The sequence below is a fragment of the Rutidosis leptorrhynchoides genome, chromosome 7, assembly GCF_046630445.1.
Source record: "Rutidosis leptorrhynchoides isolate AG116_Rl617_1_P2 chromosome 7, CSIRO_AGI_Rlap_v1, whole genome shotgun sequence".
NCBI lineage: Eukaryota > Viridiplantae > Streptophyta > Magnoliopsida > Asterales > Asteraceae > Rutidosis > Rutidosis leptorrhynchoides.
This window is the reverse complement of record NC_092339.1, coordinates 148,782,224-148,854,312: the sequence shown is the minus strand read 5'-3', so window position 1 is coordinate 148,854,312 and position 72,089 is coordinate 148,782,224.

Here is a 72,089-nt window from a genome sequence, read left to right as displayed (position 1 = left end):
TGGATCACTCCCATGTTCATATTCCACGAATGATTCTCACTTTCCTTCTCGAATAAAGGAAAAAGATTACACCAATCATGGGAGGCCATTTTGTAACCAGGATTGCCCAACATTTTCGTATCAATACAAGTGGGTTAGAGGAGAAACATATGAGTGCCTTTGATAGAGTAAGCTATACAAGGGAAAACATTTTGACGAGGGGATCGAACGGCCTTCTAACTAGGTATGTGGATCCCGAGAACAGGCAACCGCAATAACCACAACCACAACCGCAGCCAGATCCACAGCCGAATGTTGGAAGTAGTTCGGGTCGGGGAAATGATTGGGAGGCTTACATGGCGAGACAATTTTCAGATTTGCGACTCCATAATGATCGAAACACCCAAAAGGAAATTGATCACTACGATACAGGTAATTGGGAGATGCAACATTACATTAATGTAGGGAATGATTGAACGTGGTACACTCAAGCGGGGCAGCAAAATCAGCTTAACTGGATACATGAACAGACTGTGTCATACGCTGCAGATCCCGCTAACTATACCCCCTCTCCTTGGCCTGCATACGAACCATGGGTTCGAATGGGTGATCCATATCCTGCACCTTATCCTCCTCCCCCAGCCCGCCTAATGAAGACACTGCTGTCGTCCCTGCTCAAGCAACCTATCAGGGGTACAACCCCTCAATATTTCAGGACGACGACGCGGGAAACCAAAATGAAGGTGGAGTTGGCCCAAGTAACTCTTTTTGGGGATTCTTCTGAAGTTGACGTGATTATTCTAGAAGTTTGTGAAAGGTTTAATTGATGTTGGTTTGTTTCAAAAACAATTTATCTTTATGTTTGGTGTGTAATAACTTGATAGTATTTTGGATGATTGTAATTTGAATAATTTAGATAATTAAAAGTGGGGTTTTTAGTACATGGAGTACACCCCCATTTATTTGTGTGAATCGTATGTTTGCTTTGTTTGAATTGATACAGGTGAGCATTGTGCTATATGCTGCATTTTTTACAAAGACTGGCAGTAAGTTCAGCACATACCTGATTGGTGATTGTTTTGTGGTTGCAAGAAGTGGATGATGTTCTTATGCTGGCATTCAGTTCAGCGCCATCATCCCGTGAACTTCGGTTTTAGACCTTGAAAGTAATAAACTCTCTTACACTCTTTAACCCTCTTGAATTTAAAATTTTTCTGATTTCCTGTAACGAGGGCGATACATGAACTCAAGTGTGGGGAGGAAGTTATAAATTCTTTCAGGTTTTTGAATTTGGTTAAAAAGGCTTAAAATGGTGATAATTTTTAAACTTTTATCTTCATAAATTCAAATTTTGTTTAAAATTTGTAGATTTTAAAACTAGGTGTATACACCGAAATTATTATCACAAAACAAATTAAGAAACAACCAAATGATTGAGTTTATTTTGTTAAAAATCATAAAACTAGTAGTCATATAAAAGATATAATCATCATGCTATACCACACTCTGAATGAAAAAGAATCATCAAGTAATTTGTTGTTCTAACAATCTAATCCAATGCTCATCTATGTAATGATTGTGAAGGAAGTCAAGTCTTCCAATATGACACACTTGCTAACTTATGTTAGAAGATGTAGTCCAGAACAGCTGTAGGTTGACGAAAAATCTTGAAAAGTCATTTCTATCATCGGCTGGAAATCCACCTCACCTCAGCATCAAACAGGGTTTTTGGTGGTCAGACTTATCCTAACCATGAGATGGATCTGTCTCGTACAATGGGGGACACATTGCAAATTAGCTTTTAATACTAATTAATATAATCCCCAGATGGATGATCTCCGTAAAGATCAACCACATCTATGTTGACTGCGGCCAACATACATATGCCATAACAAATTGAGGTGTGCAAACTCATGGTTCACCGATGATATTTGGACATGATATAGTTTCTTCTAAAAAACTTATGCTATTTTATGAACTATATTGTGTAAAACCATTTTTAGGACATCCGATTTCAAGTTCCATGATACTTCAATCATGGGGGCGAGTAGCTTACTAAGCGCCGACTGAGGCTTCGGTTTTCAGTTACCCTCAACCGGACTTTGAGGTTAAAACCGGAAAACTTGTTAGTGTAAAAACTAACATGTCTAATTTTCAAAATATAAAAGGTTTTTCGCAAAGGTCCCAATTTCCCTAAGGATCCAAATTTTTAAGAAATGTGGACTTTAAAACCCACCTTTCGACTTTGGTGTGATTTCATTTCGTGTGTGTACTAAAAGTGTGTGTATTACATTGTGAAATAAATAAAAGCGTGTGTACTCCAAAGGTGTGTGTATATTGAGTTTGATTCGTGTGTGAAATAAAAAGTGTGAGTGTGTGTATATTGTGACCCGAGTGTGTGTTCCATATAGCGAGAGTTATTGTGTTTCAAAATAACTTGTGTATCTTGTGTACTATATCGAGTGAGTGTGATTCCCATTTTTGCGTTCTCAATTAAATAAGTGTGTTTACTGTAGTAAATTTCGATTTCTTGTAAGTCTTGCTTGAGGACAAGCAAGGTTTAAGTGTGGGGATTTTGATAAAGCCAAAATCATACATGTCTATTGTTGTTATTTCGATCCAAAGTTGTTCCATTTGTATGCAATTGTTGTATGTATGTATTGTAATTCGTGTATATTTGTAAAATTCCATTGTGAATGAATAAATGAAGACCAACAACAAAAACAGAGTTAAAACGAAGATTGAACGCGTAAAACAGCCCGAAACCACTGAAACAGGTCCAAATACGGCGCATCTCTCTTAGATGTGGCGCATCTCTGCACCAAATAACTCCCGACAGTTTCAGATGCGGAGCACAAAAACTTCTGGACCAAACCAGCCTCAGATGCGGCACATCTGAGAGGGATGCGGCGCATCCAAGCCAGATGCGGCGCATCTGTCCTAGATGCGGCGCATCTGCTCCCCTGCCGATAGTTCTGAGTGCAGAATCGAGCTGGAATCTACTGAACGTAAAGAGATACGGCGCATCCCAAAGAGATGCGGCGCATCTGGTCACTTTCTGGCCAAAATACCTAACTTTTAAGCCTATTTAATGGAGCCTTTGGTTACATACTTCATACACCTTCACTACTACATTTTTCCTCAGTTCTAATACGATTTTCAAGGTTCAAGGAAGGCTACAAGTCAATCTCCACTCTTTCAACATCAAGATTAAGCTAGGATCATTCATCACTATTGGTATTATTGTTATATATCTTTTAAACATGAATTCAACTTGTATTTACTGTTTCATTAGTTCTACTATGATTATGTTTGGCTAACAGCCTTGTGTGTTTGCTTCAATGTAAGATTTATGGCTTGGGATTGTTCTATACTTTGATGTTATGTTAGTTATATATATGTTTGATTGATTAAATCATCTAGTCCAACTACAAGAACCATTGCTATGCTTGCTTAGTTCATTACTTCAATTATATAGATTGGAAACCTATTAATGTGAGTTAACTAGAAAAACAATCTATACTTCAATACACCTAGTAATCTAGACAATTAGATGCATAAACTTAAGTGATTTTGTTATGTTTTTAATTCGGTAATTGAATAAGTTCCAAAGCAACATAGTTATGAAATTACCTCAAGTGATTGTTGTAATTTAGGTTTCACATGAGTTTAACCGGGTTGGATCTAGTTAGTTAATCAATCTAAATCACCATGTCCTTTCAAAAGATCCATTGTTGTAATCATCCTTGTATAATAGTTCAATTATGTAAGTTATTACTTGGTTTATGTGAGTTTAACAAAGACCATAGCTTATACTTCAACACCTAGTGATCTAGCCACCTATATGTGAGTATAGGATGTTAATTGAATGATATTTAGGATAATACAATCATGTAGTTTACTTAGAGTGATCTTAGTAGACTAGGTTTTATGTGAATTCAACCACGAAAGAATCTTGTTGATTAAACATAGCTCTTAAGTTTATAGAAATTGTGAAATTGATATAAACTGCTCTATTATAACTATAACATAACAGTTTTAATTATAAAAGAAAAATCCCTATCATTTATCAAGCATAGAAGTAAACACCGCATTCTCATTCTTGTTATTCATTATATTTATTTACTGTTTCGTTAAACGAAAATACAATTTCAAACACAAACCCCCCCTTTTAGAATAATTAATCGTTGTTAAAGTCCTTAAAACAAACTTCTCCCTGTGGATCGAACTGGTCAATTTACTTGCTAGTTACTACATGATCGGGTTTTAGTTGCCTGTATTATGTGTTAATTATTAAGCATATTGTCTACATTTTAAAGGTTACGTCTTGACACATCAATGATGAATCACGAATTTAATACATATGCTATTGATATAAAGTATATGATATGTATGTCGTTGAAAAGCTGTCAAAAAATTAATAACTTTTCATTTAGAAATCGCATGTTTTCGATGAACGAATCAAAAGATATGGCCAACTGAATTACGTTTGGTATTATTTGAAATTGTTTTTGAATCTACAATTAATATTTAAACAACTTGTCTATGGGATTGATAAACTGGATTTTTAGATATTACCAGTCGAGTAAATGAATTCTTATATAAGGCACGACTCGTTTTGTTGAACAATTATTAAAGTTGACTGTTTTATCATATTTTAAAGCTTTATAAAAACTATAGTCTAATTTTACAAGTATTGGAAAACTATGTAAAATGTTAAAATATTTTTGATTGCCATGATCATTCAAATATAATATAGATTCTGAAATAAATAATGATATAACTTAGTAGCAAGGAGAAGCTCTCAGTTCTGTCCGTTTTCTAAACCAAGTCCAGAATACTTTTCTAAAAATTGTCAAAGTAGGTCACTTGGTCATAATTACATTTTCCTAAAAATTAATTCCAAATCCTTAACATATCAAAACCATAACAGTCGCTACGTGTTAATCAGGTCGAATTAGCTTTTGAGAATTTTTGTGTAGTATTCTGGGTCTAATGAAAAACTTTTAGCTTTGACCGATTGTCAAACGAAGTTACACTTATTTCTCTAAAAATTACCGAATTTGATAGTTTAGTCATTTATATAATGTTTTGAGTTTTGTAAAGTATCGATTCATTCAACTATCAAGACGTATACTATGGTAATATAATAATAAACATGTATAGATTTAAAAATCATTATTGAGGTAGGTTGACTTTTTGAGATTACTTTTGTTCACTTTTGCATGTCAGTCTCGAGCATTAGGATTGTGATACACTATGACCTGACCTAGTTTGTTAGACATTTATTGACCAACATATGTTCTCTACGTTGAGGTCTACAGTTATTTTGCATTCCGAGTTTCGATCACATTTTGATGAATGACTTTATGTGCTGCTAATGTGAGTTTCATTTGCTCCCTTTTTAAATGCTTTTGCAATATATATTTTTGGGACTGAGAATACATGCGCTGCTTTTATAAATGTTTGACGAAATAGACACAAGTACTTAAAAACATTCTACGATTGAATTATTATACCGAATATCCCTATTTTAGTCTGGTAACCTAAGAATTAGTGGATGCCATTAATTGTCGCGAATCCTGAAGATAGATCTATTGGGCCTAACAAACCCCTTCCAGGTTATGGATGCTTTAGTACTTTGACTTTTATATTATACAGATGAGTGCTCCTGTATATTTGGGGATATTCTAGATGCATTTTTGTTAATGTCGGTTACCAGGTGTTCAATAGTATGAATGATTTTTATACAGATGAGTGTTCCTGTATGATAATTTTTGCAGATGAGTGTTCCTGCAGTTTATATATAAAAATGAAATTTTATGGTCTATTAAAATATTGAAATTATTGTTTATGATAAACCTATGAACTCACCAACCTTTTGGTTGACACTTGTAAGCATGTTTATTATCAGGTATTAAAGAAATCTTCCGCTGTGCATTTGCTCAATTTAAAGATATTACTTGGAGTCATTCATGGCATATTTCTATAGACGGTGCATTCAAGTCGTTGAGTTCAAAAAGATTATTATAAAGTAACTGGCAGATTAAGTCATTTATAGTTTGGATATATTGTGAAATGGTAGGAATATTTGTCAACTATCGTTGTAATGAGAGATTGTCATTTAAAAATGAATGCAGTGTTTGTAAAACGTATCATATAGAGGTCAATACCTCGCAATGGGACCAAATGTTATTGTATTCATCCATATGGATTTGGACGGGTCGTCTCATGTGGTATCAGAGCGGTGGTCTTAGTGAACCAGGTCTTGCATTAGTGTGTCTAACTGATAGCTGTTAAGATGCATTAGTGAGTCTGGACTTCGACCGTGTCTGCATGTCAAAAGTTTTGCTTATCATGCCATGTCAGAAATTACCTGTTTATCATTTCTAGTCTAGACACGTCTTACTGCATTCATTGCATAGATGTTGTATAGATAAATTCGTATCTTAGCGTATCCGTTACTATAAACTTTGCCTGACAGCTTCCGAAAGTTCCTCCGTAATCTACGGGATCTTCTGTATTATATATAGGTATTCTATGTAATTAGAATATCATTCGATATCTGAAAATCATTTCATATCGAAAATCCTTTATCTAACTGTGTAAGATGAATTCTGCAACCAGTTCAAGTTCCTCGGATTCCGATATGGATTTCCACTCAAGCTCCGAAAGCAGTGTAACCGGAATGGATCAACCAATCAGCCATCATCAATTATGGATGAATTGGGGATGGGTTCGTAGTCGACTTAATCAATGAAGACAAGAAGAAGGCGATCCTTTCCACCCACTAAATTTCCCTCTTGGCGATGAACCTGAAGCACCTACCGGCGAACCAGTCCGAAACACCATTTTCACCCTCATTTCTAGAATAGCTCGCAACGATTACATAATATCTACTATTCTAAACCTTATTCATCCCCTTGTTCAAACCGCCAATCATTTCGGTGTAATAAAAGAAGTTAACGAACTTCGTGCTAGAGTGGTGGCTTTGAAAAATATGATGCAGAACTTGCAAACATCACAAGCCCCACAAACACCAACAGCACCACCAGCATCAACGGCAACAGTACCACCGAAAACAACACCAACAGAACCATTACCACTACCAACAATAACCGCATCGCAAACCTCAACTTTACAATCATTCCCACGAGCACCAACGTCATACGCCCTAAAGATACCAAGAAATACCACCAACAACAAATGATGAAGTATTGATTCATAACTTCATCAAAGAAATATTCTGCAGAGAATATGTAGTTTCTAAAAGTTTTAGAGATTATTTTTTCTAGTTCTAATTGTAAATTAGATAAGTGGGCGGATAACAACGATGAAATGAAACCCTGACAGGAATGGTGCGCGATTTACAAGCTAGACTTGTTATACAAGCACCACCAGCAGTATCACCAGCACTAGCAACACATGTAGCTCCACCAGCTCCATAACCCCCGACGATATTGACACCACAATCACCAATTGGTATATTGGAATAACGGTTTATGGAGTATTAACTAATTATTTCCAAGGAATTTATATATATATATAAATTTAGAGACCATAATATATCTTTTCGTACTAATCTATTACGTATGAATTTTTAAAGGGTAGATACAACTCGGTTAATTTATATTACTAATATACTGTGATGTACATCCTTCGTTAAAGACTTGACGATCGTTAATTATAATCTCTGTTTCAATTCAATCGATTCCGGTTCATAATAAACTAAGTGTACTATTCAAATACATGTTGATATTACACTTTCATTTTCGATATACTCGAAACTTTCTAGAAATCATCATTCGTGTCTTGCGAAGTTCACAAGAATTCCACGAAACACCAACATCATTCACCGAAGAAATACCAATAGATGAATAATGAAGTAGTAATTCATAATTTCATTCAAATGGAAGAAATACTCAGCGAAGGTTACGTAATTTCTAAAGTTTTAGGGATTACTCAATTATAATTCAAACCGTAAATCAAATGAGTTTAATTTAATATTAACTCATTAAATCTATGTTACATCTGCAGAAAATATTCATATATATATTTTCATAAAGACTGTAATAAAAACTCTCTTGTACAAAATATTACTTGTGAAAATTTTAACGGGTAGGTGATACCCGACAAATATATAAGTTCACAATTAATATGCTACATTGTACAATCTTCAATTTTGATTCAAAAATTGTTAACTATACTCACTACTTTCACAACGATATACATTCTTTCATAAAAATCAGAACAACCATTTCCATACAATTCGATTAAACATTCTGATTTTTGACAGATCATAATCCGAGTCAAGATTTAACAGAAGATATCACTCTTAGATTTTCACATCTTACAAAACCATACTTTGAATTCAAAATTGTGCTAGAACATCACTTTTACTCATAAACCCTAGAAAGATATTCGTATCATTCCAGATTCACGACGATTTCATCCTAGGTATCTTGACGATAACAATCTACGTTAAAACCCTTCAAAAATCCCTGAAGACACCTCAATTAATGAACAATCGGGAGGATGAACCAACCACGCGTTATCTACGAGAAGAAAATTTAGGCAATAATCATACACCTAGAGAACACTCGAAACCTAAGTAAAAGCTTAACATAGATCTATGCTAGATCCTTTGACATTATTATTACCGAAAATAACTTTGCAATCCCTTTTCAAAGTAGCCAGTTTTGTCACACGTCCAGCAAATCAACTTCAATTTTTCATTCGAATAAGCCTTATTATAACTTTGATATATACGTTTGCCCATTCGTCATCGTTACCGGGGAACCTTTTATATCCCACCACATTAACAGTAAACTTACCAACAACTTCATTACTCATTGGCTTAAGTCTCTCCGAAAAACCATTATATTTTTTCATTGAAACCCTATCATATACTCATCCACATCTTGTAACGATAATTGCCATAACAAAAACCAAGAACCATCAATTATTATTTCGAATCTCGCAGCGTTTCTACGCCAACAGCTATACATATACATATAATATTTATCTCCTAGAATTGTGATCTTCAATTCTGAAATTCTGAAAAGCACCTCAGTCTGCGAATCAATTTTCTGAATTTTGAAAAAGCTGATGAAACAGCAAAAACTGTAGACAGCCTTAACAGCCAAAAGTTTAATGATAAAGAATAGTGTGTTGGAAGAGATCAAAAGAAAATTTGGAACTGAAAAATGAATTGAGCAAACCATGAAAGAGGTTGTGGATAAATCACAAGGACTAAACCTTTAATCAAAGAATCCAGATGATTCGATTTCTGATGGAAATTACAGAAGACATGTAATCTCTTTACGCATTCTAAAACAATACAGAAGAATTTTCTTCATCATCCTCTGATCTTAGATATTTTTAAAATTCTAAGATATCATCGTATCTTTCATTATAAATATCTTCGATATTCCAGAAGATATTTTCATAGCTATTCTTACGCGAAATTACTTATCTCTTCGTGCTATCTGTATTACAACATAAAAGAAACTGTTTTAGTTTCTAAATTTCTGAAAAATTCGAATTTAAAATATGAATGTTGAAGTAGTGTTGGGAATTGAAGCATGAGTTAGTATAATATAATGACGCATGATCAACGTGATTATATTACAGTAAGTCATGCTGAGTTTCTAATGGAATATGATGATTCACAGACCATACCTTCATCATGTGCCATATTACACGACTCTTACATTCTATCTAATCTCTAGACATATCAAGAACATATTTTCTTGATAGTTATATCTTTTCCCGTGACTTCTGGTAATTTGACAAATCAGATCGTGCTATTATGATTTCTTTCTTAGAACATTAGCTATGTTCATTCTGAAATTCATACCTACGAATTCTGGACCATTGCTTGATGTACTTAAAGTCAAGAAAAGAAAACAAAAGCATGAAGCTTCGAAATATATATAGGAGTATAAATCGCAGCAAATAGGAGAGAGCATTAACCGTGAATGATAATAATTATGAAAAGACAGAAGCATAGGCTCTGAAATATAAGGGAAAATATGAAGCCCAACCACAACATAGAAGTTACAAACCGTGTATGTCGATGTGTATAGTAATATAAAGACACGGGAGGACTAAAAACACTATGAATCCAAGAGCATAGTAGAAGTAAACGGATTCCTCTGGTGGCAGATGAAAAAGAAGAATGACAGATACGAAAGTCAGGAATATATCCAGAATTAGAACTGGATGGAGCATATTGACGGGTGTTTTAGAAGTATGAATTGAAGAAGGAAGTATAAAAGATGAAGGTTGTGGAAATAAGGAAATGAAGGAGTGGATCTATAGTGAAATATCAGACAGAGCAATCAAGACAGATTATCGCATTTAACTAAAGAGGATCCTAATTTCCTTAATTACCGAAGAACCAAATCTTATTACGAAGATTTCCTCTAAATCCCTTGAATTTCGGAAATCAACCATGACTACGTCACCGGTTAAGAACATTAGCTATGTTCATTCTGAAATTCATACCTACGAATTCTGGACCATTGCTTGCTGTACTTAAAGTCAAGAAAAGAAAACAAAAGCATGAAGCTTCGAAATATATATAGGAGTATAAATCGCAGCAAATAGGAGAGAGCATTAACCGTGAATGATAATAATTATGAAAAGACAGAAGCATAGGCTCTGAAATATTAGGGAAAATATGAAGCCCAACCACAACATAGAAGTTACAAACCGTGTATGTCGATGTGTATAGCAATATAAAGACACGGGAGGACTAAAAATACTATGAATCCAAGAGCATAGTAGATGTAAATGGATTCCTCTGGTGGCAGATGAAAAAGAAGAATGACAGATACGAAAGTCAGGAATATATCCAGAATTAGAACTGGATGGAGCATATTGACGGGTGTTTTAGAAGTATGAATTGAAGAAGGAAGTATAAAAGATGAAGGTTGTGGAAATAAGGAAACAAAGGAGTGGATCTATAGTGAAATATCAGACAGAGCAATCAAGACAGATTATCGCATTTAACTAAAGAGGATCCTAATTTCCTTAATTACCGAAGAACCAAATCTTATTACGAAGATTTCCTCTAAATCCCTTGAATTTCGGAAATCAACCATGACTACGTCACCGGTTAAGACGAACCTGCATTTAATCATTTCACTCTTTTGTGATAGCTTCACTCGTACTCTTCACATAAACGAATTGTTTTATCCATACTACTCACTGATGATAAAACTCTAATCTTCAACTCGTATCCGTTATAAAAACATACCTATTGTCAGCCATGACGATCCCACTCAAATTTCGGGACGAAATTTCTTTAACGGGTAGGTACTGTGACGACCCGGAAATTTCCGACCAAATTTAAACTTAATCTTTATATGCTTCCGACAAGATAAGCAAAGTCTGTAATGTTGAGTCTCAAAAATTTTGGAACTATATTCATGTAATCAATTACCCTTTGACTGTGCTCGACGATTCATGAACATTTATGTGTATATAGATATGTATATATAATATATATTTATATTAATTGAAAACGTTAACAAAGTATTAGATGTATAATACTTTACATGAACATATTGGTTTCCATATATGTTTAATATATTTATCGACGGAATTAAAAGATAATATCAAATGATTGAATTATCAGATACATTATGATATGATATCGGGTCTCTGTTGTGAGGTCCACTGTAATTTAAGAAATCTGTTCTTTTTAACAATATTCGGAATAAATGGTAAAGTGATCTACATGTGAGAACAAAGTGTCAATTAATGAAAGTTAGACAAAAGTTGGTGGAGATTCCTGTTTGACTTCCAATTCATGCTTTACAATATTTTCCTCGTGACTTTGATAAGATAACCATTTTAGCTTTCATTTTATTTAATGTGAAAGTAAGAACATGGAGTGTAAATAACTTAGATGCTGGATATCGACAAGTTAAGTACATCAACGTTTTACATTAAGATGATTTCATACGTTTATTTAACCATAGGACTTTATCCCACGCTTCACCAACAAACGGTAATTTAAAAACTTGAAACCTATTATGAGTATATATAATTTTACTTTTCTAAAACGTTTTGTGATATACGATTTCCATTATTTTAACCTTTTAACAAAATGATTCTTAAATATATTTAGTTTTGAAAAACAAAATTATCATATTTATTTGATTTAGTTTCAAACGTACTAAAACTTTTTCAGGAACTTTTAAAACGTTTTATAAGATAATTTATTTATGAATATAAAATTTGAAGAACTTAAGAAAAGGTTTGTATTATAAGTTTGCAAATATATTTTTTTATTGTTTCAAAAAGTTAAAAGTATTACTAAATAATAATTTCGAAACGATTTTAAATTATATAATGAACTTTGAAATATAATTAGTTTTGAAAACTAAATATTATATTGTTAAATAAATATTTCAAAATATACAAATTATATTTCTAAATGAATATATATATATATATATATATATATATATATATATATATATATATATATATATATATATATATATATATATATATATATTTCACAATGTAATAAAATATAATATCAACGTAGTTATAAAATGTTTTGAATTAAAATAATACTATTATATATATATATATATATATATATATATATATATATATATATATATATATATATATATATATATATATATATATATATATATATATATATATATATATATATATATATATATTAATAAATAACGAGACGATGAATTAAAGAAGCAAATGACCAAAACACTTAAATGTATAAGTTACATTTTAAATAATATAATATATTGGTAAATAAAGCCTAATTATTGATAAAAGTACATGTCGCGAAACGTAAAGTACAAGTTTTCTAAGCGTACGAAACAACTTTCGAGAAACCGGAACTGGGACATAAGTCGAGTGACAACGTACAAGATATTGGAACAAAAATTACAAGTCAACGATGCACGTAAATATAATATAATATATAAATAATTATAAAGATTAGATATTAATATATATATATATATATATATATATATATATATTAAATAATAGTGTCGGCAAGGTGAATGATCAATTGTGATCTGGAAAGGGTCCTCATGCGATCGCATGAGTCCACCCTCAAAACCTCATGCGACCGCATGAAGGGTAGGTGGAGTTTACATGCTATAAATTGGACGATTTTCGGTTCAAATGATTCATTTTTTTCAGTACTCGCATAAATATACATATATATAAATTATTAATATTATTATTGTTATTAATATTAGTATTATATAGTAGAGTTATTATTAGTATTATACATAAAATATTACGACGAAGCTATGAGCGAGCAATTTCAAAACGAGTTTTTCAAGCGGGATAGAGCTAAGTAAATTATGAGTTATAGCTATGGAAGTTATGGGTAATGTTCGTGGGTATGGTTGATGAATCATGGGTCAACCGAGTGTCTATCCGTCCTGTTGCGTCGGCGTACCTTTCCTGTAATATTGAATCACAATATTGATACATGAGCTTTCATATCTTTTCTTTTATATATTAATAGTGTATCCATGTCTAGTGCTCGAGTATATAGTGTGACGACCAGGAAATTTTCAATCAAATTTAAACCTAATCTTATTATAATTTCGACACGATGAGCAAAGTCTATTAAATTGAATCTCAAAATTTTTGAACTGTTTTCATGAATGCATATACCCTTTGGCTATTCCTGACGATTCACGAACATTGGTTTGTAAATAAAAATGTATATATGTATTTTGTAAATATAAATATAATTATATATATAATATAGTGAATTAATAAAATATAATTTAATTAATTGGAATTTAAGATGTAAAATAATACTTGGAGTAATTAAATTATTGTTGAAATGAATATATATATATATATATATATATATATATATATATATATATATATATATATATATATATATATATATATATATATATATATATATATATATATAATGATATATGTTATTATGAATCCATATATGATTACTAATATAGTGTAATATATAAAATGTATAAATAATAGATATTAAATAAAAGTTGTTATTAAAATATATATATATATATATATATATATATATATATATATATATATATATATATATATATATATATATATATAAATTCTATATATTGTAATGTTTAAATATTAAATATTCAATATATGTTAGTGTACATATTACATAAATAATAAAATGTAATATTAATACAATAAGTTTAATTATGAGCTAAATTATAGCTGATATTGTAATATTAATATTATTTTCAATATAAACATCTATATTAGTAATTATTAATATGAAAATGAAAAAATATATAAATCGTTATTATTATGATTAGTATTATTATTAATAATAATATCATTATTAGTATTTTATTTTTATTAGTAACATTTTGATAAAATTATTAATATTATCAATATTATGTTTCTATTATTATTAATATTTTTATTAAAAGTATTAATAGATTTATATTATTAATTAATATTACAAAAACTTAATAAAACTGATATATATATATATAATCAGATATACAAAAAAAATCCAGTAATTAAAACATAAACAGATATATGCACGAACTAATATATATACAGATACATATACGAGTAAAAAATACAGTTATAAGTATATGTACAGATATATATGACGCGTTTGATCAGTTGGAAACTAATAATAAATATCATAATTCAGTAAATACAAGAATTGTTGATTATTAAACTGATAAAGTGTAAAAATCTGTTGTGTATCAACATCAAAGATTATCTACCCGTCCTTCCTGTCTGTTTAGTCTGTACCAGATTGGAATTGAATTCTCAATACAAACAAAAGCTGATCAAATCATCTCTACTGACTACAATTATTCGAGTACCATTTATATTTGATATTATTCTGTAATGCAAATGAATAAAAAGAAAAACCCAAAACATTCCTTCATATTTCTTCTTCAATAAACACACCACCATTGACACTTGAATCATTCTTCTCACCACCAACATACTAGCTTTCTGTTCCTTTTCGTTGTAATCAACCCACAACCAAACCATCACCACCATAATACATCTGCTGCATAATTTCTTTTTCTGTTTTCCGTGCTATTTCAACTCACCAATACAACCATTGAAGCTAAATTACTGCAACTGCTATCATGTTTCTTCCGATTAAAAACATCTGGAAAACACCCTTTAAAGAACCCTACTTGATGGTACTTGATTCTATTGCAAAATCGTAAATATCACCTTCAATCTTTATCAAACAATCTATTAAACACCAACTACTTCTGCAAATCTGCAAACTCTTCGTTATATACTGCTGTATTGTAATTATTATGCTACAAAGACAGAAACGAAAACCAACCTCACTTGCTACACATAGTTACTACTTCTGCTACTGTACAGACATGTTTTTCTGTGCCCTTCATGGCTGCTGCTATGCTATTTCTTTTCTTTGTTTTTCTTCCTTTTCTTGAGCTATAAATAAAATCTTTTAATAGTGGATGAGGCTAATGATTTAAATTGCTTTTGACGTGCGGTTTTTCTTTATTTATTGATTCAACTGGCCGACAATTAGAACCAAGCAACCCCACTTGTTAATTCATGATTAACCTAATCTTGAAACAGGAAAACAGCTGTCCCTTGTTTCCTTCTTTCCTTCGTTTTTGGATTCAGTCGACAATCACAATAATATGTATAGAGTTGGGCTTAGATGAATCAACTACTGGGTTTAAATAAAGGTTGGGCCGAGGATTAATATGCATGTTGGGCCTTGGGCTTGCAAGAAGCCTCAAACGAATTGCAAGCACATACAACGTATTTTTTTCTTCTCTTTGTTAATCTCATGCTGCTGTTATGGGTACTTTTGATTTATCATGTAAATAATGAAGGGAATGAGGTGATATAATGATTAGACAATGATGATGACGAGATTATGATAGTAATATAAGTTGAATGATGAAACAATCCATTTAAGTTCATTGTTATGAAAACGATAAGATGATACAGGTATGATTATGAGGAAATTATTAGGATAAGATGATAAGATGATAATGTTTAGTATTAGGGTATGATATCGATAATGATACATAAAGATGGAATGATGATAGTATGATGATAGTATGAAAAAGGTGCGAAGACATCATGTGATGATGATTGTGGTTTGAACGAGATGTTAAGGGTCATGTATGTTTTGGGGTGGTAATAATTTCAGAAGTACACGAACAATGGAATGGTTAAGACTGTTATCAGGTTAGCGGGAGGTCGCGGGTTCAAGCCCGGGCAAGGGCACTTATTTTTGAAACTTATGCTTTGAGGTAGTATTACTATTACCATTATCATTATTATTTTTATTAATTATTATTATTATTATTATTATTATTATTATTATTATTATTATTATTAATATTATTATTATTATTATTAAACTAACACTAAATATTAAAATTATGAACATTATTATTATTATCATTAGTGTTAATGGAATTATCAAGATTATTATTATTATTATATTCACTATTATTATTATTATCACTATCTTAGTATTATAAATATTAATTTAATAAACAAATGACATTTATATAAAAATGTATTTTACATCTATATTAATATTAGATATTATTTTGTTTACTAAAATGTTATTATAATTAAGTTACAAATAATATATAAATATATTTTAAAGCATATATAAATACTAATTCAAATACATTATATAATATTTTCAAACACTAATATATAATACCTATGATAAATAACATATATTTTAACCTAATTAAAATACTTTAATAAGAGTCTGTTATATATATATTAAGCATCTAAAATATATAAAATAGATATAATTAAATTATTTATTAATATAACATACAAACTAGTAATATAAGAAGTATACTAATAATATTAATATATAAATTTGTTAATTTTTATTATGTGTTTTAATATATATAAAACTGATATAGGTTCGTGAATCTGAGGCCAACCCTGCTTTGTTCAATATCGTCATATGTATTTTTACTATAAAATACAGTATGGTGAGTTTCATTTGCCTTTTTACCCTTTATATTTTTGGGCTGAGAATACATGCGCAATTTTTATAAATGTTTTACGAAATAGACACAAGTAATTGAAACTACATTATATGGGTGAATGATCGAAGCCGAATATGCCCCTTTTGCTTGGTAACCTAAGAATTAGTAAACCGATCTACTAATTGACGCGAATCCTAAAGATAGATCTATTGGGCCTAACAAACCCATCCATGGTTGCGGATGCTTTAGTACTTCGATGTTGTTTTTATCATGTTCGAAGGATTTTCCGGAATGATAGGGGATATTCTTATATGCATCTTGTTAATGTCGATTACCAGGTGTTCACCATATGAATGATTATTTTTGTCTCTATGCATGGAACGTATATTTATGAGAAATGAAAATGAAAATCTTGTGGTCTATTAAAATGATGAAAATGAATGATTATGATAAACTAATGAACTCACCAACATTTTGGTTGACACTTTAAAGCATGTTTATTCTCAGGTACGAAAGAAATCTTCCGCTGTGCATTTACTCATCTTAGAGATATTATTTGGAGTCATTCATGACATATTTCAAAAGATGTTGCATTCGAGTCATTGAGTTCATCAAGAATATTATCAAGTCATTTATAGTTTAGATATATTATGAAATGGTATGCATGCCTGTCAACTTACGATGAAATGAAAGTTTGTCTTTTAAAAACGAATGCAATGTTTGTAAAATGTTTTATATAGAGGTCAAGTACCTCGCGATGTAATCAACTATTATGAATCGTTTATAATCGATATGAACGGGTCCTTTCATATAGGTTTATGCATGCTTGTATACTTTAATTTCGTCGTTAGATAGTTTTATGATGAATCACGAATATAATACATATGCTACTGATATAAAGTATATGATATGCATGTTGTTGAAAAGCTGTCGAAAAATTAATAACTTTTCATTTAGAAATCGCATGTTTTCGATGAATGAATCAAAAGATATGGCGAACTGAATTACGTTTGGTATTATTTGAAATAGTTTTTGAATCTCCTATTAATATTTAAACAACTTGTCTATGGGATTGATAAACTGGATTTTTAGATATTATCAGTCGAGTAAATGAATTCTTATATAAGGCATGACTTGTTTTGTTGAACAATTATCAAAGTTGACTGTTTTATCATATTTTAAAGCTTTATAAAAACTATAGTCTAATTTTACAAGTATTGGGAAACTATGTGAAATGTTAAAATATATTCGATTGCCATGATCATTCAATTATAATATAGATTTTGAAATAAATGATGATATAACTTAGTAGCAAGGAGAAGCTCTCAGTTCTGTCCGTTTTCCAAACCAAGTCCAGAATACTTTTCTAAAAATCGTCAAAGTAGGTCACTTGGTCATAATTACATTTTCCTTAAAACTAATTCCAAATCCTTAACATATCAAAACCACAACAGTCGCTACGTGTTACTTATGTCGAATTAGCTTTTGAGAATTTTTTTGTAGTATTCTGGGTCTAATGAAAAACTTTTAGCTTTGATCGATTATCAAACGAATTTACACTGATTTCTCTAAAAATTACCGAATGTGATATTTTAGTCATTTATATAATGTTTTGAGTTTTGTAAAGTATCGATTCATTCAACTATCAAGACGTATACTATGGTAATATAATAATAAACATGTATAGATTTAAAAGTCATTATTGAGGCAGGTTGACTTTTTGAGATGACTTTTGTTGGCTTTTGCATGTCGGTCTCGAGCATTAGGATTGTTATACACTGTGACCTGACCTAGTTTGTTAGACATTTATTGACCAACATATGTTCTCTACGTTGAGGTCTACGATTATTTTGCATTTTGAGTTTCGGTCACATTTCGGTGAATGACTTTATGTGCTTCTAATGTGAGTTTCATTTGCTCCCTTTTTAAATGCTTTTGCAATATATATTTTTGGGACTGAGAACACATGCGCTGCTTTTATAAATATTTGACGAAATAGACAAATGTACTTAAAAATATTCTACGACTGAATTATTATACCGGATATCCCTATTTTAGTCTGGTAACCTAAGAATTAGTGAACGCCACTAATTGACGCGATTCCTGAAGATAGATCTATTGGGCCTAACAAACCCCATCCAGGTTATGGATGCTTTAGTACTTTGACTTTTATATTATACAGATGAGTGTTCCTGTATATTTGGGGATATTCTAGATGTATTTTTGTTAATGTCGGTTACCAGGTGTTCAATAGTATGAATGATTTTTATAGAGATGAGTGTTCATGTATGATAATTTTTGCAGATGAGTGTTCCTGCAGTTTATATATAAAAATGAAATCTTATGGTCTATTAAAATTATTGTTTATGATAAACCTATGAACTCACCAACCTTTTAGTTGACACTTGTAAGCATGTTTATTCTCAGGTATTAAAGAAATCTTCAGCTGTGCATTTGCTCAATTTAAAGATATTACTTAGAGTCTGTGACGACCCGAAAATTTTTGACCAAAATTTAAACTTAATCTTTATATGATAACATTATTCCGACATGATAAGAAATAAATTTTGACAAGTTTTAAAACTTTTGAAATGAATTTCATACATACATTTGACCAACCATTTGTTCGACGATTCACGAACGTCATAACTTGTATTAAATACATACTTATGTATATATATGGATATATGGATTATATCTAACTTGAATATATGATAGTTAAGTCTCTCATTAAGTATATTAATAATGGGTTTTATATATATAAATTGAGACTACTAACTTAAGGGTTTCGAAAACAATATATATATGTAACATTTAACGACGTAATAACCCTTATGTTAAAATGAATATATATATATATATATATATATATATATATATATATATATATATATATATATATATATATATATATATATATATATGTATTGTATTAAGATGTATTAATACACTTTTGAAAAACTTAAATACATATATTAACATAAGTATATTCAACAAAGATAGCTATACTCGTATTCGCTTTCTATTTCCTCATGAATTCTATTCGTATTTTTATGGTATGTTTACCCGTCTAATACGCAGCTTATAGATGTATAGCTATTGAAAAATACACTCCTTAGCAGCCCCATTTTTGGATCCTAGCATCTTTTGTCTTGTTAATGAGTCATGAGACAAAAACTCACAAGTTTACTATCCATTTTGGCAACATATGACTCCATTATTAACTTAAAATTCGTCCATATGTACCACCCCATTTTTCCATTCCATTTTCTCATTCTTTACTCCAAATTACTCTCTCAAAATACTTCTATCTTCATACTAGATCATCACCAAGAATTTTCCTCATCATCTAGCTTCAAAATCAAGGTAGAACACTTCTTAAAATTCTTGTTAAATTCCTACTCTATTGCTATCTTAATAAGTTTATAAAACTTGTAAAAACTAGAACTTGTTTTGGTGAAAACCAAGCACGTTTATAAACTAATGTAACCTTACTAAATTGACTTTAAAAACACTTATTTATATGTATTATGACATTATATTAAGTTATTATAAGAATTTATAACTTGTATATATGTATAACACCTTAGAACTTAATATACAACAATTGGTCTCTTTCGGTTCTTGAAAACTGTTTTGACACACGAATTTAAAAGCTATCTTAAACTTTGTTTTAGAGTATATAACTCTGGATATATTAATATATATGAATCAAGATTTGTGCAATTTTTTCATGATTTTAGACGAAGTGAAAGTATTTTTCAAAAATTCATTAGTTGACTGATGACAGATTTTATCTGAATCTGTCCATAGTTACAAGTTAAGGGCATAAGCCTAACTTCGACTATGAAACCAAAATTTTTCGATTATATTTTGAAAACAAAACATATTAAGGAGTCTCCAGTAACTTGATTCATTAAAAACCATGTAGTAACAAATAAATAATGAACCGAAAGATTTGGCTAAGATTAATGTTGTATGCTTAATCAATCTAACTAGAAAAGTATGCTAACTAAGACCTGGGCTATTTTCCTTGATAACACCTATTAGTGTATATGTTAATAACTAAAATAGAGAAGGAAAATTAAAAATATTGAGTTTAGCTATTTTTCATAGCCTACGGACTGTTCCTATGACGAACTATTGAACTGTGCGGACAGATTTATGCACCTATGAAAAAATGAAATTTTAACTAACCTATACTCCAATTCAGAACATATGCCGATTATGGCTGGTTATAGGACTCAAATACCTTTCCAATGATGGCTCTTAAACCTATAGAAGTCGAACACACTATGAGATATACCTATTGGGAGTTGACTATTTAAAATCGGGAAATCTATATAAGATTTAAAATAAGACTAACAACTAATTACTAACTTAAACAAGTAAAAATATTATATAATTAATATATAAACTTGTTTTATCAATATTATATGTTAATAATATTATTTAATATATATAATTGATATAGGTTCGTGAATCCGAGACAAACCCTGCACTTGTTCAGTGCCGTCATATACATAATTGCTACGAAATACAGTATAGTGAGTTTCATTTGCTGCCTTTTTAAATGCTGTTGCATTATATATTTTTGGGCCGAGAATACATGCGTTATTTTTATAACTGTTTTACGAAATGGACACAAGTACTAAAAACATATTCTACACTGAGTTGTACCACTTTGCATATTTTTCCCTAATAGCTTGGTAACTAATATTTACATGTTGTAAGAGCATGTAAGCGCGAATCCTATTGATAGATCTATCGGGTTTGACAACCCCAACCGGGCTAGTCGCTCTAGTATCATAAACGGTTGCATAGTACTTCGTTTTTACTATACTTGGTACAGTGTAGGGAGATTTCATAATAAAGGGAATATGCCACATTAATTGTTAAGTATGGTTACCGAAGCGTTCAACAACTTAAAGAATACTTTTATACACTTGCGAGTGTATGGATATTTATGGAAACTGAAATCTTGTGGTCTATTACTATTACAAAAATGATTGATTATGATAAACTAATGAACTCACCAACCTTTTGGTTGACACTTTAAAGCATATTTATTCTCAGGTATTAAAGAAATCTTTCGCTGTGCATTAGCTCATTTTAAGGATATTACTTGGAGTCATTCATGACATACTTTGAAAGACGTTGTATTCGAGTCATTGAGTTCATCAAGATTAATATTAAGTCAATTATAGTTGAATGTAATATGAAATGGTATGCATGCCGTCAATTTTTGATGTAAAGAAAGTTTGTCTTTTAAAAACGAATGCAATATTTGTAAAATGTATCATATAGAGGTCAAATACCTCGCGATGTAATCAACTATTGTGAATCGTTTATAATGTATATGAACGGGTCATTTCAGAGTCATTCATGGCATATTTCTATAGACGGTGCATTCGAGTCGTTGAGTTCAAAAAGATTATTTTAAAGTAAATGGCAGATTAAGTCATTTATAGTTTGGATATATTGTGAAATGGTAGTAATATTTGTCAACTATCGTTGTAATGAGAGATTGTCTTTTAAAAATGAATGCAATGTTAGTAAAACGTATCATATAGAGGTCAATGCCTCACAATGGGACTAAATGTTATTGTATTCGTCCATATGGATTTGGACGGGTCGTCTCATATCCCAGGCGTCGGCTTTCCCAAGACCACCCACCGACTATGCAACTAGTTAATGCAAAATCCATAACCAAAGGCCTAAGTCATCAACTAAACTCAGATCAGCTGACGCCTAGAGGTGTATTCAAGGCGAAAACTAAAACTACTATAGAATGATAGGGGTTTTATGTTCGCTTTTTATAGCCATAACTACAAAGTCGGTTAGAAAAGGTAATTTTTTGACTTTAACCATTATGTTCTTAGTTATTCATTTTAGATATTTAATGGATGGTCTACTAGCTGGATGCTCATATTTGTTGGTTTTAGGTCTCCTATTTCAAGCCTTTGGAACAATGAGTATGGCATTAGATTGATACTGGCACCTAGGTCGGTGAGAGAGCAGATAACTCCAGATTCGTACATAGAGTAAGGAAGGGTAAATCATCCGGTGTCCCCTAGTTTTATAGGAAGAGTATTTAGGAGGATGGTTGAACATTCTGCATTTATCGAGATATTTGGTACTTTGGGTACCTTATTCTTGATTGAGAGGAGAGTCCTAAGATACTTTTTAATACAGGGATCTTTATACACATTTTCTAAAAATTTATCATCAGACTACAAAGATTTAATTTTATTGTGCCTTATCTTGAGACAGCACGAAAATGGAATGGTTGAAGGTGTAAGTGATGACTCAGTAACTACTGTCGGAGGAACGGTAGGTTGTTTCTCCAACGGAGGAGAAACTGAAGGCTGGAAATGTGACATTTTGAGTCATATGGTTTATGGGTGGTGTTACTAGGAAGACTACCCATATTATCGAGACTTTGCGTTAGCTAACGTATTCGATCTTGAATTTTTTTCATGAAGAGGTCCGTTTGGTCTAGTCTCTCTGTAATCAACTGAATGATTTGAAGCATGGTTTCGTCTGACCCATTGAATGGTGGGTTAATTGGTTTTGTATGAGTAGATGATTGGTTTTAAACAGGTTTGGGTGGTTACGATTTTGTTGGTTGTTTAATAGGTTTGGGTTGTGGGGTTGAAGGAAAACCAGGTGAGTAGCTGAGTGGACGAGCTTGAAACTTATTGTAATAAATGTCATGGTCCTTACATTCAGCCGTCTATTCTATGGAAGGGTGTGGGTGGGTACAATTCTGGCGTAATTATACATGGTGGACCTGTAGAGGTTGTTTCTTTAGTTCTACAGTTTTTTTGGCAAGGTTTTCTATTTATTACGTTAGAGTTTTGATAAATGCAGTTTCGACACTATTGTTTGCAGAAAGCGGTGTTGTTGAGTGCTCTTCTGTGTTCCAATCTTGATGTTGTATCATCATCTCCTCGATTAAACTCATAGCCTCGTATGCGGTGTTGTTCATGAAGTTTCCTTGAGAAGCAGCGTCAAGAGTAGACTTGTTCTGCTGATTGAGACCATTATAAAATATGTATATTTGAGCAGAGATCTCAAGATGGTGGATCTGGCATCTTATAAGCAATCCTTTGAATCGCTCACATGCAGCGTAGATCGACTCACCGAAATGACAACGATTATATATTCATATATTAAGATACTTATCTCGCTAACATATAGAAAGCTAAGACTTCTTGTGTATTAAAGATTATATTTGAATATAAAATCGAGGAAACCGTTAGACAAAGAATGTTACATCAATGCTAGCAGATAGAAATGACAACAATTATATTTTAATATAAAATCGTTGTCAATTTTAGCTTATATCCAACGGATTGAAGTAACTTATCATCCTTTGGACCAGGAACATTACATCAATGCTTCCAACTCAGGTATGTTAATTGTCCTGTATCTTGAACCTTTGAGGTTAAGTATAAAGGTGTAGAGAGAGAACTATAACAAGGCACATACAGTGGGTATAATCATGGAAGAATATATGGATGCCCAAGCACTAGCAGTTTAAAAACAGAGAGAGCTTGATGATCAGCTTTCAAGAAAAGCTGCTCTACTTCTTAGTGCTTCCATGGATAATGAATTAGCTGCTAAAGAGAAAGCAGCAAAGATTTAAAAGCCGAAGAAAAATCTTGATGCTTCCATTCCACCACTCATGAGTGATGTTGCCTAAGCATCATGGGATAATGTTATAAGGAGAAAATACAAGGATGTGGTGACTAGAAGATTCAGCAAATCTAGGATCTTTAAGTGTCAAAGATGCACATATCACACATTCAACATCAGCAGAGAGAATTTCGAGCTTGAACATATCCATGTTGATAAATTAAGAAACTATGGCTATTCTAAGTGGAAGTAGCTGCTAGAAATCTTCAGATTCAATATGGGGAGTTGAGGGAAACTATGACTGAAGCGTTAAGGGGACTGTTTGCTAAAGAAACTACGTATGATGATGCCCCAGATTTTGGCTTGGTATTGAGCTTATAAAGAAGAAGAAGAAGAAGAAGAAGAAGAAGAAGAAGAAGAAGAAGAAGAAAGGAACTGGTATTGGCTCAACTTTCACTAGAAGGAAACCGATCATTCTGCCACCAACTCTTCCTGTTTTAACCATTGAAGAACTCCCCAACATATTGCCTGTGAAAGAAGAAGAAGAAAAATAAGAAGAATGGTTTGATTAGGACATCTTGTATCTGGTGATTGTAACTGCTGTAATATACTGATTATAATGTACTTTAATTTAGAAGTATATCACTAATGAGTTTATCTTCAAAAATATATATATATATTATATATGTTTTAAGCTATACATAACTCACCAAATGATCTCAGAAAAGTGAACTAAAGGGACAATTCATTGCTTATTATTCCAAGTCCTTTTCATGCTGGCCTTTGTGTTTGATTTTCAAGCTACATGTTTTTTCATCATCAAATAGGGGTAGATTGTTGAGTCCCCTATGTAATTAAGGATTTATTTATGTTAAAACATGGTGTTGGGGGAGAATGTGGGTTAATATAGGATTATGCTTAATGACTATACTAATCTTAACCCATAACAATAAGTGTTTTGATGATGACATATGCACATAACTATAAGTGATGGTAAACATCTTGACATAAAAGAAAAAGTTCACTAATCCACACTTACTCTAGCAAAAGACCAAAACCAAACAAAGCTTAGAATGAAAGTTTGGTTACACGGTTTGGTCCACGGTCGATCGCAGGTCAGACCGTGGAACCCTGCACCCTGGTTTATGAAACCATGAGTGCACCGTCGACTCCACGGTTAATCGTGGGTCGACCGCAGAAGGTTATGAATGAACTTTTGATCAATATAGTTTGACCACTTCGGGGCATCTATAAAATATGAAACTTGTTTAAACATGCTTAGAATAGTTGCCTCCTTCATACCCAAAGGTGTTTTGGTCACTAGAACACTAATCTTGGTTAATCACACCTGATAACACCTTAATGACGATTAAGCTTTGATTAAGGGATAACACATAAGTGTTATAGGAAAACATGTACATCTAAAATGCATTTAGACATACTTAGGATGGTCATCAAGTCCCAACCAAGAGTTGCTCCTTCCTTGTACATGTGTTGGACATTAATGCATACTTATACATTAATCTTGTAAATGTCACTTTGCAAGTAAAACTTACATAGCCTTAGTTCAATGATATGGTATCACTATATGTTTAATCCTAGATTAATTAGTGATCTCTTCCTAGTCATTACATGAATATTACTTGACTACTTGCTATTTATACATGAGTATTATTTGACTATGTGCTAAATGCTAACTTGCTAAGTAGTTACTTAATATGTATATGTATGAACCTTGTCTTCCTATGTGTTACAAGTAGAAAACCCATCAACTTGTATTTGGACTACTTCAATATATGCTTATGCTAATTGGATAATGTTTGATATGTCATAATCTAGTAATCTTAAAAGGATAAGGAATCATTAACACATATAGGTTTGCTTAAGTCTAAAATCAAGTTTAAAAATGGTTTAGGCATGATTAACTTGATGTCTTATAACATGCTTAATTGATATTACTTGCTTAAATTGCTAAGACATCATGAACAAACTTAATTAATTTAGAAACAAGTTTGAAATTGAATTCTAATGTGCTTTGTGATTAAAGTAGGTTGTTGTCATCAATGACATGTTGACCAACCAATAGGGCTTTAGCAAATGTGTTAATTACAAACAAAAGATTATGACAAAACTGAGATTGCCTCAAATGATTATCATGACTTGTATCCAAGAATGTTAGACTTTTCACTTTGAACATGTCAAGTCACTATCAAGGCAATATATTCAAGGTAAATGAATACTTTATGCATATAGTACTTGTATGGGATGTTGGGTATCTTTTGCAAGTATTAAATGAAGTAAATAATCCAAAGATTAAAGTTCAAAACTGATTCAAACGGCTATACAACGGATAGAAGTTTTGGACTGGACCGCGTGCGGTCGATCCACGGTCGACCGTGTCCCAGCCGCAGCAATGGCTACTTTTTATCTCTCTCCATATAAATGGCAAGACTTGGAGAACTTTGAAGACTTGGACCTCTTGCATGCTACAACCCAAAATCATCAGAGAATCACAAGAAACATAACTCATATACATATGTTTGTGATTAGCAAGAGAAGTTCCATAATATCATAGATTATAGAACGGTTATAAACTTACTATCAAATTATTATCATTGTGAGTTTACATAGTGTTGTATTAATCCTTAGAATTGTCTTAGGATTGTCATCACTAGAAATGGTAAGTCTTGTACTTTGTAACTAGAAGCCTATGCTAGCTTAGCTATCATCTTCTTTAAAAGGAACTAGGGAGTTTAATTCCATTGGGGATTAATACTTGTCCAAGGTGAAGAACAAGTTGATCTAAGTTAGAGGTAATATTTCAAAGGGATGGAAAGATTAGGTTTATTGTCTAAGGAGAAGTACAAGGCTTGTAAATCGGATCTCCACCGTATTTCGAGAAAGGTGCTTAGTGAAGCAAAACTCCTGATTAGTGAATCGGGGAGTAGATTAAGGTGGATTAGTTAACATCCACCCAAACCACTATAAATCCTTGTGTTTATATTCTTTACTTTACATTCCGCATTACTACAAACATAAACACGACACACATTGGTTTGATTTGATTAAAGTGATCAAGGATTGCTCAAATCTTGTTGTCATCGAAAAAGTGTTAAAAATCGTATTAAGTAACTATCCACCCCCTCTAGTTATTTACACATGGTTATTAACACTAATTGTAATGAGCTGCCAGTATAGGTTCACTTAAATTGTTCTGTGCCTAAAACAACCCTGTATGTTATGTCTTAGTGTTTTAGTGTGTTGCCTTGACTATCAGCACAAGATAGTTAAAGAGATGAGTTCTTTGTGAAGTCAGCAAAAGGATGATGGCTGACCCAACATAAAAGATTTAGAAGAACCAACAAAAAAAGAACCAACGGAAGAAGAACCATCACATAACACTTAGACAAATTATGTTATTCAATGAAATAATTGTTTCCTATGTTGTTTACATCAAAAATGCCTATTCAACTGATATTGAAAAAGAAGTTGAAGAGAAAAGAACACTAGTCGGCGGTTCACAAGTGACCTTCAAGACAACAGTTGAATGCAGAGGTGTATCACACACGCAGTTCGTGTATACACTTTGTCAACGCTGCGGAATCCAATATTCTATTTATTTATTCAAATAGTATGTCCACCTATTTTGGGTGTTCATGAATTAGCTTCAGAAAAAAAAAGAAACCACGTGATTCCTGATACAATTATCAGCTAAAGTACAAACATCTATTTAACCGGATAATGGAACCCTTACATGGTTAATAGGCTCTCTATATATAAATAACTCCACTAATGTTTTAGATAGTGGTGTGGGATTAAATTAGCTTGAGTCTGTAAAATCTTGTATATGCTTTCAGTGTGTCTGAGCTATAAATGCATAATCTGTATCAATCAATAATCTATTCCACTTCATATAATCGTGCTTTTTTGAGATTATATCCACAAAAGAATAAGTTGAAAACTACTTTAAGTCTTGTTAATCTTATTTGCTTAACTATACTTAATAGTTAAAAACATTTTAAGTAGCAGAAGAATTGTATTTGCCCACCTCTACAATACTTCATGTTGATAATAGGGACCTAACATATTTATATATTAGTGGTATAATTATATTTTTTTTTAAATAACTAGTAAAAAGATGCATGAATTCACGGGTTTGTTAAAGAAAACATATAAAATGTAATGTAATTAAAGAGTTCTTATAAGAATGTATATATTTCACTTAACTTTAAAAATGAAAATTAAATATCAATTAATAGTGACATTATACTACAATACAAATTCAACTTAATACTCTATTGTCTTTTTCAGATTATGCACGGTATGACAAAAAAAACTACTTTATTAACAGCGACAAAAAACTACTTCTAATTTCTAAGGAAAACATACGGCGTTGAATATCACTCATGACATAATCACTTACTCTCATCTTATCAACATCCGCAACTTCATAATCTACTTTTTACATGGTTGTGAACGTCAGGACCATTATTTAAAAACTACTTAATTACGTGCTTCTGTTTCTCTGTGTAAATAGTCCTAAGACTAATCGAAACTGCATATAATATCATACTCCATCTCAACTTCCACTTACAATTTCCTACCTCGACACCCCTTTCTCTGCTGATAACCACCACTACTATATTACTTGTTTAGACCTACTAAGTTATAATCCATTAACTTTGGGGCATTCACCTATATATCGCAGCTTGAAACCATCAGTTTAATATGCGCTTTCTCATCTATTCAAAGCTTTCAAAAATGCACCACTTGAATGTCTTAGCTCTAGTAGACAAATGGCATGTGAACATGTTTAAATTTAAGATATCAATTATAACCCATAATTCTAAAATTTAACATTATTATGTTCAAAACAAACCTAATTGTTTACTAAAATAAGGGGCTGAAATATATGTAATAAAGAAACCAATATATATATATATATATATATATATATATATATATATATATATATATATATATATATATATATATATATATATATACACACACACTAGTTTTTTGAGCTCATGCGTTGCACGATAATTGTATAAATTAGAGTTCGATAACATTAGTATTGATATTGATATTTATCATATGTATAATACAACTACCGAGATAACATTTGTATCGAAAGCATTAATATTGAATACTAACGTATAGATTATGAGCTTGTCCGTTAAACCATTTTAACATCAACTGAAAAATAATTGATAAAGCACCAAACACAAGCCCATAAAAAGTTGCTTTAAAACTGATCGTTAATAATAATATTTTATGTATATCTCCAGTTGTATATGCTTTCATTACCAACTAATTACATTATGTCAAAATCTCAAACGATGTAGAGTAGGCATAGATCTAATATCTATAAAGATCATCAAATAATTAACTTCCATTGATAAATAATCGATAACATCAAACATGAGCCCGTAAATGTTGCTTTTAAAACTGATCGTTAATAGTAATATTTTATCTGTATCTTTAATTGTAAATGTTTTAATACAAACTAAGATAATAAAAAATGTAATGTAATTAGTATCATATATAATCTTCTATCCGTATGAATATAAATTATCATTTTATTGTTATACTCATATAACTAAAAAGTATAGTTAACTGTAATTTTAGGAATAGATAGCAAAATTCGTTAGGTTATACTGTAAATATAAATTATTAATACCCCTTTAATTTAGGAATTAAGTATATAGATTATAAATATTGAAAGTATATAGACGAAAAATTTGTATTATTGTGTAAATTGTATTATATATTTATATTATTTTATTTATTTAGTTTAATATATAAAGTAATTGTATTTTATTTAGTATATGAATACTTTCCTTATTTGAGAAAATCAATTAAATAGATGGGAAAAACGATAAATGACATGTGGCAAGAATAAAGAAGAATAAATGAGGAGTTGACACGTCAGCATATATATATATATATATATATATATATATATATATATATATATATATATATAATATATACTAATTCACGTAAAAAAATCTACATTCCTATTGGCTACCAAGCCCACTTTTTACTGTTATACTGTTACACCTACCCCATATACTCCGTATAAAAAAACCCATCCCCAAACCTTACCACCAACACTACCTACTACTCATCCCCACCACCACCCCCGCCACCACCACCACCACCACCTGCAGCACCGCCATTACCGCTCTCATAAAGTCTCCCGCTCAAAGTCACAAACCACCACTGGCCAGAATCAACTCTCTACTCCATAATGAGATTCAGGTATGTTTTTTCTTTTTTCATTTTTTGAGTGAAATTTCGAGGTTGATTTTAGGGTTTTTCGTTTTCAATTTCAACTAGGGTCATAAGTTGTTTTAGCTTTTGATTCATAAGTTGCATCTGTTTTAAATGTTGTTCTACTCACTATGCGATTTTGTAAAAAAAAATTTTGTGATTGCAGGTTTTGGCTGTTTGTAATTGCAGTTTATCTAGGTATTTTGCTCATCCTTTTTGTTTAATTTTTTTATTTTTTTTGCTTCTGTAACGACCCTGGAATTTTCCGATCGTTCTATACTTATGAGATTAATATTTACATAAATTAAACCTTACCAACATGATAAGCAATCCAAACTGTTGAGACTTATATTTTTGAAAAGAGTTTTACACAACGTTTGACCGTCCAATTTGACCGATGATATCACGAACTATATAACACACGATAATTATATGATTATGTATATGTACATATCTATACATATTTAACATGATTTAAGGATGGTTTAACATTTCATTGTGAACTAACAACAATGAGTTATAAGTATACTTTGAGACCACTAACTTAAGTTTTCAAAACGATAACTATATGTAACGTTCTTTGACATATATACTTACAATCTATAATGTGTTGTGATTTATGTCACCAATATGATTTAAGTGTAATAGGATTAATTTGTAACCAAAATAATCTTGATAAATATCGAACAAGTTTGGGGAAGTGTGGAGTGCACACTTGTTTGAACTTATCTTGATCATGACGGGGGTTCGGGGGCAGCGCCCCCGATAAGCGGGGTCCAAGGGGTAGCAACCCCTGGCGGGGTCCAACATTGCTTTATTAAAAATGTCTTAAAATTTTATTTTTGGCCCGGTTGGACCCAAAATAAAAGCCCGATTTTGAGCTTCTTTTACCGTATCATACTCATCATCCATACGTATTTACTATTGGTAAATACACATCAAATCAATATCCTTATCAGCTTTAGATCTGCCCTAGATAAGAGGGAATCTTATTTGTTATCTAGCATACATTATTACTCAAAAATTCAACACAATAATTTGTCCTTGTTCCCTCAACAACCAGACTGTCCTATAAGTATCACCATCACCTTGGTTTTTCATTTCATTCTTACAACCATCTTTCTCTAACCAAAAAAAAAAAACACACTCTTAGGAACTCTAAGTGTTCTTCACAATCTCAGCAAATACTCATGAAGAACTAGCTTCATGAACAATCTATAATCATCATAATAAAGTTTGATCAAGATTATTTTCTATCTTTTCCAATAGCTTTATCCAAGTAACTTGAGGTAGTAACCTTATTCATAATCTTATTCGATTCATATTTATATAGCTATCTTATTTTGTGTTATAAAATTTTTATCAACAAGAACATAGTTTGAATGATTTCAAACCTGTTCGCAAACTAAATAGATCCTTCTAATTTGATTTTTAAAACACTTCAAAACCTGTAATATATCATATTATGACAAAATCGAATTAATCATATCTTGGCTAATTAACATAATATTTAATATATATTTACTTATGATTTGATTTTATATATTCCAGGACCACCCGTAAACAACACGAGAAGATTAATCATAAGACCTCATGATTGTACACAACACGTCATCTGACAACACGGTACTTTATGTACGCAACACGTCATTTGACCACATGGTACCATGGGTCGAGATTAATTCTGATCAATACGAATACGATGGGGTCTTTATTTATTTTATTGAGCAACTAATTGTGGACCATTAACAACAGACTGCTAACTACGGACTAAGAAAATATTAAAAGTATAATAATTATATATATATATATATATGTAAAGATTACTAGAAAAGAAAATATGTTGATATATTATATATATGGTTAGGTTCGTGATATCTATCGGAGACCAAGTCGAGTTAAATACCTTCAAGGAAAAGGTGAGTATATAGTCCCACTTTTAAACTCTAAATATTTCGGGATGAGAATATATGCATTTTATGATTTACGTTATGGACACAAGTGATTAAAAATATATATTCTACGTTGAGTTGTACCACTGGCATACTTCCCTGTAACTTGGTAACTATTATTTACATGAGGTATTGTAAACGCGAATCCTGTTGATAGATCTATCGGGCCTGACAACCCCAACCGGACTGGACGACCAGTATTCAACGGTTGCACAGTACTTCATTTCGGTAACTACACTTGGTACGGTGTAGTAAGATTTCATAATAAAGGGAATATGCGACGTTGATTAAATGTTAAGTATGGTTATCAAGTGCTCAACAACTTAGAATATTTTTATTAAAACGTTTATATATGAAATCTTGTGGTCTATATTTATAACGCTGCCGGCATTAAACCTATATCTCACCAACTTTATGTTGACGTTTTAAGCATGTTTATTCTCAGGTGATAACTAAAAGCTTCCGCTGCAACATGTTGAATTTAAGCAAGATCTTGAGTATGCATATTTGTGTCAAAATAAAACTGCATATCAGAGGATTTGTAATGTAAAATATGTTAGAGGTCGTATTGTTATTATCACATGTAAAGTTTGTAAGTCTAAGATTATCGCTAAACGATAATCATTATTAAGTTGTTTAAACTTTGTATTTGTAATAAAAGCTATGGTTTGTATTGTAAAAACGAATGCAGTTTTTGAAAAATGTCGCATATAGAGGTCAATACCTCGCGATGAAATCATATGTTATTGTATTCGTCCTTATGGTTAAGGTCTGGTTATGGCATGTGGTATCAGAGCGTTGGTCTTAGAGAACCAGAGAATTTGTATTAGTGTGTCTTATCGAGTTTGTTAGGATGCATTAGTGAGTCTGGACTTTGACCGTGTTTGATTTCTAAAACTATTGCTTATCCTTGTTGGTTAAAAATTAATATGTAAATATTATGTGGTATTAACGTGCTAGTTGTTATGTGATAGATGTCTGGCTTAGAACTTATTATCACATTCAGCGACTCCGAACCAGACTCTTCAGATGGTGTTCCAGTCATTAATCTATCTGATGATGAAAACGACACCTTTGGGGAAGACTCACAAGTTCCGGATGAATCAATTGAAGAGGAACCAGAAAGTGATCCTGAGGAGGAAGAAATACAGGAAATTACGAAAGACAAGTTCGAACGAGGAAAGAAACGAAAGGCTACTGAAATGGAAAATCTAAATCCCGAGTCTAGAGAGGATGTTATGGCACCAACTCCACCAGATACTTCCACACCTATTCCCGCTATTCCTATTAGTTCTATCCCGACATCCAGTTCTTCGGTTCCTCAGCCAAAACGCAGGGAGACAACCAGGATAACCTTTAAGCGATTTCTTTGAACACAAACGCTTTGGGTTAAATGATGCGCTGTTGTTTTAAACCATGGGATTATATAATGTTTTGTATAATATTACTAGTGTGGTTTGCTTAATGTTTGATGTAAGATAAGCATATGTAAAATAGTGAAGTGTGAAATGCAATAATTTTCCATGATTAAGTATTATTTGGGTGGTAGTAATTGATTTTCGTACTAAGCTATTAAGTATGAACTTTAACGGGTAGGTACTACCCTAGATATAATTATAAAACGCTAATAAGAAGAAAAGGCTTTTATAATAATAACTGGTTCATATTATTAATAAGCTACGATGTACTGTAAATACATACTGCATCTATAATATTCCATGTGAATAATTATTTTTTCATTCTTATTGAAGATTATGGCGCGATTGAACCGAATGACGGAATAAGAAATCCAGGAACTCATCAATCAGCGAGTGAACGACAGAATGTTATGGGTCGAGGCTGCAAGAGGTGCTGCAGTTAACCCAAATCCTCGTGTGGGGTGCACTTACAAAACTTTTCAAGGTTGCAAGCCCTCATCATTCAGTGGAACAGAAGGACCGGTCGGTTTAACCCGGTGGATCGAAAAGATTGAGTCTGTGTTTAAAATCAGTGGTTGTATTGAGAAGGACATGACCAAGTATGCATCGTACACCCTACAAGATAGTGCACTCACGTGGTGGAAAAACTATGTGAAGGCCGTAGGAGGAGATGTAACTTATGATACTCCTTGGGAAGAATTCAAAACAATGCTAATCAACGAATATTGTCCAAGGAACGAGGTTAGGAAGTTGGAAGCTGAATTACGAAGCCTGAAAGCTGTTGGTACTGAACTCACCAACTACAATCAGCAATTCATGGAATTAGCTTTGCTATGTCCCGAATTGGTACCAACCGAAGAACGGAAGATTGAACTGTACAAAGTCGGTTTGCCTAAAAAGGTCAAGGCAAATGTTACAGCATCCAAACCCAAGACTATTCATGAAGCTATCACCATGGCGAACGAATTGATGTACCAGATTATTCTGGATAAGAACACCGATGTCAAGACACCGGGAAACAAAAGAAAGTGGGAAGGTAATCATCAACAATCCAACAAGAAACAAGAAACCACGCAAGGTGCGGGTAGCGGTTCAAACTCAGGTTACAAAGGACGAAATCCTTTATGTAACAGATGCCACAAACATCACTCTGGTTATTGTAATGTGGTGTGCAACAATTGTAATCGAAAAGGTCATCTTGCTGAAGATTGTAGGGTTCCTGTTACAAATACAAACGGTACCAAGACTCCTGCCACCAATGCAAATAGAACTGCCTTGGCCACTGTTACTTGTTATGGGTGTGGGAAACAGGGTCATTATAAGAGCCAGTGTCCGAATCCAGAGAAGAATAATGGATCTGCACGTGGAAGAGCATTTGTTATTAATGCTAGAGAGGCGTGTGAAGACCCGGAGCTTGTTACGGGTACGTTTACCATTAATAACTTATCCGCATCTATTATATTTGATACTGGTGCCGATAGAAGTTACGTGAGTAGAGACTTTTACGCTAAATTGAATTGTTCATCATTACCTCTAGATGCTAAGTACATGATTGAGTTAGCTAATGGTAAACTAATTAAAGCCGATAAAATTTGCCGTGATTGTAAAATAAATTTAGCCGGAGAAACATTTAAGATTGATTTGATACCCGTAGAATTAGGAAGTTTTGATGTAATAGTCGGCATGGACTGGATGTCCAAAATAGGAGGTGAAGTTGTGTGCGCCAAGAAGGCAATTCGAATTCCTCGTAAGGATAAAACGCCAGTAATGATTTATGGAGAGAAGGGTAACTCAAAGCTAAAACTCATTAGTTATTTGAAAGCTCAAAAGTGCTTGAAGAAAGGGTGCTATGCTATCTTAGCATATGTTAATAAAGTCGAAACGAAGAAAAAAGTGAAGAGCATCAACGACGTGCCTGTGGCAAGAGATTTTCCTGAAGTATTTCCGGAAGAATTACCAGGATTACCTCCATTTAGATCTGTAGAATTTCAAATAGATCTAGTACCGGGAGCTGCACCAGTGGCTCGTGCTCCATATAGACTTGCACCATCTGAGATGAAAGAGTTACAAAGCCAGTTACAAGAATTACTGGACCGTGGTTTCATTCGACCGAGCACTTCACCGTGGGGAGCTCCAATTTTATTCGTCAAGAAGAAAGACGGATCTTTCCGAATGTGTATAGATTATCGTGACTTAAATAAGTTAACTATCAAGAATCGGTATCCACTACCGAGAATTGATGACTTATTTGATCAATTGCAAGGATCATGTGTTTACTCGAAAATCGACCTAAGGTCGGGCTATCATCAACTACGCGTCAAAGAAGAAGATATTCCGAAAACTGCTTTTCGGACACGCTACGGTCATTATGAATTTTCGGTCATGCCGTTTGGATTAACGAATTCGCCAGCTGTATTCATGGACCTCATGAATCGAGTTTGTAGTCCGTATTTAGATAAGTTTGTTATCGTTTTCATTGACGATATTATTATCTATTCCAAGAGTGAGCAAGAGCATGAGCAGCATTTAAGATTGGTATTAGAATTGTTAAGAAAAGAACAATTATACGCCAAATTTTCTAAGTGTGCGTTTTGGTTGAAAGAAGTGCAATTTCTTGGCCATGTTGTTAGTAGCAAAGGAATTCAGGTTGACCCAGCTAAAATTGAGACCATTGAAAAATGGGAGACTCCTAAGACACCAACGCAGATACGCCAATTTTTGGGTTTAGCTGGTTATTATAGAAGGTTTATTCAAGATTTTTCCCGAATAGCTAAACCATTAACAGCGTTAACACAAAAAGGGAAGAAGTACGAATGGACTTCTGAGCAGGAGAGTGCATTTCAATTACTGAAGAAGAAGTTGACTACAGCACCTATTTTATCGTTACCTGAAGGGAACGATGATTTTGAGATATATTGTGACGCTTCGCGACAAGGTTTTGGTTGCGTCCTTATGCAACGGAAGAAAGTTATAGCATACGCATCCCGACAATTGAAGATTCATGAGCGGAATTATACGACGCATGATTTAGAACTGGGAGCAGTAGTGTTTGCATTGAAGATATGGAGACACTACTTATATGGGGTTAAATGCACTGTGTTTACCGATCATAAAAGCCTTCAACAAATCTTCGATCAGAAACAGCTGAACATGAGGCAACGTAGGTGGGTCGAGCTGATAAACGACTATGATTATGAGATTCGCTATCATCCTGGGAAAGCGAATGTAGTGGCCGACGCTCTAAGCAGAAAGGAACGGGAACCAATTCGAGTTCGAGCAATGAACATAAAAATTCGCATGAATCTCAACTCACAAATCAAAGAGGCTCAACGAGAAGCTCTTACTAAAGAAAACATAGGAAATGAAATAATGAAGAAGTATGGGAAACAACTCGTTATACGGGAAGATGGAATTCGATATTTTGCAAACCGTATTTGGGTACCAAAGTTGGGTGGATTAAGGAAGTTGATATTGAATGAGGCACATAAGACAAGATACTCGATACATCCTGGAGTTGGAAAGATGTATCAAGATCTTAAGACGCATTATTGGTGGCCTAATTTGAATACAGACGTTGCAACATATGTTGGGGAATGTTTAACTTGTTCCAAAGTTAAAGCAAAACACCAGAAGCCGTCAGGATTACTTCAACAACCAGAAATCCCAGAATGGAAATGGGACGGTATTACCATGGATTTCATCACAAAGTTACCTAAGACTGCCTGGGGTTATGACATCATTTGGGTAATAGTTGATCGTCTCACCAAATCTGCACATTTCTTGCCTATAAAGGAAACGGATAGAATGGAGAAACTATTACGATTATACATAAAGAAAATTGTTTCAAGGCATGGAATACCTATTTCCATTATATCCGATCGTGATAGTAGATTTACATCAAAGTTTTGGCAATCACTACAGGAGGCCCTGGGAACTCGTTTGGATATGAGCACCGCATATCATCCACAAACTGACGGGCAGAGTGAAAGAACAATTCAGACTCTTGAAGACATGCTCAGGGCATGTGTGATCGATTTTGGAAACGGATGGGATAAATATCTACCATTAGCAGAATTCTCGTATAATAACAGTTATCATGCGAGCATTAAAGCTGCACCATTCGAAGCACTGTATGGAAGGAAGTGTAGATCCCCTATCTGTTGGAATGAAGTAGGAGATCGACAATTAACTGTCCCGAGATCATACACGAAACGACTGAGAAGATAGTACAAATCAAGGAGAGATTGAAAACAGCCCGTAGTCGCCAAAAGAGCTACGCCGATGTCCAAAGGAAACCATTAGAGTTTCAGATCGGTGACATGGTTATGTTAAAGGTGTCACCTTGGAAAGGTGTAATACGTTTTGGAAAAAGAGGTAAACTGAACCCAAGGTATGTAGGCCCGTTCAAGATCATCGAACGCATTGGACCGGTAGCTTATCGACTCGAATTACCACAACAAATCGCCGGAGTACATAATACATTTCACATTTCAAACCTTAAGAAGTGTCTTGCAAAGGAAGACCTCACCATTCCTCTTGAAGAAATCCAAGTCGACGAGAAACTACAATTCATAGAAGAACCAGTCGAAATCATGGACCGTGAAGTTAAACAACTCAAGCAGAGCAACATACCAATCGTTAAGGTTCGTTGGAATGCTCGAAGGGGTCCCGAGTTTACTTGGGAACGAGAGGATCAGATGAAACAAAAGTACCCACATTTGTTTCCCGAGAACGCAAAATAGGTACAATTTTAAAATTTCGGGACGAAATTTATTTAACGGGTAGGTAATGTAACGACCCGGAATTTTCCGATCGTTCTATACTTATGAGATTAATATTTACATAAATTAAACCTTACCAACATGATAAGCAATCCAAACTGTTGAGACTTATATTTTTGAAAAGAGTTTTACACAACGTTTGACCGTCCAATTTGACCGATGATATCACGAACTATATAACACACGATAATTATACGATTATGTATATGTACATATCTATACATATTTAACATGATTTAAGGATGGTTTAACATTTCATTGTGAACTAACAACAATGAGTTATAAGTATACTTTGAGACCACTAACTTAAGTTTTCAAAACGATAACTATATGTATCGTTCCTTGACATATATACATACAATCTATAATGTGTTGTGATTTATGTCACCAATATGATTTAAGTGTAATAGGATTAATTTGTAACCAAAATAATCTTGATAAATATCGAACAAGTTTGGGGAAGTGTGGAGTGCACACTTGTTTGAACTTATCTTGATTATGACGGGGGTTCGGGGGCAGCGCCCCCGATAAGCAGGGTCCAAGGGGCAGCGCCCCCGATAAACGATGTAGAGTAGGCATAGATCTAATATCTATAAAGATCATCAAATAATTAACTTCCATTGATAAATAATTGATAACATCAAACATGAGCCCGTAAATGTTGCTTTAAAACTGATCGTTAATAGTAATATTTTATCTGTATCTTTAATTGTAAATGTTTTAATAAAAACTAAGATAATAAAAAATGTAATGTAATTAGTATCATATATAATCTTCTATCCGTATGAATATAAATTATCATTTTATTGTTATACTCATATAACTAAAAAGTAAAGTTAACTGTAATTTTAGGAATAGATAGCAAAATTCGTTAGGTTATACTGTAAATATAAATTATTAATACCCCTTTAATTTAGGAATTAAGTATATAGATTATAAATATTGAAAGTATATAGACGAAAAATTTGTATTATTGTGTAAATTGTATTATATATTTATATTATTTTATTTATTTAGTTTAATATATAAAGTAATTGTATTTTATTTAGTATCTGAATACTTTCCTTATTTGAGAAAATCAATTAAATAGATGGGAAAAACAATAAATGACATGTGGCAAGAATAAAGAAGAATAAATGAGGAGTTGACACGTCAGCATATATATATATATATATATATATATATATATATATATATATATATATACTAATTCACGTAAAAAAATCTACATTCCTATTGGCTACCAAGCCCACTTTTTACTGTTATACTGTTACACCTACCCCATATACTCCGTATAAAAAAACCCATCCCCAAACCTTACCACCAACACTACCTACTACTCATCCCCACCACCACCCCCGCCACCACCACCACCACCACCTGCAGCACCACCATTACCGCTCTCATAAAGTCTCCCGCTCAAAGTCACAAACCACCACTGGCCAGAATCAACTCTCTACTCCATAATGAGATTCAGGTATGTTTTTTCTTTTTTCATTTTTTGAGTGAAATTTCGAGGTTGATTTTAGGGTTTTTCGTTTTCAATTTCAACTAGGGTCATCAGTTGTTTTAGCTTTTGATTCATAAGTTGCATCTGTTTTAAATGTTGTTCTACTCACTATGCGATTTTGTAAATTTTTTTTTTGTGATTGCAGGTTTTGGCTGTTTGTAATTGCAGTTTATCTAGGTATTTTGCTCATCCTTTTTGTTTAATTTTTTTATTTTTTTTGCTTCTGTAACGACCCGGAATTTTCCGATCGTTCTATACTTATGAGATTAATATTTACATAAATTAAACCTTACCAACATGATAAGCAATCCAAACTGTTGAGACTTATATTTTTGAAAAGAGTTTTACACAACGTTTGACCGTCCAATTTGACCGATGATATCACGAACTATATAACACACAATAATTATACGATTATGTATATGTACATATCTATACATATTTAACATGATTTAAGGATGGTTTAACATTTCATTGTGAACTAACAACAATGAGTTATAAGTATACTTTGAGACCACTAACTTAAGTTTTCAAAACGATAACTATATGTAACGTTCTTTGACATATATACTTACAATCTATAATGTGTTGTGATTTATGTCACCAATATGATTTAAGTGTAATAGGATTAATTTGTAACCAAAATAATCTTGATAAATATCGAACAAGTTTGGGGAAGTGTGGAGTGCACAATTGTTTGAACTTATCTTGATTATGACGGGGTTCGGGGGCAGCGCCCCCGATAAGCGGGGTCCAAGGGGTGGCAACCCCTGGCGGGGTCCAACATTGCTTTATTAAAAATGTCTTAAAATTTTATTTTTGGCCCGGTTGGACCCAAAATAAAAGCCCGATTTTGAGCTTCTTTTACCGTATCATACTCATCATCCATACGTATTTACTATTGGTAAATACACATCAAATTAATATCCTTATCAGCTTTAGATCTGCCCTAGATAAGAGGGAATCTTATTTGTTATCTAGCATACATTATTACTCAAAAATTCAACACAATAATTTGTCCTTGTTCCCTCAACAACCAGACTGTCCTATAAGTATCACCATCACCTTGGTTTTTCATTTCATTCTTACAACCATCTTTCTCTAACCAAAAAAAAAAAACACACTCTTAGGAACTCTAAGTGTTCTTCACAATCTCAGCAAATACTCATGAAGAACTAGCTTCATGAACAATCTATAATCATCATAATAAAGTTTGATCAAGATTATTTTCTATCTTTTCCAGTAGCTTTATCCAAGTAACTTGAGGTAGTAACCTTATTCATAATCTTATTCGATTCATATTTATATAGCTATCTTATTTTGTGTTATAAAATTTTTAACAACAAGAACATAGTTTGAATGATTTCAAACCTGTTCGCAAACTAAATAGATCCTTCTAATTTGATTTTTAAAACACTTCAAAACCTGTAATATATCATATTATGACAAAATCGGATTAATCATATCTTGGCTAATTAACATAATATTTAATATATATTTACTTATGATTTGATTTTATATATTCCAGGACCACCCGTAAACAACACGAGAAGATTAATCATAAGACCTCATGATTGTACGCAACACGTCATCTGACAACACGGTACTTTATGTACGCAACACGTCATTTGACAACATGGTACCATAGGTCGAGATTAATTCTGATCAATACGAATACGATGGGGTCTTTATTTATTTTATTGAGCAACTAATTGTGGACCATTAACAACAGACTGCTAACTACGGACTAAGAAAATATTAAAAGTATAATAAGTATATATATATATATGTAAAGATTACTAGAAAAGAAAATATGTTGATATATTATATATATGGTTAGGTTCGTGATATCTATCGGAGACCAAGTCGAGTTAAATACCTTCAAGGAAAAGGTGAGTATATAGTCCCACTTTTAAACTCTAAATATTTCGGGATGAGAATATATGCATTTTATGATTTACGTTATGGACACAAGTGATTAAAAATATATATTCTACGTTGAGTTGTACCACTGGCATACTTCCCTGTAACTTGGTAACTATTATTTACATGAGGTATTGTAAACGCGAATCCTGTTGATAGATCTATCGGGTCTGACAACCCCAACCGGACTGGACGACCAGTATTCAACGGTTGCACAGTACTTCGTTTCGGTAACTACACTTGGTACGGTGTAGTAAGATTTCATAATAAAGGGAATATGCGACGTTGATTAAATGTTAAGTATGGTTATCAAGTGCTCAACAACTTAGAATATTTTTATTAAAACGTTTATAAATGAAATCTTGTGGTCTATATTTATAACGCTGCCGGCATTAAACCTATATCTCACCAACTTTATGTTGACGTTTTAAGCATGTTTATTCTCAGGTGATAACTAAAAGCTTCCGCTGCAACATGTTGAATTTAAGCAAGATCTTGAGTATGCATATTTGTGTCAAAAATAAAACTGCATATCGGAGGATTTGTAATGTAAAATATGTTGGAGGTCGTATTGTTATTATCACATGTAAAGTTTGTAAGTCTAAGATTATCGCTAAACGATAATCATTATTAAGTTGTTTAGACCTTGTATTTGTAATAAAAGCTATGGTTTGTATTGTAAAAACGAATGCAGTTTTTGAAAAATGTCGCATATAGAGGTCAATACCTCGCGATGAAATCATATGTTATTGTATTCGTCCTTATGGTTAAGGTCGGGTTATGACAGCTTCGGTAAATTATGATCTATTATGATTTTAATTCGTTATTTTCGTTTTTAATTCTGTTGTTGTTGTCTTGCTGATTGTTGGCTGTCTAATGGTGTGTGCATCTGTGGTTTTCATTGTCAATTGTGTGTTTCTGCACGATCTCTGTTTTTGGATATGTGATATAATGCTTCATAAAATTCATACTTCATTTAAAGTGAACAAAGAATTTCTATGGTGCGTCCATCTAATCTCAAGGTAACAAAAACCTTGGAGAATAGGCTGTTCAAGTATGTTATTGGGATGGTCATCAATTGTCGAGATGTATTATGCATTTTATTTTATTCAAGTAGCTGACACTGTAGTCTGGATCAACGCTATATGCATATGAACATTTATCATATTTTAATGCTAAAACGGATGGCCTTCATGGAAACCGATTCTGTAATGTGGCTCCTGTATGTTTTTCTTTTTGGAAGATGGTTTCAAAAGAGTGTTATCTATACATATTTGAATGCTGCTACCTCCCTAGATTGTTCATTAAAGCAGCTGTTAGTGTTATCTGAGGTAGTTAGCTTGCAAGCACATGCTTTAATTAACACAAGTATCAGTAGTTGTCCTATTGTTTTCCAAAGAGCCTTTTAATGATTTTGGAATCTTTTATTTCAAGGTTTCAGGGGTTCATTTGACTTTATCCTGTATGGCAATTATGAGACACGATACATCACAAACATTGAGGTTATGCAATTTTCGTAATTAAGAAATCTATTGTTCTCTTTTGTTAGCAATGGGTTTTTACATCAACTAATAACATTTTGAGTAGCTTTTTGTTAGTAATGAGTTTTTGCATGAACTAATAACTAAATCTTAAAATGGTTAAGCATGTGTTGTTGAAACATGTGATTTAGTGATTACTGAAAACTATGAATGATTTGTTTGTGATTTATATAAATTGATGTTGCGATGTACTTATAGAATGTATAATGTATTATTATGTATATATTTATGTTCATTTGAAATGAATGAATTTAAATTTATTTTCAAACTGGTCAGATTATTTGTATTCAAACATGGCGTTGAATTAATTAAAAATGAAATTAAAATGGGAAAATTTTGTTACTCTGTTGATGAACATGTTTGATTAAATGTCTGATTTATGTCATTCGTACTAGATGTAGCTGAAATCGTTGGGTACCTTCCACCAAGATGAGGAGTTTATGATCTTTTGATGGATGGAACTGGGCATTAGTTCTACATCTGAGTTTTGTAGCATGTGTCTAAAATGAAGTTTTAAGACTACAAAATCTGAGAGACACTTTCAGTTTAGTTGTAAAGGAGCCGTATTTTTCAAACTTTCAATATAGAAGAGCAAATGATAAGCTGTGCTCAGGGTCATATGGTATTGTAACACCCCGTTTTCTTCATACGTGTCTTAAGGTACTTATTTAATCGTTAGAACGTTTATAGTTCGCTCATTTATGGGATGAAATGAAATAAAGTGTTAGTTGATGTGTATATATATATATATATATATATATATATATATATATATATATATATATATATATATATATGTTTGAGAATGTATGCATGTATAAGTATATGCATGGGTTTTGATAGTGCTAAGTAATGTGAGACTTAAATACGAAGTTTATATATATATAGGAAGCGTGAACGAGGTGTACAAGTCGAATAAATCGATAGTTGTGTTAAGTTGTCAAAATGGTCAGTTGTAGGCCATTGCCGGGCCGCGAGGTTCCTGGGCACGCCGCGACACATAAAGCAAACCAAAATCAGGAGTGGATTAAAACAGCCCGAAAATCTAGTGTATTGCCGCGCCGCGGCAATTGAAGTCGCGCCGCGACAAACCTGCAGATCTGACCCGTTTTTCTTATTTAAAAAGTGGTGGTCCAAGGGTATTTTTATCTTTTCACGTATGGATCTGATTGGGACATTAAATCTCAACCACTTATCCATCTTTATTCAATTCTTTTCTCTTTTCTTTCTTCATTTTGCTCTCAAACTAAAAACCCACTTAGATTCAAACTAAGATTTGAAGGTGAGGAATTGTGAATCGATCTTAGGAGCAAGAGGTAATATTTTTCCCCTCGTTCTTAGCTACGAGTGGATAGTGTTGGTAAGTCTTAACTCCATGTTTTGAGTTTTAGTTAAATTATGGCTAGGGTTTTGTTCATTTGAGACTTGTAAGACCCATTTGGGGGTTAAATGGGTAAATTTGGGTAATATTGATGTACGAAAACCCTAATAGCTATAATCTAGGGTTTTGGTCTTATGAATTGAGATTTGTAAGTGTTAAATTGTGTTGTTAGTCACTAATACGCTTGTAAAGGATGAAAGATTTGTTAATGGGTTAAGTTTGACCAAAACTTGTAAGTCAACATGCTAAAATGGGTCAAATGGCAAACGTAGACCTAGTTGGTAGAGATGGGTATGAAATACTCTAAGTTTGGGTTAGTTGGAGTTAGTAGACTCTAATCACTAGCTTTTAGTGATTTATGACGAGTCATGGCCATTAATGGGCGGTTTTGGTGGATGGGAGTCATTTAATGCATTAGGTCATTAAATGCTCAAGAGTAAGTGTTGGTGGTTAATTCCACTAGTTTATATGTTAATTAAATGCATAATGTGATAGGTGCATTACATTGAAGGTTGCGAGCTTGATTTCCTAGTTCACCAAAGACGATAAGGTGAGTGGAATAATTATATGCGTATGTATATAATGTATTTATTTGTATGCTATGGTATGAACCAAAGAGCCGGTAGTGCCATAGTATGTGCGATTGTGCTATGATGTGAACCAAAGAGCCGGTAGCATCGTAGTACGTGTGTTGTAGTGTGAACCAAAGAGCCGGTAGCACTACGGCACGAGTTATTATAGTGTGAACCAAAGAGCCGGTAGCACTTATAGCGAGTATGACTCGGGTTGTGATGTGAACCAAAGAGTCGGTAACCGATGCGTATGGTGTGAACCAAAGAGCCGGTTCAGTCTTTGTAATTTGTCCACAGCCTCCTTCCTACTTTGCTCAATCCGTTTTCCAGTTCCAAAACTTCTCTTTTTCTGCGCTTTGCCAGCACACTTCATCATTATCATCCAGCTTTTACCGTTTAAAGTCGTTTATAGTTTTTGCTGCTTCATCAGCATTTTTTCCATTTTTGGAGAACCAATTCGTAGTTCGGAGTGTTTTTCAGAAACTTCACATTCAAATTAAGTCCAGAAGATAGACGTTATATATACACATATAACTATTGGCGTAGACATGCTGCGAGATTTCAAAATACTGATTGCTAATTCCCAATGATTCGTATGGCAAATCTCATTACAAGATGCGAATGAGTAAATGATGGGGTTTCAATGAATAATTATAATGACTTTTTGGAGAGGCTAAAGTCAAAGGGTAATGAAATTGTTGGTACATCTGCTTATAATGTGGTGAAATATAAAAGGTTCCCTGGTAACGATGGTATATATCTCAAGGTTATAATAAGGTTAGTCTGACTAAAAAAGTCGAAGTTGACTTGCTGGAGCTGTGACAAAACTGACTACTTTGAATAGGAGTCGCAAAGTTATTTTTACTAATAAATGCCAAAGAATCTGACGCGGATACGTTGTTTAAACTTTTACTTTGGTTTCAAGAGTTTTTCGGGTACATAACTGTGGGTAACATGTGGTTGGATCATCATCTCGATTGCTCATCATTCGAAGTGTCTTCAGAAATTTTTGAATGGTTTGAACACAGATTGTAATCGTTAACATACATTTGATATTCTAACACAGTTTTGAAGTCAAAATATAGCTTGTGAAAGATGTAAGGATCTAAGAGTGATGATTTTGGTCATATCTCAAGTTGAATTTTGAGATTTCAAAATCAGAATATGTAATTAAATTTTGAATGAGTATGGTTGTTTTGATTTCTATAAAAGAATGTATATTGTTGTGAAAGTAGGGAGTATAATGGATGATTTACTGAATCAGATTCGAAGAATGTAATAATCTCTCGGGTATTACCTACCCGTTAAAAAAAATTCACAATTAATATTTTGTACAAAAGAATTTTATTACAGTCTTTATGAAAATATATATATGTATATTTTCTTCAGATGTAACATAGATTTAATGAGTTAATGTTAAATTAAACTCATTTGATTTACGGTTGAAACTAGAATTGAATATTCCCTAAAGGCTTTAAAAAGTACATAACTTTTACGCAGTATTTCTTTAATGACATTGAAATTATGAATCAATACTTCGTTATTTGTTGATGTATGATGTTCGGTTCGTGGAATTCTTGTGAATTTCGCTAAGTACGAATGATGTTATCAGAAAAGTTTCGGGTACATCGATGATGAAAGTGTAAAATCAAATATATACTTGATTTATTATGAATTGGAATTTGTTGAATTGCGACAAAGATTGTGGTTAACGTTGGTTAAGTTGCGGCCGAAGGACGTACATTATTGCATATTTGTAATATGAATTAACCGAGTAGTTAAGATTCACACACAATAGCTTAGCACGGAAAGATTTATTTCAAAATATATATATATATATATATATATATATATATATATATATATATATATATATATATACATATATACATATATATATATACATATATAATATACATATAATTTCTTCAGAGGGAATGAGTTAATTCTTCATAACTCGTTGATACAATATACACGTTATTGATTCGTAATGATGTCCACGGTGATTCTTGAACTGACGGAGTTTGTGATGTTATCGGTGTTGTTGATTCGGATGTTGACTGTACTGACGATGCTGGTAACGCTGACGGTACTGTTGATGCTGTTGGTAAAGCAAGTTTAGCTTGTTAATCACACACCATTTTTGTCAGGGTTTCTACTCTTCCTTCTATCATTTTGGTTCGCTTAACTGATTTATGGTTAGGGCTAGATTAGATAATCTCTAAGACTTTAGAGATTACATAATCGTCGCAGAATGTTTCTCCAATGAAGTTATGAATTAATACTTCGTCAGTTATTGTTGTTGGTACTCCTTGGTATCTATGGTGCGTATGACGTTGATGCTCGTGGGACAGATTGTGAAGTTGAGGTTTACGACGCGGTTGTGGTTGGAGGTGGTAATGGTACTGTTGGTGTTGATGATGGTGATACCGGTTATGCCGCTGATGCTGCTGCTGGTGTTTGTAATCTCTGCACCATATTCTCCAAAGCCACTACCCGAGCGCGAAGCTCGTTGACTTCTTCTATTACACCGGGGTGATTGTCGGTTCGGACGAGCGGATAAATAAAATCTAAAATTTGATGTAATATATAATCGTGACGAGATACTCTGGAAATGAGTGAGAAAATGGTGTTTCGGACAGGTTCACCGGTAAGTGCTTCAGGTTCTTCGTCAAGAGGGCAATGTGGTGGATGGAAGGGATCACCTTCTTCTTGTCTCCAATGATTGAGGAGGCTACGAACCCATCCCCAATTCATCCAGAATAGGTGATGACTGATTGGTTGATCTATTACGCTCACACTGCTTTCGGAGCTTGAATGGGATTCCATTTCGGAATCTGAGTGACTTGAACTGATGACGAATTCCATTTCGTACGATTGGATAAAGGATTTTTTTTTTTTGATATGAAATGATTTTGGCTAACGGATGGTATTCTAATTACATAGAATATATATATATATATATATATATATATATATATATATATATATATATATATATATATATATATATATATATATATATAGATCAAAAGATTTCGTAGATTACGGAGGACTTTGCGGGATATGTCAGGCAAAGTTTAAAGTAACAGGTACGATAAGATATGATTTAGCAGATATGCTAAGATATGAATTTTTTTCTATACACTATTCATGCAATCAATGCAGCAAGACGTGTCTTAGACTAAAAATGATAAGCTGGTAATTTCCTGAGGATGATAAGTAGTTAATTTTCGACACGAAATGATAAGCAAAACTTTTGACATGCATACACGGTCGAAGTCCAGACTCACTAATGCATCCTATCGACTTATCAGTTAGACACACTAATGCAGACATGGTTCGCTAAGACCACCGCTCTGATACCAACTGTAAGAACCCATTCATATACATTATAAACGATTCACAATAGTTGATTACATTGCGAGGTATTTGACCTATATATGATACATTTTCCAAACATTGCATTCGTTTTTAAAAGACAAACTTTCTTTACATCGAAAATTGACAGGCATGCATACCATTTCATAATATCCACTATCCAACTATAAATTGATTTAATAATAATCTTTGATGAACTCAATGACTCGAATGCAACGTTCTTCGAAATATGCTATGAAAGACTCCAAGTAATATCTTTAAAATGAGCAAATGCACAGCGGAAGATTTCTTTAACACCTGAGAATAAACATGCTTTAAAGTGTCAACCAAAAGGTTGGTGAGTTCATTAGTTTATCATAATCATTTATTTCCATCATTTTAATAGACCACAAGAATTTCATTTCCAGTTCTCATAAATATACGTCTCATGCATAGAGACAAAAATAATCATTCATATGGTGAACACCTGGTAACCGACATTAACTAGATACATATAAGAATATCCCCTATCATTCCGGGATCCTCCTTCGGACATGATATAAATTTCGAAGTACTAAAGCATCCGGTACTTTGGATGGGGTTTGTTAGGCCCAATAGATCTATCTTTAGGATTCGCGTCAATTAGGGTGTCTGTTCCCTAATTCTTAGATTACCAGACTTTAATAAAAAGGGGCATATTCGATTTCGATAATTCAACCATAGAATGTAGTTTCAATTACTTGTGTCTATTTCGTCAAACATTTATAAAAGCGCATGTATTCTCAGTCCCAAAAATATAAAGGGTAAAAAGGTAAATGAAACTCACCATACTGTATTTCGTAGTAAAAATACATATAACGTCATTGAACAAGTGCAAGGTTGGCCTCGGATTCACGAACCTAAATTAATTATATATATTTATGTGTTGGTCAATATTTGTCTAACAAATTAGGTCAAGTCATAGTGTACCACAATCCTAATGCTCGAGACTAATATGCAAAAGTCAACAAAAGTATATTTGACTCAAAATAATTTCCAAAAATCTATACATGATTAATATATAGTTTAAATATCGTCGTTTTATATTTTTAAATATTTTTAAAAGATTTATTAGAGTAAATAATATAATTTATTTATTAATAAATAAAATTTTATATTAAATTTATATAATAAAATATACTTTTATATATATTAAGTAATAAAATTTATAGGGTTCATTTAATATCATAAAGATAATATGATAGGTATTATTAAAGTAAGTTATTACACGTAGTAAAATATGTTTGTATCACATATTTATTTGATAAAATAATATCTATAATGATAGTAAGTAAAAGTTGTATTATTTTGTAATAATAATTATTATTATAAAAATATCAATATTTATAATTACTAAGATGACATTATGATAAAACGATAATTCTAATTATGATAACTTTAATATTTACAATGATTTTTAATATTATCTTTAAAATAATAATTCTATTTAAAATAATAATAATAATGATATTTTATAGTAACAATGACATTTCTATTAAAATGATAATTTTTGTTAAAATGATAGTTTTAATACTAACGATACTTTTAATAATAATAGTAATGATAAAAATAATAAGAACGATAATTTTATCTAAATCAATATCTTATAATATTTTAATTTCATCATGATACTCTTACTCATTATTTCCTAATCGTTTTATTTAATAGCTTTTAATCGTCTTTTATATCGTGTTCATAATAATGATAATAATAGTAATCAAAATAATTAGGTGTTACAAATATTTGTTTTAATTACACTAATATTAATAATGATAGTTACTATAATATTATTAACGATAATACTAATAATTATCTTAATGATAATATAGTAATAATAATAATAACAATAACAATAACCATTTTTAAATAATGATATATATATTAAATATGATAATAATAATAATAATACTAATAATAATAATAATAATAATTGGATAATAATAATAATAATACTAATTATAACTTTAACGATAATAATGATAGTAATAATAAAAAAAAATAACAATTTTTAATGATAAATCCCTTTTAATGATAAAGATTATAATAATGATAATAATAAGATAAAACTAGAACGACGATAAAAACGATGATAATAATAATCATTTTTAATAAAAATATCGAAAATTCAATTGATTATAACTTCTAATCCATTCATCGAATCCATTCGATATCTAAAGGAAAAGTTCTTAATTTTTCGCTAGCTTTCCAAGGACATGCATATCTTAAACCTTATCTCAACCGCAAGTGTAACTAATTCAAGATTCAACCTAACTTGTCTAAAGGCAATATCAAAAGTACAAGCATGCATAATCCTAAATACTCGAGCACTAGTCAGGGATACACTATTAGTATGTAAAAGCTAAATTATGAGTACTCACGTATCAATATTGAGATTCAATATTGCAGGAAAGGTACGTAGACGCAACAAAAATGACAAACACTGTATTGACCTCACGAGCATACCCATGAACCATACTCAATCACCTCCATAGCTATAACCCATAATTTCCTTAATCCTATCCTACTCGAAAAACAATTTCGAAATCACTCGGACAGCACTCCGTCGTAATATTTTATGTATACTAATAATATCTTGAAATAATACGGAGTACATATATATATGTAAATCGATTGAGAGAGTTTAGAGAAAAATATTTTTAAGTTTCTATGAAATAATGAAACTTATTGAATTCTATTTATAATAGATTTTTGAATTATTAAAGTGAATTATTAAAGTATGAATTATTAAAGTGAATTATTAAAGTATGAATTATTAAAGTGAATTATTAAAGTATGAATTATTAAAGTGAATTATTAAAGTATGAATTATTAAAGTGAATTATTAAAGTATGAATTATTAAAGTGAATTATTAAAGTTAAAGTAAAGTAAAAATAAAGTAAAGGTAAAGTTTAAGTATAGTAAAAGTATAAAACTATGTACGTATAATACGCGTATAAATATATATAATATTAATTTAAATCGTTATATATATTTAATAAAATAAAATATAAATATCGTTATCTTTATCATACTAGTTAAGTAATGAGTTGTCAAAAGTAGTTCTAGATATTTATAAAAGTTATATACGTTTTAATAATAAAGTTCTTTTTAAACTAAAAACGTTTTTGTACGTTTGAAACTAAATAGATCAATCGAGTCTTTATGAGATTCAATCTTCCACTATCCTTTGTCTAGTTCTAAATGATTGACAATTTGTTCTTATTTATAAATCACTTTACCATTTTCCGAATATTGTTAAAATGGAAAGATTTCTCAAATCAACGTGGGCCTTTCAACAGAGACTTGTAATCATAATTCAATATATCTGATAATTCAATCATTTGATCTTATCTTCTAATTCCATTGATAAACATTTTGAAACAGATACAATCATATAAAGTATTTAATCTAATATTTTGTTTACATTTCAAGTTATAATATATATACACATATACATATATAATCATATTCGTTTAATGGTTCGTGAATCGTTGGAACTTGGTCGAGGTTGAATGAATGTATGAACATAGTTTAAAATTCTTGAAATTTAACTTAACAAATATTGCTTATCGTGTCGGAAACATATAAAGATTAAAGTTTAAATTTGGTTGGAAATTTCCGGTGTCGGAAACATATAAAGATTAAAGTTTAAATTTGGTTGAAAATTTTCGGGTTGTCACAGTACCTACCCGTTAAAGAAATTTCGTCTCGAAATTTGAGTGGAAAGGTCGTGAATGATAATAAGTATGTTTTCATGATGCATACGGGCTGAAAATTAGAGTTTTATCATCAGCGAATAATTTGGATAAATAATCCATTTATATGAAGAGTACGAATGAAGCTAACATAGAAGAGTGAAATGAGTAAGTGTAGATTCATCTTATCATTTGACGTAGATATGATTGATTCCCAGATTTCAAGGGATTTGAAGAAAATCTTCTTAATAAGATTTGACTCTCCGGTAATCAAGGGAATTAGGATCCGCTTTAAATGCGATCGTCCATTTTAATTGTTCTATTAGAGATTTTCTTATAAATTCACCTCCTTCATTTTCTTACAACTCACACCTTCTGTTGATGCATTTTATGCAAGTCCCTAGACATCTACCCACGTCCATTGCAGGTACAACAGTTTACAGGCCACCATGATTGCTCGTTATTATCCTATCCGTGTTTGTATGTGGTTACAGGAACTGCAGGAAAGAGATTTAGATGTTTGACTATGTTAGACTTAGTCAGACGTACGAGTGAAGCCTCACTAGTACGGCTGACAGGCTCATACGCACAGTTGATGCTGAGCTAAGTCACAATTACAACCTAAATGAGAAGACACGAGTGAGTGATCACCCGTTCGGCTGATGAAGCCAACTCGTACGTGTGATGAATGAATCGTATGAGTGAGTCAACAGCAGGGGTATATAAAGTTTTATGTTCTTCATTTTAGGTTAAGTTGTGGTTTGACTAAATTAATCAAAAAAAAAAAAACTTAACCTATTCACTAGAGGGTTTGATTCACTTATTCCGCCATTGTGTGAGTTAAATCTATTTATTTCTAAGTTCCTAGTCATGTTTCATCACCTTCTATTCTTTCCCCCTCAACTCATATTTTAAAGTATTCATCAATATGCTCCATCCAGTTCTGATTCTAAATATACTTGTAACTTTCATATCGGTCATTCTTCTTTTTCATCTACCACCGGAAGAATCTATTTACTTCTACTATACTCTTGGGTTTATAGTGTTTCTAGTTCTCCCGTGTCTTTATATTGCTATATGCATCGATATATATGGTTTATAATTTCTGGTTTGTCGTTGGGCTTTATATGTTTCCTTATATTTCAAAGTCTCTGCTTCTGTCTTCTATAATCATTATCATTCACAGTTAATGCTCTCTTTTATTTTCTGTAATTTATACCCCAATTTCTATTTCGGAGTTTTGTCCTTTCGTTTCTTCTTCTTGCGATTAAGCACCGCTTGTAATGGTCCAGAATTCACAGATATAAATTTCGGAATGAACATTGTTAATGTTCTAGGAAGGAAATTGTGATGGCACGATCTTGACTTGTCAAATTACTAGAATACCTTGGAAAAGGCCGAATCATCAAGAAATATTTTCTTGATATTTTAGAGGTTAAATAGAATACAAGAGTCGCATAACATGGCACATGATGATGTTATGATCTGTGAATCATCACGTTCCATTTAGAAACTCAGCATGACTTACTGTAATATAATCACATTGATCAAGTGTTATTATATTATACTAATTCATGCTTCAGTTCCCAACACTACTTCAAAATATTCCTATTTTAAACTTGAATGTTTCAGAATTTAGAAACTAAAATAGTTTCTTTTATGATGTAATACAGATAGCGCGAAGAGGTAAATAATTTCAAATAAGAAAAATTAAGAAAATATCTTCAGAAATATGGAGGATATTTATAATGAAAGATATGATGATATTTTAGAATTTCTAAAATCAGAGGATGATGAAGAATATTGTCCGCAGGGGTTTAGAGTTAGGAGCAAGGTATTCGTTAATGACTTCGGCAGGTACTGAATCATTTGGATCCTTTGAAGTCAGGTTCAGTCTTTGTAATTTGTCCACAGCCTCCTTCCTACTTTGCTCAATCCATTTTCCAGTTCCAAAACTTCTCTTTTTCTGCGCTTTGCCAGCACACTTCATCATTATCATCCAGCTTTTACCGTTTAAAGTTGTTTATAGTTTTTGCTGCTTCATCAGCATTTTTTCCATTTTCGGAGAACCAATTCGTAGTTCGGAGTGTTTTTCAGAAACTTCACATTCAAATTAAGTCCAGAAGATAGACGTTATATATACACATATAACTGTTGGCGTAGACATGCTGCGAGATTTCAAAATACTGATTGCTAATTCCCAATGATTCGTATGGCAAATCTCATTACAAGATGCGAATGAGTAAATGATGGGGTTTCAATGAATAATTATAATGACTTTTTAGAGAGGCTAAAGTCAAAGGGTAATGAAATTGTTGGTACATCTGCTAATAATGTGGTGGAATGTAAAAGGTTCCCTGGTAACGATGGTGTATATCTCAAGGTTATAATAAGGTTAGTCTGACTAAAAAATTCGAAGTTGACTTGCTGGAGCTGTGACAAAACTGGCTACTTTGAATAGGAGTCGCAAAGTTATTTTTGCTAATAAATGCCAAAGAATCTGATGCGGATACGTTGTTTAAACTTTTACTTTGGTTTCAAGAGTTTTTCGGGTGCATAACTGTGGGTAACATGTGGTTGGATCATCATCTCGATTGCTCATCATTCGAAGTGTCTTCAGAAATTTTCGAAGGGTTTGAACACAGATTGTAATCGTGAACATATATTTGATATTCTAACACAGTTTTGAAGCCAAAATATAGTTTGTGAAAGATGTAAGGATCTAAGAGTGATGATTTTGGTCATATCTCAAGTTGAATTTTGAGATTTCAAAATCAGAATATGTAATTAAATTTTGAATGAGTATGGTTGTTTTGATTTCTATAAAAGAATGTATATTGTTGTGAAAGTAGGGAGTATAATGGATGATTTGCTGAATCAGATTCGAAGAATGTAATTAATTGTGAATTTATATATCTCTCGGGTATTACCTACCCGTTAAAAAAAAATTCACAATTAATATTTTGTACAAAAGAATTTTATTATAGTCTTTATGAAAATATATATATATGTATATTTTCTTCAGATGTAACATAGATTTAATGAGTTAATGTTAAATTAAACTCATTTGATTTACGGTTGAAACTAGAATTGAATATTCCCTAAAGGCTTTAAAAAGTACATAACTTTTACGCAGTATTTCTTTAATGATATTGAAATTATGAATCAATACTTCGTTATTTGTTGATGTATGATGTTCGGTTCGTGGAATTCTTGTGAATTTCGCAAAGTACGAATGATGTTATCTGAAAAGTTTCTGGTACATCGATGATGAAAGTGTAAAATCAAATATATACTTGATTTATTATGAATTGGAATTTGTTGAATTGCGACAAAGATTGTAGTTAACGTTGGTTAAGTTGCGGCCGAAGGATGTACATTATTGCATATTTGTAATATGAATTAACCGAGTAGTTAAGATTCACACACAATAGCTTAGCACGGAAAGATTTATTTCAAAATATACATATATATATATATATATATATATATATATATATACATATATATATATATATATATATATATATATATATATATATATATATATATATATATATATATATATATATATATATATAATATACATATAATTTCTTCAGAGGGAATGAGTTAATTCTTCATAACTCGTTGATACAATATACACGTTATTGATTCGTAATGATGTCCACAGTGATTCTTGAACTGACGGAGTTTGTGATGTTATCGGTGTTGTTGATTCGGATGTTGACTGTACTGACGATGCTGGTAACGCTGACGGTACTGTTGATGCTGTTGGTAAAGCAAGTTTAGCTTGTTAATCACACACCATTTTTGTCAGGGTTTCTACTCTTCCTTCTATCATTTTGGTTCGCTTAACTGATTTATGGTTAGGGCTAGATTAGATAATCTCTAAGACTTTAGATATTACATAATCGCCGCAGAATGTTTCTCCAATGAAGTTATGAATTAATACTTCGTCGGTTATTGTTGTTGGTACTCCTTGGTATCTATGGTGCGTATGACGTTGATGCTCGTGGGACAGATTGTGAAGTTGAGGTTTACGACGCGGTTGTGGTTGGAGGTGGTAATGGTACTGTTGGCGTTGATGATGGTGATACTGGTTATGCTGCTGATGCTGCTGCTGGTGTTTGTAATCTCTGCACCATATTCTCCGAAGCCACTACCCGAGCGCGAAGCTCGTTGACTTCTTCTATTACACCGGGGTGATTGTCGGTTCGGACGAGCGGATAAATAAAATCTAAAATTTGATGTAATATATAATCGTGACGAGATACTCTGGAAATGAGCGAGAAAATGATGTTTCGGACAGGTTCGCCGGTAAGTGCTTCAGGTTCTTCGTCAAGAGGGCAATGTGGTGGATGGAAGGGATCACCTTCTTCTTGTCTCCAATGATTGAGGAGGCTACGAACCCATCCCCAGTTCATCCAGAATAGGTGATGACTGATTGGTTGATCTATTCCGGTCACACTGCTTTCGGAGCTTGATTGGGATTCCATTTCGGAATCTGAGTGACTTGAACTGATGACGAATTCCATTTCGTACGATTGGATAAAGGATTTTTTTTTTTGATATGAAATGATTTTGGCTAACGGATGGTATTCTAATTACATATATATATATATATATATATATATATATATATATATATATATATATATATATATATATATATATATATATATATATATATATATATATATATATATATATATATATATATATATATATATATATATATATATATATATAGATCAAAAGATTTCGTAGATTACGGAGGACTTTGCGGGATATGTCAGGCAAAGTTTAAAGTAACAGATACGATAAGATATGATTTAGCAGATATGCTAAGATATGAATTTTTGTCTATACACTATTCATGCAATCAATGCAGCAAGACGTGTCTTAGACTAAAAATGATAAGCTGGTAATTTCCTGAGGATGATAAGTAGTTAATTTTCGACACGAAATGATAAGCAAAACTTTTGACATGCAGACACGGTCGAAGTCCAGACTCACTAATGCATCCTATCGACTTATCAGTTAGACACACTAATGCAGACCTGGTTCGCTAAGACCACCGTTCTGATACCAACTGTAAGAACCCATTCATATACATTATAAACGATTCACAATAGTTGATTACATTGCGAGATATTTGACCTATATATGATACATTTTCCAAACATTGCATTCGTTTTTAAAAGACAAACTTTCTTTACATCGAAAATTGACAGGCATGCATACCATTTCATAATATCCACTATCCAACTATAAATTGATTTAATAATAATCTTTGATGAACTCAATGACTCGAATGCAACGTTCTTCGAAATATGCTATGAAAGACTCCAAGTAATATCTTTAAAATGAGCAAATGCACAGTGGAAGATTTCTTTAACACCTGAGAATAAACATGCTTTAAAGTGTCAACCAAAAGGTTGGTGAGTTCATTAGTTTATCATAATCATTTATTTCCATCATTTTAATAGACCACGAGAATTTCATTTCCAGTTCTCATAAATATACGTCTCATGCATAGGGACAAAAATAATCATTCATATGTTGAACACCTGGTAACCGACATTAACTAGATACATATAAGAATATCCCCTATCATTCCGGGATCCTCCTTCGGACATGATATAAATTTCGAAGTACTAAAGCATCCGGTGCTTTGGATGGGGTTTGTTAGGACCTTAGGCCTAATAGATCTATCTTTAGGATTCCCGTCAATTAGGGTGTCTGTTCCCTAATTCTTAGATTACCAGCTCGTCAATTAGGGTGTCTGTTCCCTAATTCTTAGATTACCTGACTTTAATAAAAAGGGGCATATTCGATTTCGATAATTCAACCATAGAATGTAGTTTCAATTACTTGTGTCTATTTCATCAAACATTTATAAAAGCGCATGTATTCTCAGTCCCAAAAATATAAAGGGTAAAAAGGCAAATGAAACTCACCATACTGTATTTCGTAGTAAAAATACATATAATGTCATTGAACAAGTGCAAGGTTGGCCTCAGATTCACGAACCTAAATTAATTATATATATTTATGTGTTGGTCAATATTTGTCTAACAAATTAGGTCAAGTCATAGTGTACCACAATCCTAATACTCGAGACTAATATGCAAAAGTCAACAAAAGTATATTTGACTCAAAATAATTTCCAAAAATCTATACATGATTAATATATAGTTTAAATATCGTCGTTTTATATTTTTAAATATTTTTAAAAGATTTATTAGAGTAAATAATATAATTTATTTATTAATAAATAAAATTTTATATTAAATTTATATAATAAAATATACTTTTATATATATTAAGTAATAAAATTTATAGGGTTCATTTAATATCATAAAGATAATATGATAGGTATTATTAAAGTAAGTTATTACACGTAGTAAAATATGTTTGTATCACATATTTATTTGATAAAATAATATCTATAATGATAGTAAGTAAAAGTTGTATTATTTTGTAATAATAATTATTATTATAAAAATTTCAATATTTATAATTACTAAGATGACATTATGATAAAACGATAATTCTAATTATGATAACTTTAATATTTACGATAATTTTTAATATTATCTTTAAAATAATAATTCTATTTAAAATAATAATAATAATTATATTTTATAGTAACAATGACATTTCTATTAAAATGATAATTTTTGTTAAAATGATAGTTTTAATACTAACGATACTTTTAATAATAATAGTAATGATAAAAATAATAAGAACGATAATTTTATCTAAATCAATATCTTATAATATTTTAATTTCATCATGATACTCTTACTCATTATTTCCTAATCGTTTCGTTTAATAGCTTTTAATCGTCTTTTATATCGTGTTCATAATAATGATAATAATAGTAATCAAAATAATTAGGTGTTACAAATATTTGTTTTAATTACACTAATATTAATAATGATAGTTACTATAACATTATTAACGATAATACTAATAATTATCTTAATGATAATATAGTAATAATAATAATAACAATAACAATAACCATTTTTAAATAATGATATATATATTAATAATGATAATAATAACAATACTAATAATAATAATAATAATAATAATAATTGGATAATAATAATAATAATACTAATTATAACTTTAACGATAATAACGATAGTAATAATAAAAAAAATAACAATTTTTAATGATAAATCCCTTTTATTGATAAAGATAATAATAATGATAATAATAAGATAAAACTAGAACGACGATAAAAACGACGATAATAATAATCATTTTTAATAAAAATATCGAAAATTTAATTGATTATAACTTCTAATCCGTTCATCGAAACCATTCGATATCTAAAGGAAAAGTTCTTAATTTTTCGCTAGCTTTCCAAGGACATGCATATCTTATACCTTATCTCAACCGCAAGTGTAACTAATTCAAGATTCAACCTAACTTGTCTAAGGGCAATATCAAAAGTATAAGCATGTATAATCCTAAATACTCGAGCACTAGTCAGGGATACACTATTAGTATGTAAAAGTTAAATTATGAGTACTCACGTATCAATATTGAGATTCAATATTGTAGGAAAGGTACGTAGACGCAACAAAAATGATAAACACTATATTGACCACACGAGCATACCCATGAACCATACTCAATCACCTCCATAGCTATTACCCATAATTTCCTTAATCCTATCCTTCTCGAAAAACAATTTCGAAATCACTCGAACAGCACTCCGTCGTAATATTTTATGTATACTAATAATATCTTGAAATAATACGGAGTACATATATATATGTAAATCGATTGAGAGAGTTTAGAGAAAAATATTTTCAAGTTTCTATGAAATAATGAAGCCTATTGAATTCTATTTATAATAGATTTTTGAATTATTAAAGTGAATTATTAAAGAATGAATTATTAAAGTGAATTATTTAAGTATGAATTATTAAAGTGAATTATTAAAGTATGAATTATTAAAGTGAATTATTAAAGTTAAAGTAAAGTAAAAACAAAGTAAAGGTAAAGTTTAAGTATAGTAAAAGTATAAAACTATGTACGTATAATACACGTATAAATATATATAATATTAATTTAAATCGTTATATATATTTAATAAAATAAAATATAAATATCGTTATCTTTATCATACTAGTTAAGTAATGAGTTGTCAAAAGTGGTTCTAGATATTTATAAAAGTTATATACGTTTTAATAATAAAGTTCTTTTTAAACTAAAAACGTTTTTGTACGTTTGAAACTAAATAGATCAATCGAGTCTTTATGAGATTCAATCTTCCACTATCCTTTGTCTAGTTCTCAATGATTGACAATTTGTTCTTATTTATAAATCACTTTACCATTTTTCGAATATTGTTAAAATGGGAAGATTTCTCAAATCAACGTGGGCCTTTCAACAGAGACTTGTAATCATAATTCAATATATCTGATAATTCAATCATTTGATCTTATCTTCTAATTCTATTGATGAATATTTTGAAACAGATACAATCATATAAAGTATTTAATCTAATATTTTGTTTACGTTTCAAGTTATAATATATATACACATATACATATATAATCATATTCGTTTAATGGTTCATGAATCGTTGGAACTTGGTCGAGGTTGAATGAATGTATGAACATAGTTTAAAATTCTTGAAATTTAACTTAACAAATATTGCTTATCGTGTCGGAAACATATAAAGATTAAAGTTTAAATTTGGTTGGAAATTTCCGGTGTCGGAAACATATAAAGATTAAAGTTTAAATTTGGTTGGAAATTTCCGGGTTGTCACATGACTCGGGTTGTGATGTGAACCAAAGAGCCAATAACCGATGCGTATGGTGTGAACCAAAGAGCCGGTAGCACCATGACGCGAGTATGGTTAACCATGGTTGTGCGCTGTATTTGTAGCGTATTGTATTGTCGATTTTTATGCTATTGATTGTGCTAGTTGCGGTATTGGAGACTTTTAGCTTGTACTTGCGATGGTATGCTAATTGTATTGCTAGCATGTATGCGGTATGTGAGTATGTGTTTGCATGTAGGTATATTATATATGTATGTGTATAATTATTGCATTCACTAAGCATTTTGATTACCCTCTCGTTGTTTACTCTTTTAAGTTCCGGTGTAGATGATGCGTTGAAACAGTACCTTTATTTATGAATGGATTTGAGTTGTTTTGTTACACGAATTGTTTTATTGTTTATATGGTGTTTTAACAATTTTAGGTTGGTTTCAAACATATATAGGCAACTGGTCCTATCCGTGTAGTTTAGTGTGTTGGTAAATCCGGTTCGTTCCACAGGGAGACAGTGTTCAATGGTTTTTAATAGTCTTTGAAGTTAAACTTATTTTAAGGGGGTTTTGGATTAGGAATTGATAATACTACATAATAATAAAATATAACTTAATCCTAATTTAATTTAACTACTTATTAATTTATACGAATACATTATTTATAATTATTAACTTAAAAGTGAATTAATTGAAGTTATTCTAATAAGTTTATTACTAAATGATAGTTAATAGAATAATAACTTTTAATAAAACTAATTGATTAGAATTTTGTTTTGAGCAATTATATTATAAATTTATTTAAATTGACTAAATAACATGTTTTAACTAAATTAATATAATTTAATATGAATTATAATAATTAATTAAGTATAAACTAATTACTAACTATAAATTATAATAATTAATACTAATTAGTAAGATTAAAACATGTATAAAAGAAAATTATAATAATTAATACTAATTATATATTAAAAACTTAAATATAATAATAAAATATTTAAAACCCTAAATTTTAACCTAATTCACTACAGTATTCGTATTTATACTTACGCATTTTGTGTAGTATTATACGCGTTCCGCGTATGATTTAAAATATACGCGTATCTTGTAGAATTATACGCGTTCCGCGTATGATATGATTGATGTGACAAAACAGTGACGAATAAACTGAATTATAATGTTGTGTAATAATTTTTTTAGTTTTACTTTACTGAATAAATAAACGTAAATAATAATAATAATAATAATAATAATAATAATAATAATAATAATAATAATAATAATAATAATAATAATAATAATAATAATAATAATAATAATAATAATAATTAGCAATATATAAATAGGGAGTGTTTACTTAAATGTGTCACCTCTAGATCCATGGATTGTTTTAAGTTTAAGCTTGTATTAAAATTTTTAGTATAAAACTTATATTTTCCTTTCGAATAAATAATAAGTTTTGACTAACTAAATTAAATCTAATTTTCATTGGATTATATTTAGATAGTTACTAGTCCTTAAGTATTTAAATTGAGATCCAACCCAGTTTTGACCTTCGCCAAAACCCAAATCATAACGGTTTCCCTTTTTACAATTTCACTATTATATGACTAGTGATATTACCCAAACCACCGAACCTTACTTTTAATTTAGTGTTAGTAAATTAGTCATAAGTTCGTCTAGATCACTTTTAATGTTGAAGCTTAATTTATATAAATAAAAATAACTTTCGTTATTTTAATCTAACAAATTAAGTGACAGGGGTTAAATATCCAAATACATAATAATGGTTCTTTTAATTAGGCTCAATGTTAAAAATACTAAAGTTACCTTTTAATTTTTACAAATGATAACAATCCATTTCACTAGGGGCTCTACATCTAAGCAAACACTAGGGAAATTAGCTACTCATTATACTATGGAAAACGTAAAATATAAATATACAAACATAATAATAACGATAAAAATTGATAACGATAATTTTAATAGAATATACTTACGAAAATCTTCACTCTCATTTACTTTAAACGGTAGAAAATTACAATAATAACACCCCTTTAGCGCGTACAATGATACCCTTAATCACGAACAATACACCCTTAATATTTGAAACTATCCTAATTCTTCAAACTTGAAAATTAATTTGGTACAGAACTAAATTATACGGAGTACTTGAAAATACAAAAATAGTAACTAAAGTAATAAATTGTGATGTAAAGTAATTGGTGTAGTATCTCTGTCTTGAACTAGTATCAGTATTATAGCATTTGAGAGTTTGTGTAGTAGGTCAAAAGTATCATCTTTGCTGTACCACTTGAAAAAGAATCGATATTAAAACATAAAAGCAACCGTCCCATTTGCATTTGAATCTGGATCTGGACAGACTATTACGCGTTTCGCGTAGATACCCACACGATCCGCGTAAGGCTTAAATACTACGCGTTTCGCGTAGACCTTCACACGTTTCGCGTAAGAATAGCCAACAGTTTTTTTATTTTTATTTTATGTTTTATTCTCTGTTGATCCCGTGTTTACGTATATCGACTTGGAACTTTTTATTTGAACTCTTCTCTTCGATCATCTTGAACTTGCATTCGGGTAAACATTATCTTGATACATATTTGGTTTAAATCCGTCGTTTTTATCGTTGTTTTATCAAACTTCAAGCTCGTGTTTACTTTTGTCGTTTTTCTCGTGAATAATACCTTTGAATGTCTTCGTTTCGGTAAAAGCTGATGAAATATAAATGATATTGTGTCGGAATATATGTATGTTTACAGCAATATCAAAATACCCCACACTTAAACGTTGCTTGTCCTCAAGCAATTACATCTTCTAAATAGAATCGGAACATTACATATTTTTCCATATCGAACATTAAATCACACAACACACACTACACGAAAAGAAACACACGCTATATGGAATAAGTTGGACACACTACACAATTTTTATTGAATCACACGCACACCACACGAAATGAACTTCTGACAACAGAAACAAACATGAAACTCGTGATTAAGGTTTAAAAATTTGGATCCTTAGGGAAAAATGGACCTTGTGAAAACGTTTTATGATTTTATAAAATGGCATGTGATAATGCTAAAAACGAACATATATTTCATATTATTATTCCCCAAGAAAGACAAGCTTTTAGTTGCAATTGTTCTATTTACAAGTGATATTCGTTTAAATATTAAAAGGTGAAGACAAAAGACAGATTCGACGAATTGAAGACGCAAACGACCAAAAAGCTCAAAAGTACAAAATACAATCAAAGAGGTTCCAATTATTGATAAGAAACGTCTCGAAATTACAAGAGTACAAGATTTAAAACGCAAAGTACAAGATATAAAATAGTATGCAAGGACGTTCAAAAATCCGGAACCGGGACCATAGTCAACTCTCAACGCTCGACGCAACGGACTAAAAATTACAAGTTAACTATGTATATAAATATAATATAATATATAATTAATTATATTAATTATATATATATTATATTTATAAAATAAATCGTCGGCAAACAAAGAGCCAAATGTGGGTGAGATGTAAAAACAAACTCCGCGACTCGCAGAGTTTGAAGAAGGAAAGGGCCGCGAGTCGCGGAGCCCCAAATTTAGAAACTGCCTATAAAGCTCGAGCATTCTGATCGTAAAAAACCAACATATATATCCATCCATCTATCTAAACGTAATATTTATATTTATAATTTATATTTTAATTTTAATTTTAATCCTAATAATAAGGGTATGTTAGCGAATGTTGTAAGGGTGTAAGTCGAAATTTTGTCCGTGTAACGCTACGCTATTTTTAATCATTGTAAGTTATGTTCAACCTTTTTAATTTAATGTCTCGTAGCTAAGTTATTATTATGCTTATTTAATACCGAAGTAATCATGATGTTGGGCTAATTACTAAAATTGGGTAATTGGGCTTTGTACCATAATTGGGGTTTGGATAAAAGAACGACACTTATGGAAATTAGACTATGGGCTATTAATGGGTTTTATATTAACTAAACAATACCTTGTTAATTTAATATACAAACTTATAATTCGACGTATTTATATATAACCACATACGCTTGACTTGGTACGGTGGGCGGGATATCTATAAATACCAATAATTATTCATTTTACCAGACACGGAACTGGATTAATAGTTAATAGACTTGTTGAAACAGGAGTGAATTACATTCAAGGGTAATTGGTGTAATTGTTAACAAAGTAGTAAAACCTTGGTTTACACGCAGTCGATAACCTGGTGTATTCATTAAACAAAGTATTAAAACCTTGTTACAATTCGAATCCCCAATTAGTTGGAATATTTGACTTCGGGAATAAGAATAATTTGACGAAGGCTTTCGCTCTTTATATTTATGACTGATGGACTATTATGGACAAATCCGTATGGACATATTAAATAATCCAGGACAAAGAACAATTAACCCATGGGCATAAAACTAAAATCAACACGTCAAACATCATGATTACGGAAGTTTAAATAAGCATAATTCTTTTATTTCATATTTAATTTCCTTTATTTTATATTTAATTGCACTTCTAATTATCGCATTTTTATTGATATTGTATTTAATTGCACTTTTAATTATCGTACTTTTTAATTATCGCAAGTTTATTTTATCGCACTTTTATTATTCGCAATTTCATTATCGTTATTTACTTTACGCTTTAAATTAAGTCTTTTATTTATATTTTACATTTGGTTTTAACTGCGACTAAAGTTTTAAAATCGACAAACCGGTCATTAAACGGTAAAAAAAAACCCTCCTTTATAATAATAATATTACTTATATATATATATTTGTAATTTTATAAAAGTAACTAATATAGCGTTAAGCTTTGTGAAAAAGATTTTCCCTGTGGAACGAACCGGACTTACCAAAAACTACACTACTGTACGATTAGGTACACTGCCTATAAGTGTTGTAGCAAGGTTTAAGTATATCCATTCTATAAATAAATAAATATCTTGTGTAAAATTGTATCGTATTTAATAGTATTTCCTTCTAAAATTTAATAGTATTTTATACCCCTTAGCTTTAACTATCAAGTATTTTTGGCGCCGCTGCCGGGGAAATCTAGCTTAAAAGCCGGAAGCGCAACGCTAATAATTATAAAAAAAAAAAAAATATTTTTAGTTTACTTTTATTAAAATTCACTTTTGTAAAAATACGTTTTTTTATTATTAGAAAATATAAAAAGAAAACAAAAATTTATATATTTTTTTTAAGATTTTGTCAAATATTTAAGTTTTATAAAGTTTCTTTATTTTTATTTTATAAAAATATAAGTTTTATTTAAATATTTTGTGTTTATATAAATCTAGTTTTAAGATTTTTATTTCTATTTTTATTTTAGTTTTTAAATATAAGTTTTTATTATATAAATAATTTTATTTAAACAGAAAATATAAAACAGAATAAAAAAAACGCGTCGAATTTTAAACTGTACCTGAGTTGAAAATTGGAACCCCGTGACTCGCGGAGTTTGTAGCCTCGAATACCGCGACTCGCGGAGCAGCTCTGACACCCGTGACTGAAACCCTAATCTCGCATTTAATACGGAGTAATTAATTAGTTATTATTATTTAAACCCTAATTAGGGTATTATTAGTATAATATTTAGTTTTAATTTTCTTATTTTATTTAGTTTTAATTAGTTTAATATATATAAAATAAATAGTTTTATAAAATAAATAATATAAAAATAATATATTTATAAAAATTGTACTTTTTACAACTTTTTGTATATTTTTATATTTTGTCCCTTTTTAATAGTTTTAGCGTAACTTTTGTATTTTTCACTCGTATTTAGTTTTAATTCATAGTTTTTGCCATAGTTATTTTTTTATTTATAGATTTTTAGGCTTTGCCGTAAAATCCCTTAAGTGCTTTTCATTAGACTAAGATTTAGGTACTTTAGAATTTTGCGACGCCTTTTTAAGTTTTAGTTTCTTTTTAAGTTATTGCCATTTGGGATATAGTTTTTCTTGTAAGCTTTAATATTTTTAGACACCTTTTACTATGTATCAATTATCATTCCAATTAGTAATCTCAATTTGCGATTATAATTTTAAGTCAGTGATAGTAATAAGGTTGGGTTAGTCTAGTGTTTTTAAGTTCTATAAGTCACTCTTTTTCTTTCTTATTTTTATTTTTCGATCTTTTTCCGACACGCTCTTTTTCTTTCTTATTTCTCGTCATTCTAGTTTTTAGGACATAGATTTTTATTCTACGTCTTATCTAAATTTCTTAAAATTACGAAAATTTATTTTAAGTAGTTAAATTGATAGACATCAAAATTTTCTGGTTCGTAGTAATAGTTGGATTTGTACGTGGACCGGGTTATTGGAGCCAAACAGTCCTCAATTATATTGAGACCAAACGAATCCTGCCCCTCTGCTGCATCTTTTGGCTATTCGAAACGTGAGCAAAATCAGAAAAGTCTATTGATTGGATAACTTATATAATTTTTCTTTCCTTTTAAAAACTAATAGGATATTCAGTGAATGCACCGAGCAAGACGTTCACCACCTTTTGTACGTTCACCACCTGTAACTAGATCAAGACATTTAGCAAATATTACCGCCGTTGATTTTTCTTTAGAATCGTCATCCAGCCGACCAAGTACTCCAGTTCAAATTTCCGATAATCCATTTTTTGAACCCGACCTCACAATTGAGAATCCGGAGAATATTCAGGGACGATTCATAGATCCTCAACCACTAAACTTTCCTCCGGAACCACCAATCATTCAAACAGAGATTGTTGAGGAACGAACCATTAAATCAGAATCCTCTAGTGATTCCGATTCAACAAATTCAATTATGGAGAATCTAGAACCTTTAAGTATGGAAGACCGAATGAGAGCTAAACGTACTGGCCAAGGTCACGCAATTACTCATCCTGACATTAATGCGCCAGATTATGAAATCAAAGGACAAATTCTACACATGGTGACTAATCAATGCCAATTTAGTGGTGCGCCAAAGGAAGATCCAAATGAACATCTTCGTACCTTTAATAGGATCTGCACTCTATTTAAAATAAGAGAAGTTGAGGATGAACAGATATATCTCATGTTATTTCCCTGGACTTTAAAGGGAGAAGCCAAAGATTGGTTGGAATCGTTACCTGAAGGGGCGATTGATACATGGGACGTTTTAGTTGAAAATTTTCTTAAACAATTCTTTCCTGCATCTAAAGCCGTAAGACTTCAAGGAGAAATTGTTACGTTTACACAGAAGCCAAATGAAACTCTATATGAGGCGTGGACAAGATTTGGAAAGTTATTAAGAGGATGTCCGCAACATGGTTTAGATACCTGTCAAATAGTACAAATATTCTACCAAGGATGCGACATCACTACAAGGAAAGACATAGATATAGCAGCTGGTGGTTCCATTATGAAGAAAACCGAAACTGATGCTTACAAAATTATTGATAACACTGCTTCCCACTCACATGAGTGGCACCAAGAAAAAGATATCGTTAGATCATCTAAAGCAGCTAGAGCCGATTCTAGCCATGACTTAGATTCCATTTCCACAAAGATAGATGCTGTCGAGAGACGAATGGAAAAGATGACTAAAGATATTCACTCAATACGAATTAGTTGTGAGCAGTGTGGAGGACCACATTTGACAAAAGATTATCTCAGTATTGAATTAACAATGGAACAAAGAGAGAATATTTCATACATAAACCAAAGGCCTGGAAATAATTATCAGAATAATTATCAACCGCCAAGACCTATTTACAATCAAAACCAGAATTATAACTGAAATATTCCATACAACAACCAACAAGGTCCTAGCAATCAACAAGTGTCCAACAATAATTACAATTAGCAAAGACCTAATTTTCAAAACAAACCACCACAACAAATCGATGATAAAAAGCCAAATTTAGAAGATATGATGACGAAGCTAGTTGAAACTCAAACGCAGTTTTTCACATCTCAAAAACAAACTAATGAACAAAATGCTCAGGCATTTAGAAATCAACAAGCTTCTATTCAAAACTTAGAACAAGAAGTAAGTAACCTAGCAAGGTTAATAGGTGAAAGAAAACCGGGAAGTTTACCTAGTGATACAAATGCTAACCCCCGGAATGAAACAGCTAAAGCCATTACCACAAGAAGTGGTACAACACTTAAACCACCTGAAATACCTGTAACTTCTGATGAAGCTATTCCTACTCCACAAGAACCACAACCTAATCAAGATAAGGAAAAAGAACCGGTAGTTGAAAAGGTTAATGAAGATAACACAATTAAGGATAAACCTTATGTTAAACCATACCAACCACCACTTCCTTACCCGAGTAAAATGAAGAAAGAGAAACTTGAAGCCGAGCAATCCAAATTCTTGGATATGTTTAAACAGATAAATGTAAATCTTCCTTTCATTGATGTGATTTCAGGAATTCCTAGATATGCTAAATTCTTGAAAGATCTAATCTCAAATAGAAAGAAAATGGAAGAACTCTCGGCTATTACCATGAATGCTAATTGTTCAGCAGTGATGTTGAATAAGATACCAGAAAAATTATCTGATCCAGGAAGTTTCACAATTCCATGTTTTCTGGGTAGTCTTAGTTCAATAGAAGCATTGGCAGACTTAGGTGCTAGTATAAATCTAATGCCATATTCACTATACGCTAAACTAGACCTTGGAGAATTAAAACCAACCAGAATAAGCATACAACTAGCCAATAGATCAATAAAATATCCTAGAGGGATAATGGAGAACATGCTAGTTAAAGTTGGTACTTTAGTATTTCCAGTAGATTTTGTTGTTCTGGACATGGAAGAAGATTCTCAAGTTCCTCTCATATTAGGAAGACCATTCTTAAACACGGCTAAAGCAATGATAGACGTGTTCGGTAAGAAATTGACCCTAAGTATAGAGGATGAGAGTGTTACCTTTTCAGTTGATAGAGCAATGCAACAACCACAATCTGCAGATGATACATGTTATTATATTCAAACTATAGATGCACATGCAGAATTATTAGAAGAATTTCCAGAATTACAAGGAACAGGAGAATGTTCTTTAGGAGAAGGAACAGAACAAATTGATGAAGCTGAAATGTTAGCTACACTTATAGCTAATGGATATGAACCAACAACAGAAGAAATTCAAATGCTAAAAGAAGAAGACAGATATCGATATAAATCATCGATAGAAGAACCACCGAAATTAGAGTTAAAGCCACTTCCAAACCATTTGGAATACGCTTATTTACATGGTGAATCTGAATTACCTGTAATAATATCGTCTTCTCTTACTGAAAATGAGAAATCACAACTCATTTCTGTGTTGAAAGCTCATAAACCAGCCATTGCATGGAAGATTCATGATATTAAAGGAATAAGTCCTTCGTATTGCACACATAAAATCCTTATGGAAGAAGGTCATAAAACGTATGTGCAACGCCAACGAAGACTAAATCCTAATATGCAAGATGTAGTTAAGAAAGAGATTATTAAACTGCTAGATGCAGGTCTAATTTATCCAATCTCTGATAGTCCATGGGTAAGCCCAGTTCAATGCGTGCCTAAGAAGGGTGGCATGACTGTCATTACAAATGAGAAAAATGAGCTTATTCCTACTAGGACTGTAACAGGATGGCGTGTGTATTGATTATAGAAAATTAAATGACGCCACCAGAAAAGATCACTTTCCCTTACCTTTCATTGATCAAATGTTGGAAAGATTAGCCGGAAATAGTTACTATTGTTTTCTAGATGGATTTTCCGGATATTTTCAAATTCCAATAGCACCCGAGGACCAAGAGAAAACCACATTCACGTGCCCTTATGGTACTTTTGCTTACAAACGCATGCCATTTGGACTTTGCAACGCCCCTGCAACCTTTCAAATGTGTATGATGGCGATTTTTCACGACATGATAGAAGAATGCATGGAAGTTTTCATGGATGACTTTTCAGTCTTCGGTGATACATTTGAATCATGTTTAGCTCATCTTGAACGAATGCTTATTAGATGCGAACAATCAAATCTAGTACTTAATTAGGAGAAATGCCATTTTATGGTTAAAGAAGGCATCGTTCTTGGTCATAAAATTTCGAAGGAAGGAATTGAAGTGGATAGAGCTAAAGTAGATGTAATTGCTAAACTTCCACATCCCACCAATGT